Source organism: Chelon labrosus (assembly GCF_963514085.1).
Source record: "Chelon labrosus genome assembly, chromosome: 18".
Classification (NCBI taxonomy): domain Eukaryota; kingdom Metazoa; phylum Chordata; class Actinopteri; order Mugiliformes; family Mugilidae; genus Chelon; species Chelon labrosus.
The window spans coordinates 8589025-8658838 of NC_140351.1; the positions used below are offsets into that span (position 1 = coordinate 8589025).

Consider the following 69814-nt stretch of genomic DNA (forward strand, 5'->3'; position numbering starts at 1 on the left):
TGTGATAGGATTCCCCAGGTTAATGCAAGGTCTGACCAGGGCGTCAGTAGTAATCATAGGAGCTTGACAAAATCAATTCAATTCAATTTTATTTATATAGCGTCAGTAACAATACAAATTGTCTCAAGACGCTTTACAACATCCAGCCAGTGTCCTTTTTATTTATCCCCTGGTTTGGTCTTTCAGGAAAAATAAACAAACGCAGCTAAAAAAAGTGTTGAGTCGAGCCACCAAATAAGTTGATTATTCTTTTACCATTAGCCTCTACATTCTCACAATTCCTTTGATAATTACATGAGCAGAAGTATTTGTTAAGTAGAGAGCCAAAGACCATCACAGTTTAGAAATATATAGTGTTATATATATATATATATATATATATATATATAGTAATAAATAGAGGGAATCTTGTTGGTGGATGAATTCGATCAAAGACGCCTTAATTTATGCCTTTAGGGCAATTTGCAAATGAAAGGCTAACCAAGCTTGCTATGTGTAATATGACCACACATGATTGAGTCACGCCCAAATGTTGTGCACGCTCCAAAGCGACATCACAAGAGCTATCACTGAGTTTAGTTTGCTATGGGACTGTTGCTGATTCTACTTTTGTTTCCAGGCTGTTCAGAAACAGGCTGCCAGCGGAGGAGAAAAGGACCGAGGTGCTCAAAAGTCTTCAGGTGAGAGGGATAAATATTTCTTTAAAATGTATTTAAATCATGAAAAGAAAATCACACATTTAAAAACAATATTAACACATGAACATAGTTGGATTTTTTACCCTACGACTTACAACGCATCTCTGTTTTTGGCATTAAAATGTTGTTGCACATATTTTAAAACTCAATTTTTGCCTTTATTGTTTTGTTGAGTATGTTTTGACCTGGACACAGAATGAAATGCATTTTATTGAGTCCATCAATTGTCCTTGATGTGCCCTGTTGGTAAAAACATTCGCACAGCCACATTACCAAATTATGTTTAGTATGCAAATGTGTTCTTCTGTCCATCACTGTTAAAGATGCTTTTAAAGGTGTTTTTATTTCATCAGATGCTGCATCGTCACAACTGAGGCCCGCTGGAGACGTCAGTTCAGACCCCTGCCAATCTAGTGAGAGTACAGACACTACCCAGACGCTTGGTGAGAGAGAGATGGAGGAGGAGAAAATAATGGAACAGGAGGGAGGTGAAGCGGAGCCCGAGCTGGAAGAGGAGGGAAATCCACTCACAGGAGCCAAAAAGCAAAATGCAACTGAAAACACAGAAATCCCAGACGCTAGTGAAAAGTCAGTTGGTAAAAGCAACACCAGGCCGTTCAAATGCAACGCCTGCCTGGAAAGTTTTTCCAGCAGAACTGCCTTGAGTGTTCATGACACAAAAAAAAGACCCTACAAGTGTGTTCTGTGTCAAGTCTTTTACAGTAACGCCATCACCCTTGAGAGCCATATGAGATCTGTCTCGCACCAGACACGCTGCAGAAATGCTGGAATTGCTGCAAACAGTGCAGTGGCTTCTGGTAATTTGAGAGGTAGCACCACCAGCGCTTCAAACACTGCAGTGACCACATCTGGCAGCGGAACCAGTCAGTTGGTTACCTCCACCAACTGTGCTGCTCCTGGGACATTGATGGTGACTACTACAAAAGAAGGAGAGCAGATTCCAACTTCACAAGTGGCTCCCTCCCTCCTCACCTCCACTGTGGCATCAGCTCCGGCGGCCTCAGCCTTTCTCGCCCTCTTCGCTTCAACCCCCATCACCATGTCTCAGTCTTTTCTTCCCTCCTTGTTTGTGACCAGTACCGCTGCACCTCAGCTCGTGCCTCAGCCTCAAATGGTCGTGCCCGTGATCTTAAATGGGCTCCAAGCCCAAACTCAGCAGCTTCAAGAGAACCAGCAAGGCCAGCTCCTTACCCGGTGTGTACCATTTTCAGGTCTCAGCACAGCACAGCAAGCCCCTCTAGCCCAAGGACTTAACAGCTTACAAAAGCTGTGGCCCTCTGCAGGAGTTTCAACAAACATACAGCACTGTCCAGAAGACAAAAAGCCAGTTATAAAACGTGAGGGACAGCAAGAAAGTCAAGACAGTGGTGAGAATGTCTCAGATCACATGTATAAATGGAACACAAACAACATTTGGACAGGAAAGCGTGAGGAGGAGGAGGACAGTAAAGAATTTGTACAATGTCCTAATATAGAAAGCAAAATAAAGGTTGAGAATAGTGAGGACAACAGCGATCGCACAACAGATGGAGGACACCCAACTAATCTGTTGAACCAGAAAATAAAGATTGAGAATAGCGAAGACTATGGCTATGGAGACAGCTCATCTAATCAGTTGGACCTGGAAGGTGATAAAGCAGCTAGCCTGAATCTCTCCCCAGCGGGCACAGAGAAAAGCATCCACAATAACAACCTTTCGCCTTCTCCATCTGTGCCCAGCAACTCAAACCTCAGTCCTGTACACTTAAACCTTACACCTGCTCCTCAAAAATCACAATCAGACACAAGCCCTTGCGGCTCCCTTGGCACCCCAAAATCCAGCCCGAGTACAAATGCCTTAACTAACAACCAAACTCGACTCCATTGCAATACAATGGGATCCATTTATCCAGACCTTCCAGTGCTGTCAGAGTTCCAGTCGGAGGTTCTCTCTGCGTTCTTTGAGTCGCGTAGTGAGGCTGATGCTGCAAGTCCTCCCCGTGAAGACTGTGAGGCCCTGGGTAAAGAAGTTGGTCTTTCTGAAATAGAGGTTCGTAGGTGGTTGACTCAAGCACGACATGCCAAGCAGAGAAAGAGGGCGACGGAGTTGGACCACCTGGCAGGATTTACAAGACATAGCCACAGTTCTGATAACGACTTTGATGATGAGGAAAACTCACTGATTATAGCTGAAGGAGACGATGATGCTGAAGCTTCAGGTAGCCAGGCAATGGATTTGTCGTGTACAAGAGGGGAGCGCAAACAGAGAGATTTGGGAAGGGACGGTCAGGGGGATTCCTGTCTCACATCTGACTCAGAAAACGAGGTATACACCTCTGTCATTGTTTCTGATGAAGGAAGACGGAAGAGTCCCAAAAGTCCTGTTAAAGATGAAGCACAGAGGGGCGTACATGGTGACAAGGGGTCGGCTGTAGGAAAGGTTTTGTGCTCCACAGCAGATTTCCTCTCTGATGCAGAGGTTGAGTGTGAAGACAAGGAGGGTGAAGGGAGTCGGAGACCTCAGAGGACAAAACGGAAGAGGACGTTCTAGCACAATGAGGTGGAGGTGACCCAAATGTGAGTTGGGGAGGCTCAAGGGTTAACGTCAGATTAATGTCAGCTACATTGAAAGTGACTAAATGACACTTGATAACAGATGTCATGTCAGTCTTAGTGCACAATTCCTCAAATAATGTTGATTAAACTTTTCTAATGAATAATATCTATTTTTATATACAGTATATGTAAATATATATGACTATGTACAGTTAAAGTTATCCATCCTCCCTCCGCTCATCCGAGGTCTGGTCACGGTGGGAATTCCAGACGTCCCTCTCCCCAGCAACACATTCCAGCTCTTCCTCGGGGATCCCGAGGCCAGATGGAGCACTTAATACCTCCAGCGAATTCTGGGTCTACCCCGGAGTTTCCTCCTAGCTGGCGGTGCCCGGTAAACCTCGGGTGGCGTTCAGGAGGCACCTGCATCAGATGCCTGAACCACCTTAACTGGCCTCTTTTGACATAAAGACACTTGTCTGAGCTCCTCACCTCAAGATTTAGTGCAGTAATGTTATTAGAACACATTTGTTTTCTCTAGTGTACTTAATAAACTGGCAAGATGGTGTAAATATAATGCCGTATTCAGTCAAATGACCTTTTTCACGAGGGAAAACGATGAAAATAATATTTTCTTGATGTTTGTAAGTTACTATTTTTAAGATTAAATCTTTATAATTCCTCTCCAGCAGTTTGACACAGGCTGATGTGGTTCACTTGCACCAACTGATTTAGACGTGTCAAGGAAAAGTATAATTGATCAGTCGTGAAAACCAAGTTCTGCTGCTGAAACATTGTACTAAAATAAACCTTTTGCAGTACACCACTTGAACGGTTATTTCATTTATGCATTAAACTATGAAAAAGTATTTTTTTTTTAATTAAAATAACTGGCGGTTTGTACATCTATGTGATTAAAATGCAGCTTGCCCACTAATACATCAGTAATGATGATGTTACACAAAATGAATATGCAATAAAAGCATTTAGTGTGTTTTAATGCAACTTTTATTTCAATAAAAATATCTGCTTACACCACAGCACTATGCATAAACACGAGATACTGATATTTTTAGCTTGCGTTTCAGTTCCTTAATTGTATATAGAGTGCGGACGTTAAAACTGAGCTGGTATTTTTGTTCCAGACTTATTTCTACAAAATAACTCAGCCGTCGCTCCTCTAATCCATCGCACCTGTCTTAAAACCACACTGGAGTCATTCCGGTGTCCATCTACGCATGAAGTACACGTCGAAATCACTAAACTGAACCACGCAGTGTGTAAAAAACACTATTAACGTAGCGTAACTGCGCTCTCGCACACGTTTACAGGTCAAATCATTAAATCCAAGTAATTCGGCATGAAAAACAGAACCACAGATAAATCCGTGCAGCCCCTACACGTCAGCAAAGTTTATTTTTTTTGCACAGGCGCGACTCGGGGCACCTAAGAGGGTATTCAGGAACACCACTTCCTGTCCCAGTAACGCATGGGCCATACAGATGGTGCAGTTTTTTTTTTTTAATCCCTCTCCGCTTCATAAATATTTATTCCGCATACTCGACTGTTGATGTGCGCCCACCACACCTAACATTTTGATTGAAAACATGTCATTTATTCGCAGCGGATTGCGCCGAGCAGAGCCGGTCACGTTTATCTCCATTATTCAGCTTTAATTAACTCGTCACACTCTTTTGTGACGATCCAAGTTGGCAGAATGGGGACTCATTTATTATTCACCTTTTAATGTGAAAATGAGGGGGGAAAGGCTTTCACATTAAGGGCGGTTCCGTGTGTAATCTAAGCACTGACACACTTTGTTTTTTTTCCAGGAAATTCATCCATGAGGGGAGTTTTTTTCCCTTTTTTATTTGTTTTAAAAATAATGATCGGTGTTTCAACATGTATTAATCATGTCTAATATCTGCGGGGTTACATAAGGGATTTGATAGCCGTGTCTGTCCCCTCCTGAATGTCAGCAATCAGCCTTGGGGGGAGCTGTGGTCTGTTTACTAGAGGGAAGAGGGGAAGGAGAGAAGGATAGGGCGAATGAAGGGAGGGGGAGAACAGGAGAGAGAGAGAGAGGAGAGAGAGAGAGAGAGAGAGAGAGAGAGGGAGGGAGGGCAGGCAAGAAAACTTTTCACTTCTTAGGAGCCACAGAGGAAGCGTGTGTGTGTGTGCGTGCTGGAGCGGCGACCATGCAGGTAAAAAAAAAAACGCATTAGCTAATTGCTCCGAACTTAATTAAACGCCGTCCGCGATCGGTTAATTGTGCCGATTCGAGCGCGGAGAGTGGCCTGCGACTGACAGGGGATCGAGCAAACGACGGATCGTGCCCCGTACTAATCCGATGCCTTATAGAAATCCAACATTAAATCCCAAACTTTTTTTTTTTTCCCCCCTCTCCTCTCTCTCTTCTCCTCCTCCCCTGCCTCTCGCCTCTCTCTTTTCGCCTGCTCTCCCTACACCACCCCCCATCGTCGAGGCAGACCGCGGCGCACGTACTCCTGCTTCCAAGTAGCTAGTTTTAGCGTCTAATTCTTTCGCCAATTACGGCTCGGAGCTGTTTAAAACGATAGTTTAAATGGCCATGTGTTGCACCGCGAGTGTTTAAGGTATGGATCCGAGCGCTAGGACGCGTCAAAACGGGGGGTCTTGCTTGCTGGGCGGCGAGGGAAGGAGAGGAGGAGGAGGGGGGGTTTGCGAGTGGTTTTCTAACACATCTGTAAGCGGAGCCCACGTTCATTAATTAAATGGCTTTAGTCCGGCTAGGCCTCAATTTGAGCTGTTGAGCAGCAGGCGGCGGGCGGTGCAACACTAGATGCCCGGCTGGCAGCCCACAATCAGAGGGGTAAGGAAGCAACTCGAGGCCGAGGTCTCTTGATCTTCAGCCGAGTGAGTGCGTTTCGAACACGGGCTCAACTCCGTCGGTGTGTCGGAGCCGCTGCCGTCCCCCCCCTCCCGTACCTACCTACCTACCTACCTACCTGGCCCGGGTAGAGTTTTGTAAAAGGGAGCTCGGGTTAGGGGTTAGGAGGAGGAGGAGGAGGGGGGGAGGACTAGCCAGTTGGGAGACAGTTTGAGCAGCCGTTAATTATCTCTGCCTGCTAACAGGCTAGCTAGCAAAGTGACACGACTGTTAATAGCTCAACCCCCCCTTTTGTTTATTAATTTAATGTGATCGCCCAGCCCTAGCTGAGAGCCAGAAGAGAGATTATGCGGACGCCTGTCTTGTCTGTTTTTTTTGTATTTGTATGTGTATGTGTGTGTGCAGTTTTCGTAAAAGTGTGGCTATCACTGCGGGGATATTATTATTATTAGTATTATTTATTTAGCAAACTAACAGCTAACCAGCATTTCCAGAAACACCACAGTAATGCGACGTTGCATTGGGGGGGGGCTTCACGACCTAGCCTGCTAGCTAATTGATTCGTCTCTGCTCGGCATGGCTAATTAGACCGCTCATTAATTAGCCAACTACGGACAAGAATACGCCAGTGTAGTTATATATATATATATATATATATTGGCTTTTAATTATATTTAAAGGAAGATGGGGGAAAAAAACCGTGACGAGGAGCTTTTAAACATGACACAACACTGCAGATGTAGACTCGTCGAAATATTATCTGCTCGTGTAACCCTGCTAGCTTGCTAATTGGCATGACGAGGAAGTGAGGATGGGTTGCTGTGTTGGTATTTCTCCTCATGGGCATGGATTGTTGTCTCGCCCGCATGTTGGATTGTGAAAGCTGGAAGAAAGAAAAATGCCTCAAAGCCGTGTGGTTGAATCCAGAGTGGTCTATTTGAGCTCCTAAGGCAGTTGCTGTTATTATTATTATATTTCTGATCGTGCTTGTTGAGCTGATGCAGTGTTGGCTCTGGATATGTGTAAATACATTAGCCACATGTCCCCCCCACTCTCCTCTCCTCTCTCCCCTGTTATCTGTCAGTGTCTGTGTTATGATCTGCCTTCAGTACAGTTTGTGTCCACATGTGATGTGCAGAGATCAGCTTGATCGAAGGCATGTTTTTATCTCGTGGCTGCTCCAAGTTTACAACAGTGCAACCTGCCCTCCTGCAAGCGTTGCTCTTTTACAATACAAAGGTGGCATTATTGTGCAATTTGACACAGCCATTGCAGACAAAACAAAAGGAAAGCCTAACCTAAATTGCGTGGCTAATGCTAAAAACAAGCCAAATATAGCACTCGTGTAAGAGTGAGATGCTGATCAAGGGTTGGTTTTATTGCTTAAAATGATGTACGGAGTTGCTTCTGATTGGTCCCCTGAATACCAGCACATATCTCCTCATCTTTATCACATGAAATCTACTTCCTTGCATCTTTTTTTTATTTTATTCCCCCCCCCCCTTTGTAATACTGTATGCAGTAGGTATATTTTCTAACGTTAATTTGTCTTTCGTTAGGAGGAGTCTGGAGAGACAGGGTGCAGTGAAAGGAATGGGGTGGCAGAGTGGCTGTGCCCCCTGTGTCAAAAAGGGCAACCGGACAGATCTTCCCTGTCTCTGCATCTCGCTGAGCAACACAGCGTACTTCCATCGTGTGTCGACCGGCTGCTGGACATTGTAAGTGTGGCGCTGCAGCGTGGCTCGCGTGCGTCAAGTCAAGCTCACGCGGGGGTTCTGTCTCCACTTTTTATACGCACGCCGACTGCGTTTAAATGTCAAGTATTTGCATATTGCTCAATGAGCACACTTGTTGCTGTTGAATACACAAAATAGATTAGTTTCAGTGGTTGTTGAAATGGGTTTGTTTTTCTTGAGACGTTCAGTTTAAGGGAACGCTGCTTTATTAACGTGCCGTGGTATTAAACGTCTGGGTGAGGGGAAACTACAATCACAAAGTAGTAGTGAACACGCACGCTTGACCAAAATCAGTGTTCTCTGCAGAGGTTACTGTACTGTAATTTGATGCTGGTACTTTGTCTACCCTCTGTAGTAGATACTATGGTGTACAACAAAGGATCTAAAAGGTAGATACCTTTTATTAATCCCCTGGTTTGGTTATCCATCCACTAGTCTCTACATTCTCTCCACATGTTGTCATTCTGATGAATATTTCAAGCTGTTTATTTGTCTGGTTGAAAAGGTCTGTTTATTTCTTGGTAAATTTGCATCTTCAGAACTGTAACAAGGTATAAACTGTTTGATAAGACAGTTTTTACGAAGTCAAGATGAAAAAAAATACATGTTTTTCTGCCTAAACTGCTAATATGATAAGAAGTTTGGGCTGTGAATGTTTTTAATAGTTTGAATATCTAATTGTTTGGAGAAGCCGGTTACTAAGAATTTGTTAAGTAGAGAACCAAAAAGCATCACGGTTCAGAAATGTATATTGTTAAGAAACAGAGGGAATTTTACTGGTGGATGATTCGATCAAAGACGCCTTAATTTATGCCTTTAGGGTAATTTGCAAATGAAAGGCTAACCAAGCTTGCTATGTGTAATATAACCGCACATGATTGAGTCACGCCCAAATGTTGTACACGCTCCAAAGCGACATTAGAGCGTTCAGCTCATCTGAAAGGAGCCATCACTGAGTTTAGTTTGCTTGCGGGACTGTTGCTGATTAAACTTTTCTTTCCTTTTAACAGGCTGTTCTGAAACAGGCTGCCAGCGGAGGAGAAAAGGACAAAGGTGCTCAAACGTCTTCAGGTGAGAGGGAGAAGTGTTTCTTTAAAAATGTGTTTAAATCGTGAAAAGAAAAGCGCAAATTTGAAAACGATAACGCATGAACATCGTCTGTGACATTGTTTTGATGGATTTACCCTACGAATGATCTGTTTGTGGCCTGAAAATGTTGTTGCACATATTTTAAATCTCAGTTTTTGCCTTTATTATTTTACTTTTTGACATGGACTCGATGAAATGCATTTTATTGAGTCCATCAATTGTCCTTGATGTGCCCTGCTGGTTGGTAAAAACGTTGACATAGTCACATTATCAAATCATATTCTGTCCACGAACGTGTGCTTCTGTTATCGGTTAGTACATGAATGTTAAAGGTGTTTTTATTTTATCAGATGCTGCATCGTCACAACTGAGGCCCGCTGAAGACGTCAGTTCAGACCCCTGCCAATCTATCGAGAGTACAGACACTACCCAGACGCTTGGTGAGAGAGAGATGGAGGAGGAGAAAATAATGGAACAGGAGGGAGGTGAAGCGGAGCCCGAGCCAGAAGAGGAGGGAAATCCACTCACAGGAGCCAAACAGCAAAATGCAACTGAAAACACAGAAATCCCAGACGCTAGTGAAAAGTCAGTTGGTAAAAATGGTGCGCCAGCTGAAAGCAACACCCGGTCGTTCAAATGCAACGCCTGCCTGGAAAGTTTTTCCAGCAGAACTGCCTTGAGTGTTCATTACAATTCTGCATCCCACATTCAGAGAATGACAACAGGTACTGCAAAACAAGGTGTGGAAAGTATTTCCTCAGTTCCAGTCTTGACTCGGCCATATATATCCAACAAACCCTACCAGTGTGCTGTGTGTCGAGTCTCTTACAATCACGCCATCACCCTTGAGAGCCATATGAAATCTGTCTTGCACCAGACACGAAGCAGAAATGCTGGAATTGCTGCAAACAGTGCAGTGGCTTCTGGTAATTTGAGAGGTAGCACCACCAGCGCTTCAAACACTGTAGTGACCACATCTGGCAGCGGAACCAGTCAGTTGGTTACCTCCACCAACTGTGCTGCTCCTGGGACATTGATGGTGACTACTACAAAAGAAGGAGAGCAGATTCCAACTTCACAAGTGGCTCCCTCCCTCCTCACCTCCCCTGTGGCATCAGCTCAGGCGGTCTCAGCCTTTCTCACCCTTCTCACTTCAAGTCCCAATACCCTGTCGCACTCCCTTCTTCCCTCCCTGTTTGCGACCGGTGCCGCTTCTGGTGCCGCTGCACCTCAGCTCGTGCCTCAGCCTCAAATGGTCATGCCCTTGATCTTAAATGGGCTCCAAGCCCAAACTCAGCAGCATCAAGAGAACCAGCAAGGCCAGCTCCTTACCCAGTGTGTACCATTCGTGGGTCTCAGCCCAGCCCAGCAAGCCCTCCTAACCCAAAGACTTAACAGCTTACAAAACCAGTGGCCCTCTGCAGGAGTTCCAACAAACATACAGCACTGTCCGGAAGAGCAAAAGCAGCCTATAAAGTGTGAAGGACAGCAAGAAAGGCAAGACGGTGGGGAGACATCAGAGAACATCATAGATCAGATCAAGGACGAGCATAACTGGAGTACAGAGAACATTGGGGCAGGAAAACCTGAGGATGGGAACAGTAAAGAACGTGCACAATGTCCCGATATAGAAAGCAAAGGGAAGGTTGAGAATAGTGAAGAGAAGGCACGTGGCGACAGCACAACAGATGGAGACAGCTCAACTAATCAGTTGGACCTGGAAGGTGATAAAGCAGCTAGCCTGAATCTCTCCCCAGCGGGCACAGAGAAGAGCCTCCGCAATAACAACCTTTCGCCTTCTGCATCTGTGCCCAGCAACTCAAGCCTCAGTCCTGTACATTTAAACCTTACACTTAGCCCTGATTCTACTCCTCAAAAATCACAGTCAGGCACAAGCCCTTGCGGCTCCCTTGGCACCCCAAAATCCAGCCCGAGTACAAATGCCTTAACTAACAACCAAACTCGACTCCATTGCAATACAATGGGATCCATTTATCCAGACCTTCCAGTGCTGTCAGAGTTCCAGTCGGAGGTTCTCTCTGCGTTCTTTGAGTCGCGTAGTGAGGCTGATGCTGCAAGTCCTCCCCGTGAAGATTGTGAGGCCCTGGGTAAAGAAGTCGGTCTTTCTGAAGTAGAGGTTCGTAGGTGGTTGACTCAAGCACGACATGCCAAGCAAAGAAAGAGGGCAACAGAGTTGGACCACCTGGCAGGATTTACAAGACATAGCCACAGTTCTGATAACGACTTTGATGATGAGGAAAACTCACTGATTATAGCTGAAGGAGACGATGATGCTGAAGCTTCAGGTAGCCAGGCAATGGATTTGTCGAGTACAAGAGGGAAACGCAAACAGAGAGATTTGGGCAGGGACGGGCAGGGGGATTCCTGTCTCACATCTGACTCAGAAAACGAGGTATACACCTCTGTCATTGTTTCTGATGAAGAAAGTCAGAATGGGTCTTTCAGGGAGGGTCCTGAAAGCCCTGTTAAAGATGAATCGCAGCGGGAGGCCCATGGTGACAAGGGGTCAGTTGGAGGAAAGGTTTTACGCTCCACAACAGTTTTCCTCTCTGATGCAGAGGACGAGTATGAAGACGAGGAAGGTGGAGGGAGTCAGAGAGCCAAGAGGAAAAGACAAAAGAGGGAGTTTGAGCGCGATGAGGTGGAGGTGAAGCAGGAGAGACAGGACCCAGATGTGGATCTGCAGTTGGAGGCCCAAGGGGATCCTCCAAGTTCACAGGCTCACTTCATGGACCACCCCGAGATTCTAACCAGTGCTCTCCACTCACTTCCCTTGTCCCTCGCTTCCTTTTCTACTCAGTTTCTTAGCCCTTATGTTCTCTCACTTACTCCTTCAGTTGTTGGAGATGGAAGCAAATTACCCATCTTTTCCAACCCACCAACCATCACACGCTTCCCCAGCTCTCTTCTTTCGCATACTCTCTCCTCCCACAACCAAACCTCACACTACCTGTCCAACGGCGATGACTGCGAGTCCGCTCTGGATCTCAGTATGGGGAAAAACAGCTCAAAATCATCTTCTTCCTCCTCATCTCTGGCTGACAGAATTGCAGCACAGAAGGGACAGTTGCTGGACGGGCTTGGCCTACGCCCCACATCCAAAGGTCTGGTTGTTGTCCAGGTTAAGCCTGAATCTGTTTCTGCTGTGACCTCTTCCAACAGTAGTATGAGTCTGGTCAACTGCAGTAATATGACAAAGACTAACCTTTACATGAGGGCGACCGATAAAATGAACGCCACACTTTTGGAAAGGGAGCGAGAAAAGCAGGGGGAGAAAGAAAAGGAGAGGGAGCAAGAGCTGCAGCAGAGGAAATCCAAAGGAAAAAGGTACAGGGACATGAGACGTTCAAGAACTATTATTCAAGCTGAACAACTTGACATTCTGTATGGCTGCTATTTCAAAGACCCGAATCCTGGGAAACACGAGTTCGAACAGATTTCCGAATGGGTCCACCTTCCAAAGAAGGTTGTTCAGATTTGGTTCCAGAACATGAGGGCAAGGGAACGGAAAGGTGAGGTCCGATTCATCAGCGATGGGACCTTGGCAGCAGTTGGCAAACCCCTTATCAAATTTACTTGGCCTCTTTCCAAACCCATATTCTCCAACAAGCCTGCTCCAAACAATACTGGGTGCATTACAACTACTCCGATCGTGCGCACCCTTATAAAGACGGAGAGAGAGCCTGTAAAAGAACTGGGCAAACCTGCCGTGGTGAAAAAAATAACCCCGGTTCCCATCAAGCCCAAGGAGGTAGTTTCCTCTATCGCAATATCTCCTGTGAGCAGCAGTGCTTCTGCAGTGCCAAAGACCAAGCTTGAAACCACCAGCAACGTCACTATGGTTAAAGTTGCACCCAAAGTCAATACCCCTGTCCTCTTGGCACCACCCAAGGATCTAATTCCAATTGCCCCGCGACCGGCCCAGAAACGAAAGCTGGAGGAGGAGAGCGAGGAAGAAAAGACTGACGAGGAGAAAGACGACGAAAACGAGATGGGCCCTGGACCGGGGACCACTAACCGCATGGTGCCGAAGCTGCCTACAACTCCCATCATCAACAACAGGCCTTCAGCCACAACGGTGGTGCCACAAAAACAGAACGGACTGAACTACTGGACCCCGAAAGTCCCCATTAAGATCAACACCCTATCAAGAGAACAACTGGCTCTTCCAACACACACATCCTCCCGAACCATTCCCCCTCCTCCCACCCCCAGCATTGCACCAGTCAGCCCGAATACCCCCACCTCTGCCAAAGTGGCCAGCCCCTCAACCCCGGTTGTAGTTAAATCAAGCCCAACAGAAAGCAGCTTTCTGACCCACTCATCCAGCCGTAGGCCACGCACTCACTTGTCCTGCCTCCAGCTGTCTATTCTGCAGTCATGTTACGAGACCTGCGCCCACCCTAATGCCATGGAGTGTGAGGCGATCGGCACAGAGCTCAACTTGCCGCTTAAGGTGGTTCAGATCTGGTTCCAAAACACAAGGGCAAAGGAGAAGCGCTGGAGGCTGCAGCAAGAGAAACTGGTAAGCTGGCAACCGCGCAAGTCTTTCCTGTAAAAAAATTACTTCATAATAGCACATTTAAAAAGACATGGTGAAATAAACAGCAAGTGGGGACGCTGAGAATAGCCAACAAATCATTCCAAGTTTCAAATTATGTTTTGTACAGTCTACAAAATTTGTTGAGCAACAGCGAAGTGGACAAAGCAGAATGTCTTTTTTTTTTTTTTGTAATCCACTGATGAGGATACTTGACAAGTACAAAAGTAGATTAGTATGATGTACATCTAATGGATGTACCATCAAAACTACAAACTTTCCAAAATGTTCCTATTAGAATTCTAGATGACTTAAATGTTGTCCAGTCAAAAACTGTTTTTTTTTGTTTTTTTTTTAATCAGATATGAATTTAAACTCACTCCTAATCTGCTTCTCTGGTTCTCTCTCCCAACTCCAACTCCAATTCTCAGTCTCCTCTGTCAGGTGGGAAGGTGGACGTGAGCTCAGGAAGCTACCTGCAGTACAACGCTCTCAAAGCCAACCGACCCATCCTGCCCAAGCCAGTCCAGCTGACAGTTACTGAACCTCCAGCTTCCCCGGTGGCCGGCCAGCCAGCGCAAAAGGAGACCCTGACAGGCCGCTGCGATGCCTGCAATGTCTCCTTTGAGTCCTGGGCTGCGGCGAGGGCCCACGTTTTCTCCCCGCGTCACCTGGCAACCCTGAGAACCACTAACTTTGGCCAGCCGACGGCGCTCGTGAACAAGAACGGAACCGGTAACAGCGGACCTGGCGGCGTTGTGCCGGGCTCGCAGGTGTCTCTTTCCACTACTGTAACCAGCTCCGCTGACGGTTCTGGGGAGGAGATTGTAATCGAGTTGCCTCCAACGACGGCCACCAGCAACAGTTAAAGACTCAGATCAGGATTGGTCTGCACACTGACTATTGTTGGACCCATTTGGGCTCCTCAGATTTTAATAAACAAATTTGAGCACTAATCCTCAAAAGCTAATATTCTTTAGTTTTTGACGTTGGCTTCCCCTGCACCCGCTGTCCTTCACTCAACCTTCACTGACTCGATATCCGTTAATCTATAGAGTTCCCCTGGAATCGGATACAATAGCAGACTCTTTCCATGCTGCTTGTCACTTCATCAGTTGCTGTCTGATAAGTGATGAACCTTCTAAAGTTTCCCCTCAGTCCTCATACACTTTATCCATACATTTTTGGTCCTAACCCTGTGGTTATGTATTACTATACTTCTATGACCTTCCTATAATTTGTAAAGGCACACAACATGCCATGCTTTGAGCTGTTCTGCCCTAAAGACTGATGCAAGAGTTTCCTTTTTGGCAGTGGCCGCGAAGGGCCCGGAAACGCTTTTTGGGATAATAACATGAAATACATTTATAACTCCCAGTTTGCTCCTGTGGATTTTCTTTTTTTTTTTTTTTTTTTTTTGGGTCCTCATGCCTACTTTCACTTCTAAGGGCAAAGATTGCTTGGAAATGACTGGACTGAACCATTGGGAGAGGAAGAACTTGCTTTGACTGACACCTTTTTAATTGCTACAGGAGTGTGATCTGAAGAGTGTTGTGTCTTCTCATTTGGGATATAAAAAGAGGTACTTTAGAGTGCATAGGGCTGTTGAATTGCCCCCACCCCCCATTTACATGTTCATAGTTTCACGACAATCCAAAAAGACGGCGCAAAAAGAGAGAGGCTGGGGAAAGCAGAATCTTTGGCATACCGCACTTTGACACATTTTACATTGTTTGAAATGTTTTTAAGCATTCTGGTGCAGGTGTCTTTTTATGGAAAGATACGTTAATGCATGTTGGATGCCTTAATATAAATCACATTAAATAAATTTGATTATTTTTTTTTTTTTGCCAATCAAATGAAACATGCTTTAGGAGTGAGCATAATGTTGTGCAAAAATCCTACCTGGGTATATAAATGAAGAAGAGCTTCGTTCCAAAATGCTTTTACACTCATTTTTGGGGGGGAGATGCTTCTGTTTGCCCTATTCTATTCTATATCTAGAACATCGCAAATCCTGCCTGTTAAATTGTCGGCATTCTCTTGGCCAAGGACTATAACTACCAACTATTGTGCTTTTTACATCAAGTTTTATTGATTCTGTAAATTTCAGTTTCCACCCAAATGTGTCTCATTTTGGAAGGTAGCTCTTCGGACCTGTTGGGGAAGATAAATGTTTTACACCTACTGTAGATGTGTTGGAAATACGACCGCCTTAAGAGGAAACGCCACCAGGTATATAAATTTAAATCCAGGTGAACCTCGAATAATGTTGGTGAGTTAATTTCACCCCCATCTGGCACAGAGGGTCAGACTGATTTACTAAATTTCCTTATGTTTTTTTTTTTTTTTTTTTTGCCATGAATACTATGTACAAGTCGGGAAACTTAAATACTCGTTATATTTGCTTCAGTATTTATACAAACAACAATAGAAACTATTCAAACTGGCATTTTTTGTTTAGGTCAAAATTCAAACCTGTAGAAATGAATGAACAGGGCTTGAAATGTGTTTCCCATCCTTGTTTCCCCCTCGTTTTTGTTCTCTTTTGGATCAGAATTTGTGATTCTGGTAATGTATGTGCTGTGAAAAGAGATCCAATATGTGGAAACCACAACAAGGGAGACAGTTGGGTGTTACTAGTACTTTTAAGGGACTAGTGGCAAATTAGGAAACAAAAATGTATTGAATGAGAGCTAATAAGATGGTGCTGTGTTGAAGGACACATAACATACTAAAGATGTTTTCCTTCAATTTAAGTTGTATATTAATGTTGCTATTGATAGTTTTAACAAAATGCAAAACTAAAACATAAACTTTTGTAAAGAAATATATTAAAAAAAATAACTGATATTCCAAAGTAATCCTCCCTATGCTTTCTGTCATTCAAAAACCAAAAAGCAATCTTTAGGTCGACAGAGAGCAGGAGAGGTGTTCGTAAATGCAAACTGTAAAGGACGTCCCACGGCTTGACACTTGCACTAGTCCACAATTTTTTGCACAAGCTACAGACATTTCGGACGAACACAGCCATTACAACAACGTTGAGAGTCACTTGGTGTGGTTTTTTTTGAAACAAGGAGGGTAACGATGTCCTTTGACGAGTAATAATTTGTACTCCTGTTGGAAACTGTATCTTGTGTGTAAAGCAAGGACTGGAGTGCTCGAAGCTCAAGACTGGGATTACACACACACACACACACACATATGCGCGCGCACACACAGACACGGTGTTGCACTGTCCAAACTAGATACATTTTTATGGAGATCTGCTTTTTATTCTCTTATGTTCCATTGTCACTTTGATTATCACTATTGTTATAACTGTACTACTACTTATACGATTTATTATTACTACTCATCACTGTTTTTAATTATTATTGCTCCATAATGGTTTTAAATGCCACCTCTGCTAAAAAAAAACAAAAACAAAAACAAAAAAACAACGAGAGTATGGTATTCCTATGAATATTGAACAATAATAGTGGCAGTGTGGTTATGAATTGTTAGATTTTTGATTAAGCTTATTTTTCCTCCTCACTTGTACCTGCCTTTTTTTTGTGTTTGGTCTCCATTATGCTTTCTTTGATATACAGAAAAGAAATAAAATCAGTTGAACAACTAAGCGAGTGTCTGATTGCAGCTCAAATTTGGTGTGTCACTAATCTTTAAAATGTCTCATTAGCACCGTTGGCTAATCTGGGATTTAACATCAGTGGCGTATTTAAACAAATAACACACTGGGGAAGACAATTTTTAAAGACACACTCAAATGTGCACGGAATTAATTTGCTGAACAATTGGCTTTTCCAGTTTACTTAAGACTGATAAAGATGTGATTGACAGCGACGTTAGCCAATCAAAGGTACGCGTCTGATTTAGGAACCGGAAAGTCCTGTTAGATTAACCAATAGGAACGCGGCAGACACCAAAGAGGGCGGGCCAGAGTGGTCCACTGACCAATAGGAATAGGAGTTTTACGCCTGCAGTGATCCATGACTCCGCCCCCTGGCTTCCATTTCTGAACTGAAGGGACGCCGCTGCTCTCGCGTAGAGTCCTCGCCTCTTCTTATATACACATTCAAGTAAATAAACTAGGCTCTCTGTCGTAAATTAGGACCATTGTTTAAAGGTAGCGAGTGAAACAGCCGTCCCTGTCCTTCGTGGTATGCCGTTTGAGTAGTGGCTAGATCCGAAGCTAGCGTTTTATTCCCCATTTTAACTTTACTAAGCGGCGTTTTCCGCCGTTTTTTTCTTTTCGCCGCCCCGCTCACTCTACCCCCTTGTGTGTGAGTAGGGGCCTGCAACGTTGGTTTGGCCACGAGGCGCGTCGGTACAGTTGGATCAGAGCGATGGCGGAGTTCGGTAATGGACTGACGGAGGAATCCTTACTAGATTCAGACCCCGGACATCCCGAGCTGGAAGACCCGGGAGTCGCTGACGAAGAACCGGGGTTAGAAGAAGGAGAGGCCGCAATTGAAGACCCGGTAAGTGAAGGGCATTGTTTCAACAGTTAGACCCACATTCATTCTGGAGCACGTTATCGCCAAACCGGAGTAGTTAGTAATACCAGATAATCCATTTCTAAAAAAAAAATTTAACCCATAGATCATGGGTCACATGCCGTGTGCGTTACTGCTATCGCCAGGTCGATATTAACCGCCATTGTGGTTCACGCAGTGCAGTAGAAATGGGTGGTGACATGCGTGGTGTCGGCGGCCATCTTGGCGCAACAGCGACGCCAGTTTCTCTGCGCCAGGGAACGGTCGAGCCGTTGGGGTGGGGGGGGGGAATCCTTGTCGCAAAAAAATGCGAGACGGAGATGCAGGAGACCGTTAGGGGCGAGGGTAGGACAGGCCGCCGCCATTAGCCGCCGCCGCCGCCGCCGCTGCTGCTGCTGTGCGAGTCTACCTCCTTACGAAGGCGACCTGCTAACGGTAACAACATATTTTTTATTTTCCTTCAGCTTAATAATTACACCGACGGCAGCTGCCTTTTTTTTTGATTGCCGGCGCGTGCACATGCAAATGACCGTTAGCGGCGGTAGGCTAACGTTAGCTTGCTGCAGCCACCAAGCATCAGCCGCTGCAGCTAAAACCGACCAACGGATCTGTCAACCCGTAATCACGAGCAAATAGATAAAAAAATGCGGCATTTTGCAACTTAAGACGCTGTAAATGGTTACTATTAGCACATTGCTGATATTTATCGTGTTATAACAGGTCTTTAAAAAGGGGCTAACTAGCTATCGGATTGTAACAAAGCTATGGTGGATGTGGCAGACGTGCTCATGTCCATCTTTGCGGCGATTTTTTTTTTTTTTGGACGACGGTGGGCAGCAAACGTTTGCATGGCTGGGATGCAAACGTTTGCATTTTTCTGCATCACGGATGAAGATGCACAGTGCGCGGTTTTTTTTTTTTGTCGGTCCAAATTTTCTTTTCCCATCGCTTGCATAATCTAGTGCATGTTCCCTGGTGATGGTCTACACACACATATACACACACAGCATGTCCAGGTGGGCTTTGAGGTTTTGTCGGGCCAGTGGGAGCGCGGCATGCGGCGCAGAAGAAAAAGGGGGCTGCGGTATTTGAGGGGCTGGGTTTTGCATCCCTCACTGTTTAGCCGAGCAATGAGGATGAGAGAAGGGAGGGGATTGAAAAGAGGTTGCACTGAATATGCGACAAAAAAAAATAAAATAAAATAAGAGCCACAACGTGTCAGTGCTGGGTCGCTTTGAATCTGAATTTGCTTTCCTCTAATCTATTTATCTCCATGGAGCAAAAGCTTGATGATATATTTTTTACACATTTGATTGTTAACCACATGGATGCGAGGATTGCTGAAAATCGCCATCCGTGTTGGCTTACTCCGTCCGCTGTGGCAAGGAGACTGGATTTAACGTGGCCCGCCTGCGCCGCTGCACCCAGACATTACAAAGAGCTTTTATGCCACAAATCCTGTCAGAATAGGCGATAGCCCTGGATGGAGCTGGAGCGACTCCCACTGTGCTGCAGTGCACCACTGTCAGACAGGAGGGTCTGTTCTCACGTGAGGGCACAGCAGCCACCCCGGTGTGTGTGTGTGTGTGTGTGTTTTAATTTGAAGGCAGTGGATGTTTAGTCGGCTTCGGTTTGCCCCTCGGACGTCAGATCTCATCCTAATCTCTGCTTCAATCGTCCCCAAGTTGCATCAAATCAGTTTTCTTAACGGTTAATATCTCATCTGTATATTAACACGTCTGCTATCAAGCTTTAAAGCGAGTTAAATCTTAAAATACCGTGTTTACGGGGTGTTCAGGTACTGCCTCTGAACAGTAGCTTTGTATTCAATGAGACGAGACACAAATGGGGTTATTTGTCTGCTAAAAACATATAATACCATGAGGATGCTCTTTTAATATAGGCAGTAGGCAAGAGGGGGGGTGACGGTGTAACTACAGTATATTTTGAGACCCCGTGTTTGCATTTATGTTAAAATTTGTGGCAGAAACGAGATATTTCTAGTGTGAGGATGGCTAAATCACTACCTACACAGGTTCAGCTGATCCGTGCCAGCGTACCACACATCAGTAGGGGGTTAACCGTTACGTTTTTTTCGTATACACGGCCTTGCACGGACCCGGCGGTCGATCCGTGCTCACATTTGTGCGGTTTTTTACGTCACCGAACGGCTTCTGATGAAAAGCGTCGCGTCTGCTGTGTTGCAGGAGCTGGAGGCAATCAAAGCCCGAGTGAGAGAGATGGAGGAAGAGGCAGAGAAGCTGAAGGAGCTACAGAACGAGGTGGAGAAACAGATGAATCTCAGCCCCCCACCAGGTGCGTTTGTCTTTTTTGATTATTTTTTTTGCCCCCCCCTCTTTTGGTACACCAGTCCTTTCTCCCCCATCTGTTCACACCCCCCTCTCTGTCAAATTATCTTGTGAAGGCCACGATAATATTAAAACAGGACTGAAATCACAAACAATCTAATTATTAGAAAAACGTGAACGTCATGCTGTTTTTTTGATACTCATTATTAGTCCCATGTAATAGATAACTATTGTTTGCTAACGAGAATGGAGTTGTGCGTAAATTGTCGTCTCTTGGGCAATTTGAAACCACTACAACCACTAGGTCCAAGACATTTCCTTAACAAACACATGATTGCTTCCTCTCCAGCATGATATAAAGAGGTGTTTGGCCTCTTTTGTGCTCTGCGTGTTGAAGGGCAAAGCCTGCTCAAATATGATTAATCAATATTACACAGGCTGCAAATGGAAATCGGAAAAGCTTTCAGTAGAATAATCTCGCACTAGCCTACAGGTTGTGGAAATTAAACGGATATATTTAGTTTTTCTTTTGTGTAGGAAAGAAATTAAAAGGAAAGTGCAAGAGACTGTAGTTTTAGGTTGCTTGTTTCAGACTGACCAAGAAATTTAAAGGGTCTATACTTATTCTCAACCCGTAACACGAGGAAAATTATTATCTAAACCAAGTATAATTTAAGAAAATACATAATGAAATGTAATTTAGCTTTTAAACCCTTGTAGAAATTACAAGTATGGATGCAGGGTGTATTAAACTACATGTTGTGGACGCCCTGTTTCACGATAAACCAGTCTAATATTTCATTGCTCATGTGTATTTCTCTCTCTCCTCTCCTCTGTGCAGTTGGTCCCGTCATCATGTCCATCGAGGAAAAGATGGAAGCAGATGGAAGATCTATTTATGTTGGAAATGTGAGCGACTCCAAGTCTCTTTTGTCTGATGCTGTTTCAGCCGCGTTGTGTCCTGATTATTGTTAGTGTTTGAGGTGACAAAAGGGAAAATTATCAAAACACTGTGAGAATCATAATATATCGTGTCTATTAAAAAAGGCTGGAGCAGTAGGCCTTGATTACTCTGGGACTTTTAATATATTTATGTTTTGGGATATGCAATCTTTGCATGATTAATTTAATTAATTTGTACCCTTATTATGTTTACCCCTTGGTCCAGGTCTTTTCTTTTTTCTGCTCCATAAACCTGCAAACTAGTCGAGCATCCAGACAGTACTTGTCTTATGCTCAGTGTCTCTCGTCTCAGCAGTCGACTCTCTATTGTAGGCTGTCCTGTTATAGCAGGAATAAATGCTGTCCCTTGTTCTAGTTTTAGTAAAAGCTGACCACCAGTTTGACCTTCCTGATCCGGTTTCTACCCAGTTTCTGATAACACTGCTCACGCCAGACATGATAAATGGGTTCATAAAGCACTGATTGGGGCTTATATGTGGAATTTGAACCAGTTTCTAGAAGGATTTTGTTTTTTATTCAGCATTTTGACCTTGTTCTGTGTCTGATAAATACATAAATACATGTGCTGTGATTTCATGTCGTAGGAACTCTAAGGACGTACATCTTCTTCATTTAACCCTTGTACTTTGCATCTTCAGGTGGACTACGGCGCCACGGCGGAAGAGCTTGAGGCTCACTTTCATGGCTGCGGTTCAGTAAACAGAGTCACCATCCTATGTGACAAATACACAGGGCATCCCAAGGGGTAATAACCAACATTATGCTGTAATATCTCACTAAGCAGAGCAGGAATAGGTGTGCGGGGTGGGTGACGTGTAATTATCTTTTTGTCAGATATATAATAAGATTTATATTGAGCTGTAATGGTTTTACTAGAGCCGCCTGGACTGAGATTACAGTTGTTGAAAGCGTGCGCTGTAGTAGTTGGTGCCAGGTACAGACCACAGTTAATTTTGTGAGTCTTGGCAAACGCACACCAGCTGAGAATCTTCCGTTATGAAACTAAAGCCTTCACCTGTAAACTAACTGTAATGATCTATGGGGGTAAATATTTTCAGATGGCTATTTATAGCTGTGTGTGGTTTTCCTTTTGCATTTGAGTATTTGTGAAAGCGCATGACACCTTTTCTTTTTTTTTGGGTCTCTGCAGGTTTGCCTATATTGAGTTTGCAGACAAAGAGTCTGTTAGGACAGCCATGGCTTTGGACGAGTCCCTCTTCAGAGGAAGGCAGATAAAGGTGAGAGGTTTTTCAGATGTAACTTATATGAAATGAACTGATTGCAGCTGAAGTTGCAGGTCAGTGTGGCGTGGACAGTGACAAAACGTGACCGTCTTTTGTTTTGTCTTAATGTAAAGCAGATAGAAACTGAACCATTAGTGTGAATTGTCTAACTCTGGACACATAATTAACCAGAAAGAACCAAAAGAATCAGAATCGGTTCCTGCTACAATAAAGAGGAAGCACGTTTTATTAAATTTAGCTGATGCCGCTGCTTGGAGACCAAAACGTTAAACTTGATTCCTTGTTGTCCTGGTTGTCTGGGTGGGTACATGCACATTTTAGAGCAATCAGCGGTTAAAGTGCCTGACATACTTACAGTTATTGCTCGGCTTAAGATTTGGTTGCATTCCCACCAAGCTCTGTTATATCTTGGTTTTAGTAAGCTTTCTCAATAATGACAAGTATTAGGAAGCAGTGATGAATGAATCAACCGTAGGAACCAGAACTGATACAAACTAAAACATAAGATTTATTTAAGCTAAAGGTTACAAGAACAGAACTGTTAACAAATCTGAAAACACAAAAGTACGCACAGTTTGAGTCTTGTCGTTCATGAGCCGCGTCCCTTGTCGTTAGGTGGGCGCTAAGAGAACAAACAGACCGGGCATCAGCACCACAGACCGCGGCTTCCCACGGGCTCGGTTCCGATCACGGGGAGGAAACTTTTCGTCGCGTGCACGCTACTACAGTGGCTACACACCACCCAGAGGCAGAGGACGGGCCTTCAGGTGAGCTGACGACGGGGACATTTCACTTGTGACACCAAAGGGACGGCGGCGGGGGGGGGGGCACACCACCTGCATGCAGTACATCCCTGTCACTGTCGGCACTGAGCGGAGAGGGAGCACAGGACAATCACAATATATATAAGTAAACTCAAGAGTTTGAGTCGTTAATTAGCGAGTGTAAGGTTTTAGTTTACTGATGGGAACGCAGTGGGTCACATCGGTCAGGTTGTTGAAAGTTAGTGCAGAATAGTTTGCCTCAGCTTTTATGATGGCATGGAGTAGACTTCTAAATAGTCGCTGAGAAAACTGGATGAGTAGTATAGAGAAGGTAAGTACAGAAAGACGTGGAGGGTTCTTCTAAAGGGCTACACACCCATTTGTGTGTAGTTTACAGCCAACACAATCAATATATGTCATTATAATTAAACTATTTATCAATAGTGGCAACCTCAGAGTGGAATTTGGTATACTTCCCCCCCCAGTGGCAGGTTATAATAGAAGTCCAGGTACACAGACATGACATGTAGCCCGGTTAGAAGTCATACCACATCTGTTTTGGGACCGAGGGCCTCATTGCATGCCACATCTCACATGACATTTCAGTGGCGGGCGGGCGGGCGGGCGGGCAAACAAGACTCGGTGCACATCGGCCTGTTCCTCCCAGGCTGAGCATGCGTTCTGTATAAGCTGGAGCTGTGTTTTTGATCGGTGCCGGTGCAGCTCAGGAAAGTAACCGGTGCAAAGCTGCAGCACCTGCACTGGGATGGGTTGCATCGCTGCTTTACTTTACTGCAGACTGTGTGAAACTGTCTTTACTTGAAGCCCTGACGGCTGAGGTGTTTTTCGACAGAGCAGTTAAATCCTCCGTCGGCTGCCATCACGTGGATCCGTACAGAACAGCAGGACGAGCCTGGTTGTCGATCAGGGTGTTGTGCACCGGGACTCTGGTGGCTCTCTACGTACACTGTTTGTGTAATCAGACCTGGTCTCATAATATTGACAGGCTTCGCTGCAGAGCTCTGCACTGGGGCATTGTGGGTTTTTGTTGTGCCGTGTGGTACTGCAAGGTCACAAAGACACCACTTAGAGCATGTGACTGAGAGACGCTAAACTGGAAATGCAACTAGCTTGTCGCTGTAACTAACACGCCAGCTCCAGGTGTAAAGTAAGAAGCTAGATACTACTAGTTGTTTTAGTAGCTTTCTCACTTCCTATAAAGATCCTGAAAGAAAAAAAAAAAAAGCAGCATGGTGGAGCTTTGTCTCAGGAGCCATCTTGTTTTGTTTTTTTTGTGTCCGTTGAGACTAAGAAAGGAGGTGTGCTGCGTGCCAAACACGTTGATCAGCATGCCAGCTTCCTCACACATGCGCTGAGATTTAAGACCGAGAGATTCTGATTTGATTGCCCCTGCAAAGCAGCTGGAGCCTGCAAGCCTTGGCTCCAGCTTTAATGTTGAATATTTAACCGAGAACATATTCCAGAGAAGAGAAAGAGAGAAGATGCTGCAACAGTGAATCAGTTCGCCAAGCCCATACTTAATCCATTTTATCATGTGTCTGTTTCATATTTGGCCTCGCTGCCGACTCGCTGATTTTGTACAATGAATCCTCCTCTGGACAAAGCTTCCTTTAAATAACCCACGAGACGGTGGTGGGGGGGGGTTACATCTCTGTCCGTTGCTTTGTGTGAGAAAGTGTCTGAAGCTCAAGGTCAGAATCTCTCTAATCAGTCTTGTGTACTCACTCGAGCCACTCCCACACATACCAGGAAACCCTAACCCTGCCAGTTTACTCACTGGGATTTTGGCCCCTGCGGCGGGACAAGGCATACAAAGACTGAGGAGGAAGCCGAGGGTTTTTTTTGAGGTCTACAGAAAATGAAAGTGCTGAAATGTGGGAAAAAATGAATCGGCGTTATTTGCATTTGACTTTACAAGCTTTAGTTGAGCCAAGTAGTTTGTGTGGATGCATTTAAAGCAGAGCAATGTGATGTTGGGAAGATGTACTATTAAAAAAAAAACAAAACGACTGGCAGTCAGCCTTGTGATTTTTGTTACTAATTTGAGTGCAGTGGGTGTATTCTTAGAAAACACCCTCTTGAGTATCAGTGATAACCGCGTAAAGTATCCTCACATCATCTGCCGTGATTGGTTAATATGTAATAATCTGCAGAGAGGCGTTCCACTTGAACTGGCCTTGAACGCGTCTTGCAGAGGAGCGCCGTCTGGTTGCTAAATCGAGTAGGGGGGAGCGGTGTTCATCAGTAGTCTGTGCTGTGCTGCAGTAGAACAGGATCAGGGCCGAGGTCTGAACCGATTAACACGTCTCTCCGGTGCCTTGTCTTGCCCGTTGGGTAAATATCCATGAGTTCAAAATCTTGGCCCTGTTGTGAGCTTGGGAAGATTTCAGAGAGTGCTTGGCTTTGAGCGTTGAATCACGGTCCAAGTGATACGCCTGTTTTTTTTTTTCTTATTACTGGCTCTGTTTTATACGAAGTTGAGATTTAACAACGTCCGTATCTCCCAGAGCGGTGTTAAAAGGACAGCAGCCAGACGATGGCTCTCGTCTCGCCTCTCAAACCGTCACAGAACAATAAAGTGATTCACGTCAATGTGCGTCCAGTGAACTGGCTCTTTATCTCTCTGGTATCTTCTCAAGTTGACACGGTGGGAAAGGAGCCAAGATTTTGACCTGAAGACGCTCATACTGTATCTATGATGTGTTCTTTGTGCTAATGTCCTTGCATGTACATAACTCCCCCCCTTCCCCCTTCCTCCTCCTCTTCCTCCTCCTCCTCCACTCACACACACACACACGCACACACCTTCAGTTTCAGCTTTTTACAGCGTTCACTCCCAGAAACGAGGGTTCATTACTGCAGCCTGACCTCAGCATCTAGCCACTGGACGTCCTAGTCCCAGTGTGACCTTTTATTTTTATTTTTATTTTTTGTTGTGTTTGTTTGCCACTGAGTTGTGTTTGCGTGCGTGAGGAGAAGCGGCGATGGTAGATGGCGAGCGGGAGGCTGAACGCTACCTGGCTTTTTGTGGATGTGTCCGGTCTTGAGTGTGCTGCTGTTGTGAGTCTCTCCCCCCCCTAAACCCCACCCCTACAAATGTGTGTGTGTGTGTGTACTGTGTCTCACTTGGGGGTATATGTGTGGTGCTGTTTGTCCTCAAGGTCTTTCCCCAACAGTGACCCCCTCCCCCTTACCCCAGAGGCGGCTCTCAAACTGAGAGAGAGAGACAGAGAGAGAGAGAAAGAGGGAGAGAGAGTGCCTTTGCCGTCCCCTCACACCCACACACACTAATCATTTTATCCTGATATCTGCAAATTAAACACTTTTTTTTCCCCCCCACCTCTTCCTTGACGAAGCTGCTCTCAGCTTCTTCTTTCACCACTGTAGACTACTCCTCTTCCACATGTAAACTCAAAGGCACAATACCTTTAACATGGTATGTCTATTAAATGACTCATGAACCTACTGTTTTGTTTTCATTTTCGTTCACTTCCAGGACTGAAATTCAGACCCTTTCTCTGCCCGCAATCACACACACACACACACACACACATATATATATTTTTACATCACACCAGGAAATTGGTGTCCGTCTTCTTAAGCCAAACAGAAAAAAACTCACCCTCTTTTTCTCTCTCTTTTCCAGGGGCCGAGGGCGAACAACATCGTGGTATTCCCCTTACTAAACACCCTCCACCCCCCCACCCCTACCCCTACCCAATATACTCCCCTTACTATCAACCCTCTCCCCCCCTTCTCTGTTCCCATATATATATACATATATATAAAAAGAAAAGAAAAACACACACACACACACACACAAACACAGTGAAAGAAAGTCCTCCCCTTCCCCAACAATAAAGAAGGAGAAACCCAGAAGAGAGAGAGAGAGAAAAAAGACAAAAAATGAAAAAAAAAAACACTCTCTCCTGGACAGAGAGACTGACTGGCCTGCGGTGTGAGGTTGTGTGTGAGCGTGCGTGTGCAGAGGTTGATGCGGTCACACCTGGTAAGGTATACGTTGACCATTGTGGGGGCGGGGTGTGCGGGTGGGAGAGGAGGACGAGGAGGAGGAGGAGGATATACGGTGGCAGTTTTGTTTTGTTTCCTTTTTTTTTTATACTTTTTTTTTTTATTTTTTTTTTATTTTTGACGGGGAGGGAGGTAAAAAAACAAAAAAACTCAAAAAAAAAAACGAGAAGATGATGGTATCTCAGGCTGCAGATGTGTCTCCTTTGGGTCTGGCTGTGACCTCCTGCTTTCACACCATCACCAACACAGCCCACCCACTCACCCTCCACCACCTCCACCAAAAAAAGAAAAAGAAAGAAAAAGAAAGAAAGGAAGGAAGGAAAAACAAAACAGAAAAAAAAAAGAAAAGAAAAACGGGGGAAACGAGAAAATACTGTTCGTCGGTTTTTGTTTACTGTAACATACGTGTGTGAAACTTCCACTAGCTATTGAAGTATTTGTTGTGTCAAGTTTGTGCTTTGGAGTATATCATTACCTCCCCCCACCCCTACCCCACCCCCCGCCCTCTCAACTCCCCCCTTTGTGTCCGCCGCTCTTCCCTCCCCCACCTCTTCTTACTCCACCCTGCATTTATTATTTTTTATTTTTACAACTCGTGCTTTTGTCTTCCTCCCCTCCCCTTTCGCTCATCACACACTTTGGATTGTGTGTCTTCGCTGTCCTTTGACCTCGGGACAGTGGTGGACCGTCAGTATTGTACATGCATAATGTTTAGTTTTTTTGGTTTTTTTTGTGGGCGGGGTTATTTGTTATGCCCCTCCCCCTCACTGTAACAGCTCGTCACCTTTAAGGCATGGCCGCAGCTCCCCTCCCTTTTTTTTTTTTTATTTCAGCAGGCATCAAATGTTTTTATTTTTCTGGCAACCCCTCCATCTCCCTTCCTCCGCCTGTTTTCCCTCCCCCCTCCCCCCTCTGTCTGTGCACCTTGTCTCCTGTCTCTCCCTCCCTTTCCCCCCTCCCCCTTCCCCTCCCACCCCTCCTCTCTCTGTATATTAGACCACTTCTTGTCGTTTCAGGTTTCAGGACCAGTGGAGGCTGACAACCCCTCCCCAGGTGGCGCCGGCCCCCCCCACTGTCTCCGCAGCATCTCTCTCTCTCTCTGCTCCCGCTATGCACACTCACCCCATCCTGTCGGTGTGGGGGGGCGGGGGAGGGGGGCAGGGCGACCACAGGCCCGCCGCGGGGGGCATTTACTACAACAGCAAACGCTGATGACGCTTTTATTCCTTTTCACACTTCAAATCACACACACACACACACATCGTCAACAAACACACACACACACACGTGTTCGACATGCGCGCACACACACAGCACACCGCAGTACAGATGGCACTTCACAGGCAGCCAACCCAACACACACACATGATTTATATACAGAGAGCTGAAGCCAACATAGCGGAGTGGCAGGCAGGCAAGTTTGTGTGAGAGCGAGGAAGGCAGGGCCAGAGACGAGGGTGATTTTTTTTGTGTGTGTGGGGGGGGTGGGGGGGTGTACAGTGCGGACCTTAAGAGGCGCCTCCCCCCCCCCCTCTCTCCCTTTCTCTGACGACGCGCAGTGCAGTCACGGCTGGTCTGAGGAAGGCTGACGAGCTAACCACCGCATCGATCATTAATTAGAGGAGTGGGCCGGAGCTGTCATTTTAGGCCAGGGAAAAGTCAGGGGTGGGTTTTGTGTGGAGACTTCTTTTTTTTTTTTTCTTTTTTCTTTTTTTTTTTTGGGTTCGTTTTGAAAAGGGGGAGTGGGTTTGAACAAATGTTTTGCTTTTTTTTTTTTAATTTTATTTTTAACCCATGAGTCTGTAATTAGGAAAAAAAAAATAAAGACATTGTGTAAAAATGAGACGGAGTCTGTGATTTTTGTCCTGAATAATTCTGTGATTAAACTCATTTACATGTAGTTAAATGTCATTTGAGATGAGAGACGAGACTTTATTTAAATATGTGGAGAAATGTAGGTATTTGCAGACCGTATCAAGCTCTAACTAAATAACTACTACTACTACCACTTAGATAAAAGGCTGAAGAGGTGGAAGCTCCATGAATAATTATAGCATTAGTAGGACTGCTCTTGAAAAATAAGCACAAAAAAAAAAATGATAGGATGTGGAGACAACTGTAGCAGTGCTGAGTAATACTGTGGTTGAAGAGTCTTCACTGCTACAAGGACAAGCCTCCTCCCTCTCTGTCTGCACCAGTCTCTGCCTAAAGGAGCTACCTAATGTCCCAACTGTCTCACAAGACACGGGGGTGACAGGGGTCACTCAGGATGTCTGACAGTTTGGCCAACATCCTCCTCTCCCCCCGCCTGCCCCACTGAGGACGGCCCAGGATGGAGCCGGCCTCCTTTTATCAGCGTGTCCAGTTCCTCTCTCTGATCCCACCAGACGCCGCACAAAGGCCGCTGACGCAACCACGGTGTCGTGAACCGTCCCGAGCAGCGTGCCTCAGCGAGGAGGAGGCCACGCTGGCGTTATCCGAATGAATAATTCAGCCTCACTAAATTTAGAACATCTACGATAATTCGACACATGTCAACGTTTTCATGAGGGCGTCACGTGATCAACATCTGGCTGCTTGTCGAGCAGATGTGTGTAGAGCCGTCCATCCAGACTAAAGTCCACGTTATCGCAGCTCTCCTGGGCAGGGTGTTAATTAGATGTATAAAATAAAACCAAATGAGTCTAAATTCACTAAATGTTCCAGTGTTTTTGTCCTGACTGACGCTCTGAGGAGACGTGGCTGCCCTCTGATGGTGAAGAGCAAACATGACACACGACTGAAGGTCAACAATAAAATGTTTTATTCCACGAAACTCAATGAAAAAAGTCTACGTTAAAGGTCGTGAGGAGTTAAACAATTAAGTACAAAGGTAATAAATTCTACAAACAGTTATAGCCGTTGGTAAGAAAATCCTCTCCGTGTTATCCGGTGTTTCAGGTCTATCTGTGCTTCTTGAAAGCTGCAGAGAAGAGAAAGATGTGCGTTAATAACATATTTCGTCTGAATTATGACTTAAAATATAAAAACTGGATGAAATTAGGTTTAAAAAAACCAACAAATGTGAGCTAGCTCAGGTGCAGGGAGCTCTACTGAAAAGCTAGAGCAGCTTTTCTGATATATATTTCACACAGGTATGAAAGTGACTCTTATTTTTATCTGACTGGAACGTCCTCACCTTTCCTTTTGGTTTTCTTCTTCATCGGTTTCTTCTTCTTCTTGGCTCGAGGGTTGTCCCCGTCCTGCACCAACAAAGAAAGCCGTCTCAATCGCGGTGCACAATGCTGCCATTCATACCGCACTGACACGGTTAGCCTGTTAGCGACTATCTATTTATGGCGTCTCTTTGTGTCCAGGACCAAATCTAAACATAGCACATTGGATTTTCCAAGTCCTCTTAAATACACTTTACTGAAGGGTTTTTCCACATCTGCAAGCAGCTGAGCAGTCACTACTCCCAACTCATTAGTACTTTTTTATGACAGCTCACAGTGAATTGAAACAGGAGGGGGGGTGTGCTGGTGCTGCTGCCAACACTTCCCCCACACAATTGAGTCACTTAAATAGCTAAATATCTCTAGTGAAACATGCCAGGCCTTTGTGACGTGCTCTATCTGATTTTAATTAAGCGCTAGTTGCAGCCAAAGCTGAATTAAAGTCAAGATAAATTGTGTGATTCTCTGATTGAAGGCTTGATTTCCGCCTCAACCCAACCCACCTGTCCGCCGCCATCGCCGCCGGTCAGAGCCGTGATGTCGCCGAAGTGCGTGATGCCGCTGAGCTGGCTGGACATGCCTCTCTTCTTGGCGTTCTTCTGATGCTTCGGCATGTTCAGTCGCACCATCATCGACTCCTCGTAATTCTTCCTGCGTAGAAGAAAAGAAAAGAAAACGCTAAAGAGGCTACCGACAGACGACAAGACGCACATCTGACTTAAACATCTCCTCGCCGCTAACCACTTTGGATAAAACATAGAAACCTGTGCAGCTCCTCGCGGCTCTCCCGATCGCTCTGGAAGTCTCGCCGGTCCCGGATCTCGTCGGGGGCGTCGCTGTACTGCTGCCTCAGCTCCTGGATCACGGAGCTCCTGAGAGCCGCTCGCCGCTGACGCTCCACCTGCGCCTTCTTCCTGTCTGCCTCGGTCATGTCACCGTCTGCAGGACAAACGTTTGTTATCATTACTTCGATGCACAAACTGTGTTTTCTGCAGCAGCAGCAGCAGCAGAAAGGAAGCAAATACTAAGAAGTATTTATTGTGATGAGCAAACAGAGCGTTACCATAGTGCATTGGGGCAATCTTTGGCGGTACATATTTCCTGCCACTAGGGTGAGCTGCTTTCTTATCCGAGGCTGCCTTGCTCTCTGCTTCGTCTTCAGACTCCTCCGATTCATTCAGCTGGTAACGGAAGCACAAAGAAAAGTAGTATTTATACCTTTCCTGACAATCACATACAAGTATTAGAGCCTGATACAGTGTTTTCCCCTTTAATAAATACAAGAGAAAAGAGGAATTAAGGCGACTATGTTATTCTGGCCTTACTTTGCTGACGAGATTCTCTGGATTAGGACGAAGCTGCAGCGGATCATTTTCAGCTGAAACCAAGAAAAGAACAAAACGCTGTTAAGAACCAGAACCGTGACTCTGATCACTGTCTCGGTTGAAGAAAACAACAACGCTGGTCTCACCTAAACTGCCAGTAACGGCTGTTCGCACCAGTTTATCAATCTGGTACTTCAGTTTGTGGTCCAGGGGGCGCATTTTCTCCAGGACCTTAAGAAAAAATAAATAAATAAAAATAAATGACACACCGGGTCGACGCCGCACATAATGACGACTTTATCTAAGCCACAACTCACCGTCCTGATAGTGACCACCCTGTTCAAGGCATCACTGTCTTTGATTTTGCCTCCTTCTGTCTTGATGCTGATCAGGTGAGTGAGGTCCTGGAGGTAGAAGAGCAGCAGGTGGTACCGGAGGTCCAGGAAAGACAAACCCTGCAGCGAGAGACGAGAGCAGACCTGGGTCAAACTCTGATATGGCCTCTTCCATTTTCTGTTCACACCTTCACATGAAGTCCACTGCACTCAGCGGAGAGACCACGGCAGCTACATCACTGCCGGTCATTTCACACCAAGCGCACCGCGTAAGAACGACATTAAAATCTTCAGGTAAAGCAAAACTGTGGCGGGGCCTTCTCCAAGACGAGTTCATGAAGGGTTAGGGTTAAAATTCTCTACCCAACTACCAAAAGGGCGAATCTGGTGAACACATTACCTTGGATGTCTTAAAGGCCCCATCTTTGACTTTGGTCAGCAGCTCACGAACGTGACTAGTGACTGAAGCCACCTAAAAAAAAAAAAGAGAGAGAAGATCAACAATACAACAACAGAATCAATGATGATGTATAATATTACTAGTAGTTATAACCTTTTTTCATGCTACATCTCAGAGGGAAAAGTTGTCCGTTCTAGTCCACTACATTCATTTGACAAGTTTAGGCACAAGTCATAAAAAAAACTAGAAGATGAAACATTTTTTTAGCTTTTCTGAAGAAAACTAGATTCGTATGGTCAAGGTTACATTTCAGTTGTCTATGAGTTGCTCCACCTAATACAGAGTTTTTACAATTAAAGTTCTCACATTAATTTAGAGGAAAAGTCCAAAAACTATATATTTTTTAGATCAGAATTTCTTTCCTCTTTCATGAATCGCCACATAACCACTCAGATTTATCCGAGCTCCAGACTACATCAGTAACACGCTGCTTACAAACTAATTACATGTCAGTAATATGATGATTTCACACACAGTCTGACAAACCCAGTGCTTTTAATGTCATTCTTTAACTGCATGTTAGTGCTAGCATGTTTCCTTAACTTTCTTGTAGTAGAATACCTTTGCTATATCTTTAACAAATGAGATTATTAGACAAATATAATTAACTTTTAATACCTGCTCTGTGAGATCATTCAGCAGCTGTACAGCTTTGGGCAAATCACTTTCAATTAAATCCTGCAAGACAATTTAATTACACGTTAGTAATAAAACTTAATAATAAACATAGTCCATATTGAAACGTTGTATATTGAAGCTGTAAAGAAGTAAATAACAAGTTTGTTAGCTGACTGCTAACTGGTTAGCGAAGCGTTTAAAAATAACAAGATTATCGGTCAGTTTTATCAACATCGCGTAAAAACGAAGGGAAATAAACACGAATTCGTCAGGTCGTTCCGTGTGTTAGTACAGGCTGTGGAAGGATAAAATAAATCTCTTATTAATTAGCAGCTAGCTACTCACGTTGTCTACAGGGGCGGCCATTTTAATTTCCGAGTGGTCTACGGAAGCCGCAGGAGGACACTGAATTTAGCGCTCTAAAAAATGTCCAACCGACGAAGTGGCAACAAATAACGGCAACATAGCAACGATAATTCACTAGTTCACTATTTATTATTGTTATTTTATTAAATGTAGGCTACTGAAGGATACAAAAAACATCTGTATCCTAAAAGTAAAATATGTAAATTAAAAAAAAAAGCTTTTATTGGTATCACGTTATTCCAGTTGTCAAATTATATATAATTGTTAAATTATGAAGTACAAATTGTGTTTTTCTCTTTATGCGTTAACTTACTTAACTTTATTTTACTTTACTTTACTTTTAAGCTGTAGGGGCCCATTTTCTATGGAATATTTGAATAATATATATATATTTCTATATAGTTACATTTTAGTTGGGGCCAACAATTTTGGACCTATTAAGACTGGATTTTAGGGTAAAGGTTACAATACGGTTAGGGTTAGGGACTTGGGAATGCATTGTGTCAATGGAAGGTCCTCACAAAGACAGAAATGCAGATTTGTGTGTCATAAGAGAGAGAGAGAGAGAAAGAGAGAGAGAGAGAAAGAGAGGAAGTGATGGTGTGACAATCAGAGGGGTACCTGTCTGTCTCCTGTCTTTCAGTCAGACAGCCTGGGGAGAACCTGAAGTTTATTCTCTGTGGAGACTAAAGAAGTCATGGTAAGTCACATCTTAGCTTCATGAGTGTGTGTGGAGACAATCCTACAGATGTTAAACATCTGTAACGACTCTATTTCTCACCCTTTAGAATAAAGAAACCATCACGAAGGATTAAAAGCAAACGTATTTTGACATTTGCTTTAAATAACGGAAGCAATCACAAGAGTTCAGGGAAGAGGCGACGTGACATTTATACTTTCTTTAATGTTATTTCTCATCTATTTATTTTATAAATAGATTAGATATCTAAATAGAACGTATATATTTTTGTCTTTAAAGAAAAAAAGGTGTTAATTGTTATTTCGCTTCTGCTTATGCTGCACATTGTGTATTTTTTGGTGTTAAAGTTGGTTTTTGTCTTATAATTCCTTTTAATTGTGTATTAATCCGTGTTATGTTATGATATCTGATGTGTCTTTACATTTTATTGATCTCAATTTACAGATTTTAAATTACTCATTGCATCTGACGCTCCAAAAAGCTAATAAAAGCAGGAAATCATACGTTTGAAATCAAAACAGTTGACTAATCGACTAATCCTGCTTTACACTGAAAGTATATCAACACAAAATCTACCTCTAGCGGCATTTATTGACCTTGTTTAATTAAATTAAAGCACATTCTGGAAAACCTGCTCTCATGTGAAACTGGTGCCTTGATATCTTTAGCCACGATTGCGGAAATCTCTATTGCACAGTGGAGGAACAAGATTTTATTTCTCGCTTAAAAACTTTTCCATGAGTTCTTGCTAAATTTACATTAAGAGTTAAAGTAGAAAAGTTGAGAATGAGCCTCTTCAGGGTGCTGACTAACACTATAATGTATTGAAGTAGAAGAAGAGTTAATTAACAAGCAGCATTTTTAGGTTTTATATAAATAGTTTTGTGTGTAACAATACAGCATCCTTTTTTTAAATAGTTAAATGTGAAAATGTCACTCTGTAAATCAACTAATAACTTCTCGTCCTCTTCTCGTCCCCCTAAGATGTCTGATTCCAGGGTGTCCTCCGTCATCCAGGAGTGGGTGACCTCGTACCCGCCTCAGGCCCTGAACCCCGTCCCGTCCAACCAGGCGGCGCCGACCAATCACATGTCTCAGATGGACATGATCACGTACAGCCAGTCTCAGGGGATGATCAGGGGGGGCGGTGACGACAGAGTGGCCGAGCAGATGATGGGACTGTCGTACCTGCCGTACACGACGTCCTGCCACAGCAACACCTCCAACGTGGCGAGCACCAACCACCACCAGAGCCATGGCAACACTCAGCAGGTGAGAGAGAGAGGGAGAGGTCTTAAATGAAACTGTATTCAATCTAAACCACGTACCTTCCCCTGTGAATTAAACTCATTTGTGCCTTCAGGACTTCTCTTCCTTCCTGCTGCCCACTCTGAGGGCCCCGGTGACCAAGAGAAGCATCAGCAAGGACAGTGTGGAGTACCGCCTGAGGCGCGAGAGGAACAACATCGCGGTGAGGAAGAGCAGGGACAAGGCCCGCAGGAGGATCCTGCTGACCCAGCAGAGGGCCATGCAGCTGCAGGAGGAGAACCAGAAGCTGCAGCTGAGGATAGGACAGCTGACACAGGAGCTGGACACTCTGAAACACATCCTGTCACAGCGACACCTGCAGGGAAGTGAAGAGGGAGCAGGGAGGGAGTCCGGCATCTGAGAACCAACAGCTGCGCTTGGCGTTAGCATCTCATTAGATTTGATTGGAGGAAGATGCAATGCCAAACATACATACATACGTGTGTGGTTAATTGTGTGTGTTTTTGTATTTAGAATTGATGAGGAGACAAAATCACACGCTGGCACTGTCATAGCCACTATGGAGGACACTGAGGTCATGTCTTCCACATCTATTCTGAGGAGTTTGAATCTGAGCTAACACTGGGGAGTTGCAACCGATTATACTTTATATGACCCTTTATTTTACATTTACAATGACTGTCAAGCTTTAATTTAGGCTTTAATTGATAATGATATAATTTGCTTTTTTTTAACTCAGTTTCATAGAAAAGTTCATAAAACCAGTCTTCTCCTTCAGAGCCATTAGCTAGCTAGCTAAGTCTAAGCTAATGCCACAGCTAGCCTAGTTAAACATGGTCTCTAAGTGACTTTTTAATGTTTCCAGCTTTTATTATAAGTGGTATTTCACTTATTAAGCTGGTTATTCATAGTCCAGTATAATTTTTAGATTAAACTTTCAATCCGTGCACTTTTTCTCTTAAGTTCACGGTTTTGTGACGGCTACAAACTAGCACCACTGTACACAGAGTTACTCAAATTTACAGCATGAAGATTTCAGTTTTGTTCTCTTCGGTGGCGGCCGTGTGAACAAGAGGTCACTGAAGGTGTGTTTTTTGAACTTTACTGACTGAGGTGCCGACAACGTCACATTTGTAGTTTCTTATTTTTAGTAGTACTGTCTCCACAGACGCTCAGATCTGAATCCTGTAGATTCGAGGACTTTAATATACTGTAGTTTCACCAGAGGGTCAAAGGCTCAGTCACTATTTTGTTACCTCTTGGAGAGTTATCTTTGCTTGCCACTTCAAACACGTAGAGTAATCCCAGTTACCGATGCCAAGCTGTGTTTTTTTAAGTCAGCAAATTAACATTAAACAAATTAGCAGATGTTTTTACAGTTAGCTCATATAGGAAAGTGCAGATGACCTCAGGTTTTTTTCTGACATAGTGGCTAAGACGCTGCATAGTGGAGCTTTAAAGGAGTTGATTAATGGAGCTTAACGTAGAAAAGTGACTGGCTGGTCTGAATGTATTTGTTCTTACTATAAATCTATGTTGTAAACTTTAAACGTGTGAACAAACTATCGTGAGAGGGACAATCTAAAAAAATCTTCAAACAGCGGTCCGGCGTGTGGCCTCGACTGATTTGCTAGGATTTGGTTTAATAAACATTGCCTAATCACCTACCTGACACTTGTTGTGCTCGTCAGTGCTGATTGTAAGTGTTGTTGCCCAACAGAGTTACACAACAACCTGTGGTTTGTTGGGGATTCAATGAAATCTAAGTGTTGCTTCTCTCATCAAATACTTGATACCAGTCATTTGTCACTAGACAAAGTGTGGAGGTCATTTTTAAATATGTAAACATGTCACATTTTGTGTTGTAAGTGTCAGAATTTTAAGGTTTGTCAAATATTTTCTTAAATAAAAATTGCTTGTTGCTGTGAAAATCCACTGTGTTTTATCTATCTATCAATATATTTACAGCATATAAAAATGTTTTAATATCAGTACATTCACGATATTTAGGATCCCTCCACGACTGTAGAGACACCTGGCTTTGATAACAGTGCTTTCTCAGTGATTCTCCACTGCGTCCTCCGTCGGGGAACACGGCGTACGCCTGCCACCTTATTTACCATAAGTCGTCTACCCACAGAAACGGACGTCATGTCATGGACCGTTGTGCACCAGCGGTTTCCCTTTGTGGGATGGGCAAGATTTCGACACAGCGGAGGACGGAGATGAGGAGCTCAGAGATAGTATCAGTGTTTTTGAGCTGCCAGGGCCTTCCTGTGGCTGTGATGGTAGTGAAGGGACATAGAGATAGGAGACAGAGTGGAGGGGGTGGGGGCAACAAGCCAGGAGCTTTTTTAATTTTAATTCAAAACTCAGACACATTCAGTTCCCTTTCCATGTGTGATGTCTGTTTTTTTGTTTTTTTTATTGTCTGACTGGAAACTAAAATATCTCGTGCACAGTAAAACACGCACCACTAACACTGTTATAATATTTATTGGCAGCTCTTGATGAGTTTCTTGGAAACATAAAAGCAGTTGGAAATGATTTTTGAGCCATGAAATTCTGTTAATATGCAATTTTACAACTCACTTAACTTATTATAGCTGAATCTCTTCTCTAATGAGCAATGCTAGGCTGAAAAGTGCACTATTAATAAGATATTTACATTTCAAGATACTTATTAAACTTCACATTTAGGAGAGAGAAAGCCGGTCGAGTCTTGAGAAGCGAATAAAGATTTTCTTGTGAGACTGTGTCTGTTGAAATGTCCCGCAGCATCGTGTGGGGCAATCTGTGGTCCCAGGACTGCAACATCTCCACAGAGTGAAGAAAGAACGTATTTCACCCAATCCCTTGCGAGTTACCCAACAGACCATATGAGCTCCACCACAGACGCACCGAAGCACCTCCAGTCTTATATTAATCTATTGATCTAAAGCTGTTTTTATGGAAGGAACTGAGCCCCCGCTTGGATAGTTATAGTCCAGACATGTGAGGCATGAACGTCTCAGCCTCGTTTCAGAACTTTGGCTTTGTACTTCTAAACAAATTCACATCTAGAGGACCGCCCAGAACAGCTCTGCGGTCAGAGGTCGGCTCTCTCAGCTTCACGTTCCCACCGAGCCTTTGAAACATTTTCAAGCGATGGCGCCAAGATAAAGAGAAAGAAAGAGCAAAATGCTTTTCATGGTGTAGAGGAGGTTAATTCATTTGCTCTTTTCTTATTTCTTCCGCTAAGATAATTTCCACTATCTTTAATTCTTTAAGTCTTCTTAGTATTTAGAGGGGAAGTGGAAGTCATTGTCGTCTCGGTCCGTGACACAAAAAGAAAATGAAGTCGAGCAGTAAGGTCACGTAATTTCTGTTAAAATGAATGACGAGTGACCCCTAGTCACGCAGGGTCACTCACTCGTGCAGGTTGCAGTCGTTACAACATACCAAGATGAAACCTGTGGTCTTGTCTTTGTTTGTGAACGTTTTAAACTCTCTATCAGGTGAAATGCAATGAATTAGTCGTGACAGAGAGGAAGCTGCCCGCAGAATAAAAGGGAGAATATGAGAGATGCACCGTGCAGCCCAGTTTTTAAGGGGGTAATCAAGTAAGGGATAATGCCCGACGAGGTGTCCATTAACAGAAATTAATGGACGACGCGGAGGCGTGAACCGTCCGACGCGAAGCGGAGGACGGTTGCTTCCGCGAAGTCCATTAATTTCTGTTATACCATGGTCTGGGTGAATACTCGATTCTGATTGGCTGGAGGGTGTGGGTTAAAAAGTGATAATGTACACCTAGGAAAGACGTTCCGTCAAATTGCCTGATGACAGTTCTAAATTATTGCGCTGGCTCAAACGCTAGATGGTAACCATGGCAACGGAGACTCAACGTTATTTCACAGTTTATTCATCGCAAAACAGACAAAACATGAGTGATTTTATCATTTCTTTTTACTTATTTGGTGAGTTTGACAACTTTGAAGACTGGAATGCAGCAGAAGGAAAAGACAGAAGAGAATATGAAAAGAAAAAGGGGAAGCGACACAAGGAGGTGACACCGGAGGAATTGAACGAATTAGAGGATGACAAGGACGAGATAAACACAAAGAAAACGATTTAGGAAACTATCTGTGAACTTTGATTCTTTGAAACAAAATTTCGCATCATTCTCTGGACACACACAAGTAGCACTGGCCTTCTGAAATGATACTTCGTATCACATAACGTAAGGTTAAGCCATCATCTCACTTCCCATCACTGATCAACTGCTGCGGTCGGGTCGCTATGGCCAACGCCTGCATACGGGAGATATTAAATAGTGCGCTCGACTTGTAAAAATAAAAAAACGCTCACGATTTTAACTCTAAAACACGTTAAAGTATTATCAATTGATTAAATATTTATTTCTTTCGTAAGTGACCATGGTATAAGCGGGATAATGCCCTTCGAGGTGTCCATTAACAGAAATTAATGGACTTCGCGGAAGCAACCGTCCTCCGCTTCGCGTCGGACGGTTCACGCCTCCGCGTCGTCCATTAATTTCTGTTAATGGACACCTCGTCGGGCATTATCCCTTACTTAATGGACACCTCGAAGGGCATTATCCCGCTTATACCATGGTCACTTATGAAAGAAATAAATATTTAATCAATTAATAATACTTTAACGTGTTTTAGAGTTAAAATCGTGAGCGTTTTTTTATTTTTACAAGTCGAGCGCACTATTTAATATCTCCCGTATGCAGGCGTTGGCCACAGCGACCCGACCGCAGCAGTTGATCAGTGATGGGAAGTGAGATGATGGCTTAACCTACACGTTATGTGATACGAAGTATCATTTCAGAAGGCCAGTGCTACTTGTGTGTGTCCAGAGAATGATGCGAAATTTTGTTTCAAAGAATCAAAGTTCACAGATAGTTTCCTAAATCGTTTTCTTTGTGTTTATCTCGTCCTTGTCATCCTCTAATTCGTTCAATTCCTCCGGTGTCACCTCCTTGTGTCGCTTCCCCTTTTTCTTTTCATATTCTCTTCTGTCTTTTCCTTCTGCTGCATTCCAGTCTTCAAAGTTGTCAAACTCACCAAATAAGTAAAAAGAAATGATAGAATCACTCATGTTTTGTCTGTTTTGCGATGAATAAACTGTGAAATAACGTTGAGTCTCCGTTGCCATGGTTACCATCTAGCGTTTGAGCCAGCGCAATAATTTAGAACTGTCATCAGGCAATTTGACGGAACGTCTTTCCTAGGTGTACATTATCACTTTTTAACCCACACCCTCCAGCCAATCAGAATCGAGTATTCACCCAGACCATGGTATAAGTTTGTATAACGCCTCCCATGTGTCGCTCTGATTTATGGCGCCACCATGCGGCAGACATCTGCATGTGGGCCTGCTGCAGCAGAGAGCACACAATGAGCAGATGTCTCACTCAAACACAGATTATATGTACCACGTTTACCAACGTATAACTATAACAATTTATATTTATTTATATTATTTTCCTTCTTCATATTATTATTATTATTATTATTATTATTATTATTATTTTAAATCATTAACCACTCAGCCATTTACTTCCTGGATTAGGCAGTTATTTGATTGTCTTATAAAATGTAAAAAATAATATCTTCTAAAGTAAAATGCAATGCCTTTAGTTTTATTTTATTCACATAATTTAATTTTATTCATATGAATATATATATTTTTTTTTTTAAATAAAGATTCTTCATTTATCAAAAAACGTATACACTAATAATTAATAATAATAATTGTATTCTTTGACCTAATGTGTAGGCTGAAAACAATAGTAGTAACCGACTGTAATAAAATTTAATAATATAATAGCAGATCTAAAATCTCCTTTAGTAAATTCGCAACCCTTTTTTTAAAAATATGTGGTTGAATTTGTAGTGGAGTGGACTGTCCGACAAACTTAACATACACGATCTTTGGTAGCGAACGAGCCGAGAGGGGACGTCGCTTCGACGATGTTTGCCGAAGTTTGTCGAAGTGCGCCGCCGCCGGTGCCGAGCGGCTCTCCCTTTAAACTGCAGCTTTCCAACCGCCGCTCTTTGTCCGAGACTCGCTCTCTCTCCTGACGACGCGTTACCCCTTTAAGGTGATGCCGGACGCAGCTGTGCGCTATTAAATAATTCACCGGCTCGTCGGAGGGCAGAAAAACTTGGGACTAAACCATAAAGGAGGTAAGAGGAGGAGGAGGAGGAGGAGAGGGAGAGGGAGTCCAGCATCCCCGGCGGGCATCATCACATGTCAAAGTGGCGGAGGGAGGGTTAGCTGTGCTCGCGGCTAACAGAGCAGGAGTCCGGTGTCCTTGCTAGTTGTGTCGAGGGAAGCGGCGGCGTTGAACCAGAGGACACAAACGCTAAAAATAATAATAAATAAAGACACTTCTCCGGGGTGAAAAAATGTCTCTTCGTGCTCCAGACAAAGCAGCCTGGCATCGAGCCGCAGCAGAGGAGATACTGCGGTGAAACTCTCCCCGGCGATGTTTGGGATGTTTGGGAAGAGCTACTTGGACCTAGCTCACATTTAGCGACATTTTAAGAGGTGAGCGAGAGTGTTTGTTTTTATTTTGACGTGGCAACAACACAGCTGTGTGGTTAGTTTAGTCTAAACCGGGCGGGAGGGAGGGGGGGGCAGGTGTCTGGTGGGTCCGGTAAGACTCGCCGATACCCCCCCCCCCCCCCTTTCCCCTCCTCCCTCCACCTCCACCTCCATCACCGCTTCCTCCAGCCCCAGTGTGTGTGTTTTATTCCCTCCACGTCTCCTCCTTTTCTTTTCTTTCTTATTTTTGTCCTCCCCTCGTGTAAAAAAAAAAAAAAAAAAAAAAAAGGCTCTTATGTAACCCTGTGGGACTTCCTGGCCCCGTGTTGGGAAAACACTGGCTGCTGCTTGGAGGGGGCCCCCGTGTTGCACCGACAGAGGAGGCTGTTCACATGGCAGCCCTCAGCCGAGGACACACGCACAGAGCCGGCTGTGATTCACACAGACATGGGCAGGGCTCAGGGTGTTCCTACCTTCTTCTGACTGGCATTTATGCTCTCGCAGTGTAAACTAAGTGGCGATAAAGTGTGTCAGGCCTGTAACTAAGAGCTAATGTCTAAATATTATTGGATTTAAAGTAACACATCACTCTTTAGTTAATATATATATGTAAATATATAAGATTATGCCTTAAAAATGTTGTTTTGTGTCTGAACTTCAGCTCAAATTTGATCAGATCTTCAAATTTAATTGGCAAAATGGCATTTTTATGAGATTTTAACACCCTCTGCTTATTTCCATTTCCATTCCTGAGGTTTTTTACCTTCGTCTGACTGGAATTTATTCTCTCGCAGTGTAAACTAAGTGGTGATAAAGTGTGTCAGGCCTGTAACTAAGAGCTATTCACTCATTACTTAATATATATATACAACTATATAAGATTATGCCTTAAAAGTGTTGTTTTGTGTCTGAACTTCAGCTCAGATTTGATCAGATCTTCAAATTGTATTTGTAAAATGTAGAAAACGTGGTATTTCTTATGAGATTGTAACACCGTCAAGGTTTTTTACCTTCGTCTGACTTGACTTTATTCTCTCATAACGTAAACTAAGTGGGGATAAAGTGTGTCAGGCCTGTAACTAAGAGCTAATGTCTAAATATTATTGGATTTAAAGTAACACATCACTCTTTAGTTAATATATATAAGATTATGCCTTAAAAATGTTGTTTTTTGTCTGAGGAACAGCTCGAATTTCATCAGATCTTCAGATTTAATTTGCAAAATGGCATTTTTATGAGATTTTAACACCCTCTGCTTAAATCCATTTCCATTCCTGAGGTTTTTTACCTTCTTCTGACTGGAATTTATTCTCTCGCAGTGTAAACTAAGTGGCAATAAAGTGTGTCAGGCCTGTAACTAAGAGCTATTCACTCATTACTTAATATATATATATACAAATATATAAGGTTATGCCATAAAAATGTTGTTTTGTGTCTGAACATCAGCTCAGATTTGATCAGATCTTCAGATTTAATTGGCAAAATGGCATTTTTATGAGATTTTAACACCCTCTACTTATTTCCATTTCCATTCCTGAGGTTTTTTACCTTCTTCTGACTGGGATTTATCCTCTCGCAGTGTAAACTAAGTGGTGATAAAGTGTGTCAGGCCTGTAACTAAGAGCTATGGTCTCAGTATCAATGTATAAATATAAATTTATAAGATTATGCCTTAAAAATGTTGTTTCTTGTCTGAACATCAGCTCAAATTTGATCAGATCTTCAAATTTAATTGGCAAAATGGCATTTTTATGAGATTTTAACACCCTCTACTTATTTCCATTTCCATTCCTGAGGTTTTTTACCTTCTTCTGACTGGGATTGATTCTCTCACAGTGTAAACTAAGTGGTGATAAAGTGTGTCAGGCCTGTAACTAAGAGCTATTCACTCATTACTTAATATATATATACAACTATATAAGATTATGCCTTAAAAGTGTTGTTTTGTGTCTGAACTTCAGCTCAGATTTGATCAGATCTTCAAATTGTATTTGTAAAATGTAGAAAACGTGGTATTTCTTATGAGATTGTAACACCGTCAAGGTTTTTTACCTTCGTCTGACTTGACTTTATTCTCTCATAACGTAAACTAAGTGGGGATAAAGTGTGTCAGGCCTGTAACTAAGAGCTATTCACTCATTACTTAATATATATATATACAACTATATAAGATTATGCCTTAAAAGTGTTGTTTTGTGTCTGAACTTCAGCTCAGATTTGATCAGATCTTCAAATTGTATTTGTAAAATGTAGAAAACGTGGTTTTTCTTATGAGATTGTAACACCGTCAAGGTTTTTTACCTTCGTCTGACTTGACTTTATTCTCTCATAACGTAAACTAAGTGGGGATAAAGTGTGTCAGGCCTGTAACTAAGAGCTAATGTCTAAATATTATTGGATTTAAAGTAACACATCACTCTTTAGTTAATATATATAAGATTATGCCTTAAAAATGTTGTTTTTTGTCTGAGGAACAGCTCGAATTTCATCAGATCTTCAGATTTAATTTGCAAAATGGCATTTTTATGAGATTTTAACACCCTCTGCTTAAATCCATTTCCATTCCTGAGGTTTTTTACCTTCTTCTGACTGGAATTTATTCTCTCGCAGTGTAAACTAAGTGGCAATAAAGTGTGTCAGGCCTGTAACTAAGAGCTATTCACTCATTACTTAATATATATATATACAAATATATAAGGTTATGCCATAAAAATGTTGTTTTGTGTCTGAACATCAGCTCAGATTTGATCAGATCTTCAGATTTAATTGGCAAAATGGCATTTTTATGAGATTTTAACACCCTCTGCTTATTTCCATTTCCATTCCTGAGGTTTTTTACCTTCTTCTGACTGGGATTTATCCTCTCGCAGTGTAAACTAAGTGGTGATAAAGTGTGTCAGGCCTGTAACTAAGAGCTATGGTCTCAGTATTAATGTATAAATATAAATTTATAAGGTTATGCCTTAAAAATGTTGTTTCTTGTCTGAACATCAGCTCAAATTTGATCAGATCTTCAAATTCAATTTGCAAAATTGCATTTTTATGAGATTTTAACACCCTCTGCTTATTTCCATTTCCATTCCTGAGGTTTTTTACCTTCTTGTGACTGGAATTTATTCTCTCATAATGTAAACTAAGTGGTCATAAAGTGTGTCAGGCCTGAAACTAAGAGCTAATGTCTCTATATTAGTCGATTTAAAGTAATACATCACTCATTAATTAATATATATGTACAAATATATAAGATTATGCCTTAAAAATGTTGTTTTGTGTCTGAACTTCAGCTCAGATTTGATCAGATCTTCAAATTGTATTTGTAAAATGTAGAAAACGTGGTTTTTCTTATGAGATTGTAACACCGTCAAGGTTTTTTACCTTCGTCTGACTTGACTTTATTCTCTCATAACGTAAACTAAGTGGGGATAAAGTGTGTCAGGCCTGTAACTAAGAGCTAATGTCTAAATATTATTGGATTTAAAGTAACACATCACTCTTTAGTTAATATATATATAAGATTATGCCTTAAAAATGTTGTTTTTTGTCTGAGGAACAGCTCGAATTTCATCAGATCTTCAGATTTAATTTGCAAAATGGCATTTTTATGAGATTTTAACACCCTCTGCTTAAATCCATTTCCATTCCTGAGTTTTTTTACCTTCTTCTGACTGGAATTTATTCTCTCACAGTGTAAACTAAGTGGCAATAAAGTGTGTCAGGCCTGTAACTAAGAGATAAGGTCTAAATATGAATGATTTAAAGTAATACATCACTGACTAATTACTATATATGTAAATATGTAAGGTTATGCCTTAAAAATGTTGTTTTTTGTCTGAACATCACCTCAAATCTGATCAGATCTTCAAATTTAATTGGCAAAATGGCATTTTTATGAGATTTTAACACCCTCTACTTATTTCCATTTCCATTCCTGAGGTTTTTTACCTTCTTCTGACTGGGATTGATTCTCTCGCAGTAAACTAAGTGGGGATAAAGTGTGTCAGGCCTGTAACTAAGAGCTAATGTCTCAATATTAATGTATTTAAAGTAATACATCACTCATTACTTAATATATATGTACAAATATATAATATTATGCCTTAAAAATTTTGTTTTGTGTCTGAACTTCAGCTCAGATTTGATCAGATCTTCAAATTGTATTTGTAAAATGTAGAAAACGTGGTATTTTTTTATGAGATTTTAACACCCTCAAGGTTTTTTACCTTCGTCTGACTGGAATTTATTCTCTCACAGTGTAAACTAAGTGGCAATAAAGTGTGTCAGGCCTGTAACTAAGAGATAAGGTCTAAATATGAATGGATTTAAATCACTGATTCATTACTATATATGTAAATATATAAGGTTATGCCTTAAAAATTTAGTTTTTTGTCTGAACATCAGCTCAAATTTGATCAGATCTTCAAATTTAATTTGCAAAATGGCATTTTTATGAGATTTTAACACCCTCTGCTTAAATCCATTTCCATTCCTGAGGTTTTTTACCTTCTTCTGACTGGAATTTATTCTCTCGCAGTGTAAACTAAGTGGCGATAAAGTGTGTCAGGCCTGTAACTAAGAGCTAATGTCTCAATATTAATGTATTTAAAGTAATACATCACTCATTATTTAATATATATGTACAGATATATAAGATTATGCCATAAAAGTGTTGTTTTGTGTCTGAACTTCAGCTCAGATTTGATCAGATCTTCAAATTTTATTTGTAAAATGTAGAAAACGTGGTATTTCTTATGAGATTGTAGCACTGTCAAGGTTTTTTACCTTCGTCTGACTTGACTTTATTCTCTCATAATGTAAACTAAGTGGGGATAAAGTGTGTCAGGCCTGTAACTAAGAGCTAATATGTAAATATTAATGGATTTGAAGTAGTACTAATACATTACTGATTAATTAACAGCAAGATATACTCAGGATCATGCCTGAACAATAGCTCAAATCTCAAATTTTCTTTCTTAAATGTGGAAAACGTGGCGTTATTGTTCAGTAGTTTAATTAACCTCCAGCCTCCATGTTTTTTTAATCTACATTTTTGTGAGATTTTAACACGCTCTGCTCTGAAAACATTTCCATTCTTGAGGTTTCCCACCTTCTTCCGACTGGAGTCACTGTTTATTCTCTCATAATGTAAACTAGGTGTGGATAAAGTGTGTCAGGCTTAAAACTAAGAGCTAATGTTATATAAACTCTAACTAGACATCCGTGGATTTGAAGTAATACATCACCTAAGCCCCCCCACACCCTTTTTTATAAGTTACTGACAGCTTAAAACTGAGAAAACTAAAATACAGAAAATGTGGCATTATGTTTCTGTAGTTTAATTAATCTTCTACCTCGACATCGCTCAGATTTTAAGCCGCCTTATTTAAACACAACTTTCCACTTTGAGTTTGGTCTGGTCGTATAAATAATATGCTTCGTGGCATTTTTATTTTTGGGAATAGGGAATAGTGTAGTGTCCCTCTCTTCTATTATCCTGCAGCGTATGTGTGTGTGTGTGTGGAGTGGTTGGAAAAGAAAATGTTCTCTTAGTTGTGAACTTTCACTCCAGTGTTAAATTTAGCAAATAACATGCAGCGTGTGGTATGCAGAAGTACAGGGCTGCTCTGTGAACAAGACGAGCAGCAATCGGCCAACTGGATGTTTAAAGTTTAATACATTCTGCAGCTACACATGTTTCATTACATAACTGATGGTTGTTGATTGATAATTTAAACTGAATTCACACATAAAGATCAGTTTGGTGGATTTTGTCATAGTGGCCTCGTCAGATTTGGTTGTGACGTAAATAAAGTCACGAGTAAAGTAAAAATAGTCATAGAAAGGTCTGATGAAAGCTGCTGTACAGGTGCTTTATGGGAAATGTAGGATTGTAGTTATCTTTAAGCTATAGTATAGCTAGAATACTCTCATTCACATGTGACACAAACAAAGGTCAGAAACCTTTGAATACTGTATAAAATATCAGCTATATAAGATATGTAATTTGTAAAATATATAAGTTATTAAATGTATAATACTGTATAAACAGGATAGTAATGTGGTGTAATGTTCTTCTTTCACAGAGCGCTCCTAAAACTCGAAGCGTCTGCGTGGCGACCAACCACCTCAACAACCTCCATCCGCCTTCACCTCCTCAGCGATGACGTCCCCGGACTCACCTCCGCTCGTCTCCCCTTCCCCTTGCCCTGCTCCCCCTCCGTCCCTCCCTTCCTCCCCCGTGCCGTCTTCCCCAGCCCCGTCCTCGTCCTCCCTCCCCGCCCCGCCCTCGCTGCCCCCCACGGGGGAGGTGATGGTGCTGGCCCTCGGCAGGAAGAAGCAGAGGGTGCTGATCGCGCTCTCCATCCTGCCCAACCTCTTCCTCGCCTTCCTGCTCTCTTCCGACCCCCTCATCACCCTCTCGCCACACCACCACTGCCACCTGCCGGGCCCCTTGCCTTCGCCCGAGGTGCTCAACGCATCCTTACCCTGGGAGAAGGGGCTGAGGCCCGGGTACACCGGGGGCCCGTCCCAGTGTAAGCAGTACGTCAACAGCAGCCAGTCGACTGTGGTGGACTGTGAGGACGGATGGGACTACAACGTCACGGAAGGGTTGAAGAATAACATCGTTACCGAGGTAAAGCTCCGGTCTGGGATGCGCTAGAGCTCTCTAATTACGGTCCTGGCCTCGCTGATAGTTGTAGCTTCATGTGGATTAGCCGCCTTAAAATGCTGAAAACTTTATTTCTTTTTTTATCCCGTGTTCATCCGAGTCTTGCTGAGCAGGCAGCTTCGCTTTCTGCAATGCCCTGCTAAACTCTGATACAGCTGCACATATTTAAACTCTTGGGTTTGACAAATACACTCCTGTTGGCTACTGAGCTGCTCTCTGGAAACTTTACATAAACAAACCGATCAGGCATAACATTATGACCTGATCCTGAACATAGTGTTGTTAGTGGGGGCCTTTGGGTCCTTTGGGTTGAGGAGAGGGGCCTCTGTGGATCATCCCACAGATACTTGATCAGTTTCTAGTGAATTTGGAGGCCAGGTCAACACCTTGTGCTGTTTTTCATGTTTTTTGAGTTGAACCATTTTGTGTGCCAGGCTGCATCCTGCTAGCCTGGCTGACTCGACTGCACATCTCAATGAGATGCTGGTCTTGAAACTACGTGTTCATTTTCTCGTATTTGAGGCGTGGTTTTACAAATGCCTAGAGCCGTTTATTGGGCGCTACGAATGTCTATCAAATGCGCCTGGTAATTCCCATGCTGCCTTGCGCGCGATTCATAGCCAATCGTATCAGTTATACCAGATGACGTATGTAGAGCGACAGAAATTCGACGAGGAAGAAGAAGCTTTACTGTCCATGAGAAGACGATGGCGTTTAATGATTATTGCCATTTGTGCAAAGTCAATATGAGGGTAGAAGGCATATACGGTCACTCTGCAGACCTATTTGTATCAAAAAAACCACAGAGTCTATCTCGCTAAGCCCCATAGCCTTAGCCACCAACGGGGCTAGCTGGTAAACAAGGCTTTTGCCAAAGCCTGTTGGTAGCAGAGCAAACACATCCTTCTTGGCAATGAAGTCTTTCAACGCCAAACGTTGCTCTTTTTTTAAAAAATAAACTTGCGTTCTAAGCTACTTAAAACACTGTCTAAGGCTGCATCGAACGGTAACGTTAGGTCCGCTGCCATGTTGGATTAACACACTACAAGCTTCGGTGTCGCGCATAGACGTCGTCATCGTTTTGCTGCCCCCCCCCCCATTCTGTGATTGGTTCCCTATCTCAGGCGCAAATATGGGCGATGGTTTCCAGACTGCTTTTGCAGCGAGAATGAAATGAAGCGCAAAGCAGTCTGGAAACACCCAGGCTAGCATCCTGCTGGGGATGCCTGCTGCCATCAAGGAGTGTCACTGCTATGGGGTGGGGGTGCCTGGTCTGGTCTAGGTGGGTGCTACATGTCTAAGTAACATCCACAGGAATAAATGCCAGGTCCAGATGATTCCCAGCAGATCATTGAGTTGTCACAAGAATGTTATTTAATTCTCCTGTCAGTGGTTTTAGTGTTGTGGCTGTATGTTCTCCTGTTATTTAAGATCCTTTTACAAAGCATTAAATCCATCATAACATTTTACTACGCCGTATATTTAGCTGAAGTCGTGTTGGAACAGAAGTTGTTGTGGAAACTCCTGTTTTCAGGAAAGATCCGCTAGATCCTTGATACCATTTTCCTACACAAACGTCCTGTTTTGATGTGGGTAATGAATGTGCGCAGTGCTGACGTTAACAGGGGGGTCATACGAGACTGACTGACTGACTGACTGGAGGTTAATCCCAGTCTCCTGTTGTTCCATACACATTACTCCCAAAGCCCAGAACAACACGAAAAGGCAACTGTTTCGGTAAAGTGTCTCTCGCATGACTAGTCGTTCAATCCTTGGGTCTGTGGTCGTCTCTGTTTGTATCTTTAGTCAGGTATTGGTTGGTCGTCACACCTTCGTTCAGCTGTGGCTGCATGGAGGATTGTGACGGCGGGAAGGTTAGTGATTTTTAGTAATAAATGTGACGTGTCTGGAACCGTCTGTGAGAGGTCAGAGCTTCCCTAAAGTGCCGGTTTCACACATCAGAGGGAACCGTGTGTGCACGCCGTTCCTTTTAACAAGAAACACCACGGTACCTCACGTTCTTATTTATTTTAACACTTCCCATCTCAAGTCCTTTAAAAGCTCAGAAGACGTCAGCTATCTGAGACAGAAGTCGACTCTGTGGTGTCAGCTATGGAAACCGATCTGGACTCTCCTGAATCGTGAAATTGTCGTGAAAACATTTCAGATTAAGGGGTAACTGTGCAGGACACACTGCAGAAACTAGGACCACACACACACACACACACACTCACTCTCCCCTATGGTCCGGCTGTGAATTTGATGACCTGAGTTGCTCCATTCATCCCTGATAAGTAGAACAGATTTGACTTGACTTCATGGCTGCGAAGCGGGTTTTGGAAAATTTCCCCCCGTGACTTCATTAAGAAATATGTGTCCCGCCTGCGTCACCGTGTCCACGTGAAAGGACCAAGAGAAAGAGAGACACGTCTGGAATGTCAGAGATCAGAGCGTCCTCAAGCACGCCACTTAAGTGTGTGCTAAAATTAACAGTAAACGTATTTCAGCGTGTAATATTTAAGTCTAACTGGATAAAAACACACACAGTGGTTCCTTTTAAAAACTCCTTATGGGGCCCCTCACTTGTCACTATTTACAAAGCAGGGTCTGGGTAACATTAATCATTTGCTTCACCGCCGAGCATTTAAAGCTCAAGGGCACAACTTTTTTAAACTCCCGACGTACTCCTTTAATCACAGCGTGTTCAAACAGCAGCTTGAAGAGGGAACAGTTTGTGCGTACGACAGAGCACCTTGAACACCTGAACGCTGTTTGAACAGTTTTTTCTTTTCTTGTAACCACAGAAAGGATTACATAGATACTTTGACTTAAACAGAGTCTAGCTAGTTCTTTGCTCTTTGGACTTGAATGCGTGTTCCTCATTTCTGTGAAATCTTACCGGGGTGGGGAACCACACCCAGCCTTCTAGTACACGGTGTTCGGCCAGTTTGCTGTTAATCCACCCACCACCGCTGCAGCAGAGCTGGCGATACGTAAATGCTGCTGCTGCTGCTGCTGCTGCTGCATGCGTGGAATGCATTTAGCAAGGTCGCAGATGCATCTGTGCAGAGTGCAGAGACCCGGCGTAGCTCTTGAGCCCGGTTTAGAGGAGAGAGTTTAGTTATTTACTGTCAGGGTGGCGTGTTCCTTCTTCAGTGCCGCGTTGCTTTGCTTTGCTGAGCTGGCAGGAAGCAGGAAGGCCTCCGATCAGCTTCACCTCTGATCAATAAATACTTAAGTTCTCTAGAGGCAAACTCCACTTGACGTCTCTATTCCGTTTGCTCTCAAAGCGAATCCACACACTTGTTACGATACAAGATCTGTGTGGTTTATTATTTTCACCTTAAAAACATGTGGTTTTACTCGGATCAGAAACCTGTCCTGGATTAGTCTTTCGTAACTGAACACAAATTATAAACAAATCCTTCCATGGAGGAAGTTTGATTGTGCCCCGGGGCTCTTTCACAGAATCCAGTCGGGGCAGTTTAAGAACTCGTTTGTGAGCATTTTCTCAAAGCATTCCACCCGTATGAGCTCTCAGCGTCGCCGCGCTGCCCTTTACCCAGAGCCAGAGTGCTCTGCTGTGGCTCTGCGTCGCGGCCGTAGGAGAGCTGATATTATGTGACAGGCTTTTATGTTTCTGTGCACGGGTTACAATTATGCAAGGTTTTTTTTTTGTTATCACCGACCCTCTGCTCTCTCTCTCCCTCTAGATCATTAAAACCATTTTTTGCTTTCAGCAGCCGGCTGACGGCGACATTAGCAGAGCTGGGCTGTAAATGCAAATCAGTGGGTCGGCCTTTAATGTGATTAAAACTCAGATCTGAGGGGAGATATGTTTTCACGACACATACACGGATTCTCTATGTAGCTTCTCTGCCATCGAACAGGCATTAGTTGCGTTGTGCATTAAATAAATGTTTAATAAAACTCTTACTTGCGTCTGCTAACAGTGTATTGGTAACACCCGCTATCTTCCGAACTGTCCTGACCACACATAGTTATAATATGTGGTTAGGTGTTCCTGTGTTTACATTATGAGACTCATTCTCCTTCTGTGAGCCTGCTCTGTTTAACTTGGGAGTGTACACAATAATTATTTATCACAGACGGACCAATGGACTGGACACATATACAGTAAAAGTGATACTGCACAGAGAAACGGACAGAAAGTTGATTTATTAACTACTGAATTATTAATATCCTATTTATTCATTTCATTTCAACTGTGCAAATGCTATAATAAACACTGTTATATATATATTATACACCAATCAGCCAGAACATTAAACCACTGACAGGAGAAGTAAATAACATTGACCATCTTGTGACAGTTCAGTGTTCTGCTGGGAAACTTTTGGATCTGGCATTCATTCATTGGTGTGGATGTTACTCAGAAATGTAGCACCCACCTAGACCAAACGAGGCACCCCCACCCCGACCAGACGAGGCACCCCCACCACATAGCAGTGACACTCCTTGATGTCATCCCCAGCAGGATGCAGCCTGACATTGGTACACACACAAAAACGGTTAAGGAACAACTCAAAACTGTTGACCTGGCCTCCAAATTTACTAGATCCCAAACTGGGATGATCCACAGAGGCCCCTCCCCTCAACCCATAGGACCCAAAGCCCCCCCCCCCCCACTAACAACATCCTGTAGCCAGACACCACAGGACACCCTCAGAAGGCCCATGTCCATTCTCTGATGAGTCACAACTGTTTTTTAGCACCACAAGGGAGACCTACACAGTATTAGGAAGGTGGTCATAATGTTACGCCTGATTGGTGTATCAATAACAGGCCACTACGACTCTTTTAAATGACTTCATCCACATCAGGTGATTGTGCAGGGTTGTGTGTCTGCAGGGGCACTGGTGTAGGCGTAGGTGTAGGTGTTGACCTGGCCTCCAAATTCACTAGATCCCAAACTGATCAAGTATCTGTGGGATGATCCACAGAGGCCCCTCCCCTCAACCCATAGGACCCAAAGCCCCCCCTCTAACAACATCCTGTTACCAGACACCACATTACACCCTCAGAAGGACCATGTCCATTCTCTGATGGTGTCACAACTGTTTAGGAGGCACAAAGAGACCTAAACAATATTAGGAAGGTGGTCATAATGTTATGCCTGATCGGTGTATACTAGTGTAGATAAGTAACAGAGGATAACGCCTGCTCTGGAGCCTCCTTTGTTGTTAACTTTAGGCCTTTGACACCCTCAAAAAAGTTGCAGAACACACTAAGAGACAGTGAAAGTTTATCATTTACGGTTTTTCCTCATGCTAAGGTGGCGTGTCCACCTCTCGTCCGCTTGATGCTCACTAGCCTGGAACATGTAATGTTGTACTAGCTTAAACAAACAACGCCTGACCCTGTTCTGCTCTCCCTCTCCAGTGGGATCTGGTGTGCGGTCAGTACTGGCTGGTCCCGGTGGAGGAGGTGTGTTTCATCCTGGGCGTCCTGACTGGCTGTCTGGGCCTGGGCTACACCGCCGACAGGTAATACACAACCAAGCGCACCTTGCAGGTTCTTGTGTTGAGAGTGATTAAACAGTACCAACCCGAGATGTTCTGTTAATAAGTTACTCAGTGTTCAGAAGCCGTTGCTGTTAAATCATTTAGTTCCTCAATTTTTCATACTTTGGATTTTACTTAATATTCCAGCTACTTCCTCCAGCTACAAGGAATAAGAGATTATTATCAAACATCCCAAATGCAATTTCATAAAATTTTTTTTATCACTTTGCGTGCCAATTAAATAAAAAACAGGTAATAGAAACCGACGCAAGTATTTATTTATTCATTCTGCTGCGTCTCAGGACAGAGCCGGTCGTTGTTAGAGGGAAGCTGTAGTTTTTTCAGGGGGAAGGATTGTGAGAGTGATGATGATGATGCCAGTTTAATCAGCTAACAGCCTCCATTAATTTGCTGACCAATTGAACATAGTGTCTTGTTTGTTGAGACTCGTGAATTAATGCCGCCTCCTGGGGGACGACACACGAAGGAAGAGAAGAGAGAACAGTGCTAATCTGCGGGTTGGAAAACTGCTGAAAACGGGCTAATCGTCCCGTCGATTCATGACCGTCAGTGGTCAGTTATGCTCTCGGGCTCGTGGTCAAAGTTGCAGCTAAAATAGCGTACTACTTTATTGATTTGTCTTCGTATAAACTGCATGAAGCTGGAATATGTGTTATGAAATGATGCAGTCACAGTGTCCCTGTTATCTGTTCTAATCTCTCTTTCTGTTAATATTTAACCGTGCATTATCAGAGATCTGATACTCACAACTCTCGTGCACGTGTTTTTTAATTTCCGTTTAATCTGAAACTGATCATGCTTCTTTCCGTGTGCTTCTCTCTGCAGACTGGGCAGGTCAAAGACCCTCCTGACGTCTCTGACTCTGTCGGTGGTGTTCGGGGTGCTGGTGTGCGTCTCTCCGTACCCCTCTCTCTTCATCGTCATGCGTTTCTGTCTGGCGGCTGCTAGTGCAGGAGTCTATCTCACTCTGTATATCACCCGTGAGTACTTCAGCGTTTGGACGATGCACATAGACATGCTCGCACTATTTAAGCTGCTGCATGAATGAGCTGTTTCTTCCCCCAAGCGCAGAAGCCAACCTTCACACACAAATAACTAATTCTGGATTCATTCCTCCCCTTGTCGCGCTAATGAGGCCTAATGACCAAACACATGTAGAATATTAAAACTAGAGGGCAACTTAAAAAACTTCTGGCTCTCACGCTGCAGGAATTAGTTCGAGTGATCTGTATGAAACGCTTGTTCAAAGAGTCAGGCTGTTTCGTTAAAGCACTGGGTTTAGCGCATCGAGCTACTGAACAGGTGCATGTGCTGGTTTGTGCGCTGTAGAGCTCTTTCACTGGTCAGTAGAACAAATAAAACCTTTGGCTATGAGCCCTGTTCACACAGCGCAGACTGTGACGTTGCATCTAGTTCTTGGCAATGATTCAAAGAAGCACAAAAACATCCATAAACTCCCTGCAGGTGCTTTTTGAAACAGCCTGCACGAAAACAAAACTATATTTGCAGGTTTTGAACTGCTACTTTCATGAGAATCAGAGGCTTTAATACATGAAAAATACGTTGTATGGTTTGTCAGTCAGCGAGAGATAAATGGGGCAAAAAAAGCAGTTTGATGTTGTGTTTGTCGTGTCAGGCCTGGAGCTGTGTGAGCCGTCTCTGCGGCTGGTGGTGACCATGCTGGCTGGACTGATGACGGTGGCCGGAGAGCTGCTGCTGCTGGCTGTGGCCCTCGGCTGCCAGTCCTGGAGGGGCCTGCTGGGAGCTGGAGCCGCCCCTCTAACACTGTTCCTCAGCTACGGGTAGGGTAGCTTGTATTATCAAGTGTTTTTTTTTTTTTTTTACGATTTTTATTTAGGTCTTTACTTTCTTCCAAATATCATCACAGTTAATAAAAAGGACACGAGAATGACTGTCGTTCGATAAAGTGCCTTGATGCCAAACTGAGTGAAAGCTTTTTCAGATTGTATTGATTTCAATCCCCTCGTCACACTGAGCCTTTCAGCTCACGTCAGAACACATTAGAGCTACCTTCTTTTAAGGTCTCACTAAGATCTCTGTGACACGATAAGCCAAAACCTCAAATTAACAGAGATTATAGGAAGATTACAGGTTTTAATCAGAGAGGATTACACAGCTGTGCTACTTTGCGACAACACTTTATTATTATTATTATTTTCCATGTCAAAGGAGCAAATTTGACTCGGAATATTGGTTCTGGGTGAAGAGTGGTCTTGTGGTTTTCTCTCCTCCAGCGTTCCTGGGGTTTTTCCGGAGTCCCCTCGCTGGCTCCTTCTGTCGGAGCGATCTGCAGATATGAGCGCATTCAGCGAGAGAAGAAACTCCAACAGAGACGTGAGGGACGACGAGAGCTTCACAGGTGCGTCTGCAGAGACCAGTTTAGATTTGCTCCTCATACTCTGACTGACCGTTCATGAAGCCTGCAGTATTAATGGGTTACACGCCGCAGTGCGTTTCAAGGTATGAGTATCAGACACCAGCAAGAGCAGGTAATGACGCTCAGTTATGATTCATGATTTATTTAAAGCCGCAATGTTTCTGCATCAAGATGGAATCATGATGGAGGCGGCTGCTAGATGATGAACTGAGCTCTGCAGCATTTAAATGCGTTTCCCAGGATGTGAACACGTAACCATCCATCTTGTGGACATTTGGTTTATTTTTGTAGATTTTTGTTGTTTATTCTCCTTGAAATGTTGTTTACTTCGATCCAAATTAAATCCAAAGTATCTGGAAGTGATTTGTGACTTGGAAAAGTGTTGAAAGTACCGTCACCACCAACTCCAGATATGTAACACGTGGCTTCAGATGGTGTTTAAACGCATTTTTACAGCTGCAATCTCTGAGATCCAAAGAGAAAGGGAGTCTACTTCTCTGTAGTCGACGCTGCAAACACAAATTCATAATTAGTTCTGTGCAAAGGTAGAAAAACTAATGAGTTATCAAGCCACGAAACAATTTTATGTACGATTTTTGAACTGTTAAGTCTTATGTGAACCATTAAAGTCATCTTAATGGGTTGTCAATTAAAAACTGAGCACGTTTATGTACATACAGTTATCTAGTTTCCTTTTAAATAACAATATAATATAGCAGTGATAGTTTTTTTCATATATTTATAAAATGATCAACTAAATGTTTTATAAATGTGCTGAAAAATATAGAAGAGCATCGTTAATTATTAGTTTTTAGATTTTTAAGGAGGATTTTTGTTGGAAAACCTTTATAAATAAATAAAGACTTCATGGATGGATGTAATTAAAATAAATAGTAGACCGGTAAAATATTTATATGCTTACATCTGTGTTATATTACACCATCAATTATTTTTTTCATCTGACAAGAGGTGACATTATGAGTCAGTTAACGATAAAACGGTTTTATCTTTGCCTACTAATTAATTGTAGTGTGTTACAGACTCTTTATTCAAGGTTTTTTATTCTGTTTTTATATTGAATGACCTCTTTTTAGTTGCACTGTGGCTTCCTGCACATGTTCACACTAATAACAAGCTGACAGCGAGCTATTGATTAATGAGAAATCAGGTCAGAGTAACTGGATTAAAAAGAGATCGTGTGTTTTGTCCTTGTTTTATTATTTATTTTTTTATTTTCAGAGCTGGATTCAGAGCCGGCCCCCTCCTCACGTCCTCACCTGTCCTTCCCCGAGCTCATCCACAGCAGGAACATCTGGAAGAACATGTGTGTGCTGGGCTTCACCTCGTAAGTCATCCCACGCACTCCTGACACTCTTTAATTAAGCGGCGCCGCAGTTTTCCGAGTCGGCCCTTTCTCTTTTCGCTGCGCTTCATTTACGGGCCTTGTTGCTGCCGCGGTCTCATATTTCATCCTTAAAGTGTTTTGGCATTCACCTTTGCTCACAGACTGTTACATTCTCCGTTTAAGACCTGTTTGGAAGTGCATGACTGTTCACTCTTTGTCTCCCTCTGCCCTTCCTCCCTCAGATTCATCTCTCACGGCATTAGTCACTGTTACAGCTCTTTCCGAGGTGACGTCAGAGGCACCGCCCCCAGCTTCTATTGGACGTACCTGCTGTCTGTGTGTGCGGGGGGCGGAGCCTGGCTGTTGCTCTGGGCGACCGTAGACAGGTGCGGCCGCCGTGGCATCCTACTCCTCTCCATGACGATGACTGGGCTGGCCTCTTTGATCCTCCTGGGACTCATGGAGTGTAAGCAGGCTTTAGTTGGCACAACAACAAAAATAATTCTCTGAGGAGTCAGATATGGAAAGTATTATTAATAACACCCTATAAATCACCTCCTGTTGTTAGAGAGTCATTATGTGCGGATATTGTTAGAATTAAACTCCTTATTTCCCTCAAATCCTGACGGGAATGAAGGCAAGCGCTATTTAATTTGATGCCGACCTTAAGTCCGAGAGCCCATTATATCCATTCATACAAATACATCATGTTGAAGTTGCGTTTCATGCATCATGAAGTAGATTAAAAGCAAACTGGCCGGGTCTGTTGATGGAAAAATCCAACAGAGGAGCCTTTGTTTTTCCACAACAATGTGTGTAGACAAGAAACGCACATCTGTGTTTTCCTGTGAGTCTCTGTCTCCCCCTAGTGGTTGGAAAGGAGTATGACTCTCAGTTTATGTAGGACACTGCAGTGACAGCAAAGTCAAATCTCTGTGGGCTTTAATCATGCATCAGAGGTTGTTGGGGGGGAAGGGCAGTAGCGCCGGCCACTGGTAATGGTTTATATGACCTCCTCTTGATGTCTTCTTAATGTCGCCTGAAGTGAGAAGAAGCAACACGGTGATATATCATCTGAAAAGTAGAAACGCTGCGCCTCATCAATGTGATCCATCACTGCTGACGCTTGTCCTTCCTTCCTTCCTTCCTTCCTCCTCCTCCTAATCCCCGTTAGATCTCAGTGAGACGGCCATCACAGTTTTCTCCGTGCTGGGTCTCTTCTCTTCCCAAGCCACTGCCTCCCTCTGCATCCTCTTCACCGCAGAGATCATGCCCACCATCATCAGGTAACTGTATTCGAAAGTGAACACGATCTTCTCTCCGTCGAAATAAATTCAGATCCAGAAGGTATTTGTAGGAATCTGCATAGGCTCCAAGTGCTAAAGTAAATCACCGTGAAAAATGCAGGAGCGAGGACGTTTCTGTCAATATCTATTAATAATGAGGAGAGGTTTGATGACGTGGAAGAAAATCCTGACTAATGAGGATCCCTCTTAAAAGTATGCTCTGGCAGAGAGGACGAGATCAGAAGTCGAAAGAGTTTCAGGTCATTTACAGCTTTATAGGAAAGACTGTAGAGTAACTAATTAAACAATACACACCCATCAGGCATAACATTATGACCACTGACACGCTGATCATCTTGTGACAATTCAGTGTTCTGCTGGGAAACTTTTGGACCTGGCATTCATTCATGTGGATGTTACTTAGACATGTAGCACCCACCTAGACCAGACCAGACCAGGCACCCCTACCCCATAGCAATGACACTCCTTGAAGGCAGCAGCCATCCCCAGCAGGATGCAGCCTGACACAGACACACACACAAAAACGGTTTAGGAACAACTCAAAACTGTTGACCTGGCCTCCAAATTCACTAGATCCCAAACTTGGATGATCCACAGAGGCCCCTCCCCTCAACCCATAGGACCCAAAGGCCCCCCACTAACCCTAAGAAGGCCCATGTCCATTCTCTGATGAGTCACAACTGTTTTGGAGGCACAAGGGAGACCTACACTATATTAGGAAGGTGGTCATAATGTTATGCCTGATTGGTGTATCAATAACAGGCCAATACGACTCTTTTAAATGACTTTATCCACATCAGCTGATTGTGCAGGGTTGTGTGTCTACAGGGGCACTGGTGTAGGCGCCGTGCTCGCCCTGGGCTGCGTGGGCCGCCTCAGCTCCCCTCTCATGGACCTGCGGAACCACTACGGCTACTTCCTGCACCACGTGGTCTACTCGTCTCTGGCCCTGCTGGCCGTGCTGTCCATCCTGCTGCTGCCCGAGAGCAAGAGGAAGCCGCTGCCCCAGACGCTGGGCGACGGCGAGCAGTACAGACGCCCGCCGCTGGGCAGGAGGAGGAGGGACAATGTGCCGCTGCTGGCGACGCCCAACCCCGAGACCTAAAAAAAAAAACCACACACAAGTGCAAACAGTGGGACTGTGACTCTGCTCAAACCACTGCAGCCTGAACATTCACATGTATCACGTTCATGCAGAGAAGAAAGACAAAGCAATACAGGACCCTGGGAAGAGAAAGGGCTGCAACAGATAATGATGGAAAGACAATAGAGAAGAATCTTAGCTTCCTAACATATCATCCTCTAGCCATTCCACTGACTTCACCTTTTTTTTTCCGTTTCCTGCCATTTAGGTGTGTGTTAACGTGCCTCTGAACACACATTTAGAGAAGTCTTCATCTTTGAACACACGAGACACACCAGCATAAACTGCTGCACGCCGTCCTCCATCTTCAGTGTGTCTGTAGTAGAGATGCTCGCTGCTCGCTGCCGACTCCGGACGTGGCTAGCTATTCTTAGCATTTTGTCTTAACCCCGCATTTTCTGTCGTGTTTGCTGTGTACGACGACACAATACGTGTAAAAAAAACAACAAAAAAAAAAAAATCAGAACAAAGTCAGTTTTGTATAATTTTCTGTGACATTTGTCGTCAAACTCCATCAGATGGCGTTTGAGAGGACAGCTGGCGTTAAATTCCTTGTAAATACTTAAACTAGACTTAGTTTCTTTAACTTCTTGGGGCATCTTGAGTTTTGTTTAAACACCTTGTGGCTGAAACCTTAACAGTACAGTATGCTATGCAGTTGGGAAGCGGTGTAAAGCACTTTGAACCCTTTTATTTTATTTTATTTTATTTTAAGATAATGTTGATTAACTCGACGAGGGATATTTCTTTAAGCCGACTGTTATCAATATTTGGATCAAAGGCTAAAAAGGAAACGAAAAGGCCTTTAACCAGCTAAGTGTTTAACTGGCCTGGAGCCAGCGATATTTATATCATATTTATGTTTTGTCATTTATCATAATCAGTAAGTTTATGGCCGGGCATTTTTTTTATTAAGTATTAAGCTAAACTGGGCGGCTGAGATGACATAGGATAAACTTTAAATCTTCTGGTGTCACTGATCAAACAACAGGGAAGCTGTTAATTGTCACGACATTCCTATCTGCATGTTTGGAAGCACTGAAGGGCTCGTCTATCTCTATTTCCTCAGACGCTTATCATTACCTCTCCAGGAGACCAGTCTCAGCTGTAAGGGAATATAGACAGGTACGAGATGGGACTAGAATTAACAGGCACGTATTTGTTTTTTGTTTTGTTTTTTGTTTTTTTGTCGAGACTTAAACTTGGAGACTGTGTCTTACATTAGCTGAATGTTTATCGATGCTGGAGAAAAAGGGGTCCGATGATTACGCTCTGTTAGGGTTTGAGAGGAAGCTGAAGAGGACCCCGGCTCCAGCTCCAGATCAACCCCTGACTCCTGGCAGCTTTTTCTTCTTTAAATCCTGTTTGTTTTTTTGTTTTTTAACCATGAAGGAGAACTACCGCAGCATGTTTCAGTTTCAGTGCTTCAAATTCAAGTATGTATGAGCGCGCTTGAGTTTCTCCTGGGTGTGTGATATTACCAGGAGGAAGGGGTTGCTGTTTAGTTTGTTCCTTTCCTCTGTATGTTGCACTCAACTCTTATACACTGATAATTATTGTCACTACGATTAACTTGACTTGAGTAATATTATGTCTGACAACACTGACGATCTGTTCAATGATGAGTGTGATGCAGTTAACTCTATAGCCTGATTTCATGTCAAATAAAAGTGGTTAAATAAATAAAGGATATGGGGTGTTTTTTTCAGAAAAGGAAAATAAGAGCGTGAAATGTTAAAGATTAGAAGAACACGAGATCATTAAGAAAATATCATGCTCTGAGGCAGGTTTGTGATATTTTTCTACATAAATATAATTAGTTTGGCAGTAAATACAGGCAAGAATTACATACAGTACTTTTCTACAATGGTATTATAACTACAATTATATTTTCCATGAAAGAAAACTAGACCACATTGTATTATATTTTACGTAAAACGACAGGATTAGTTTGTTTAACACTGGGGAAAACCTGATCTGCCTGTAGGTTTGGAGGTGGAGCTATGTGACAGGCTGACCACATTTACTACAATTAAATAAAAAATATATAGCAAAGATATAAAAGTGAGATCATTTCTGTACTTTAATAATTAACCGAGGACGACGCCTGAATCTAAACACAAAAAGTGTCACAAAGAGTGCACACTCAACAGTCCACAGCACCATCTAGTGGTCGATCAAAGTAATATGATAAAAGAAGAGCATGATCTGCTGGCTGCCACTAGATGTCGCCATTTATTGACACTAAAGGTCTGGGCGTTCAAGAAACAGTGCACCATAGAGAGCCGAAGTCCCGCCCCTTCTACTTCCGGGCCATGGGACCTACCTATCTTTCGAAAAAATATGAACAGCAGTCTATGGCGAAAGATAAATTATTTTCTGGTCCCGATCGACTTGTGCCTTGGATTATACATATGTTGTTTTTCAGAATAAAAAATGATTTTACATGTCAAGAATGTCACAGTTTGTCACAAGATAGTTAAATAAAACGCTATGGAAAATACGTAATTAAACGAACTACAAGTCCCGCATGCTGGCGCGTACAGAACCGACCAAAACTCTCTTCGTGTAACTACAGCTCTCGACATGACCCGATTTATAATGATTTTCACCTCGTTTATATGCTTCTGCCTTCGTCCTGGAAGAAGACGGTAAAGCTCAACAAGGAGACAGCCATAGTTCTCTAGTGACGTACATTTTTCGAGATGAGAGATGTAGTTCACTAAGCGATCTCATACAAAACCTAATGTTGTTCAGCTTATTTACGTCAAATAATTTATCTCTTGACGTGAAAAATTATCTTTTAAATTCACACACATCATATGTGAAATTCATGCCACAATTCGAACGGGACCAAAAAAGAATTATGATCTCTCCATAGACTGCCGTTCATATTTTTTCGAAAGATAGGTCCCATGACCCGGAAGTAGAGGGGCGGGACTTCAGCTCTCTATTAAACCCCCTACCAGGAAGTTCACCCAGCAGCAGGGAGACATGATCCTATAACACATGGATGAAAACACACTCGGTGAGCCCTGCTGTTCTTATTTATTTATTTTTTAATAAAGAGGAATCTGTGAGGTAAGAAACCTACCTGCTGGACAGTATTTCACACTAAGGCTGCAACACTTGAGGGGCAACTGCTGGTTGGGTGTAAGGCGGGAGGTTTGATTCTCAACATGAAGGTTAGATTTCTGAGAGAAAGGCAAACATCTCTGCCTCCAACACGACAGTGTCCAGGGCATAGACTGTATATACGTATGGACAACGCGTCCCCACTTCCTCACATTGGCCAAACTGACCACCATTGACTGTATATTCTAGAAACTGACGCTAGTTTTCCGGGGATACCAGCGGCGCCATCTTGCGAGTTTGAAGCCAGAGTCTGCGCAGTACACCTCGCGCAGAGTGGCACCACGTGCAGAGCCGTTATTGATGACCCGGCCACACTTCGGCCAGACTTACTCCTTTAATTAACAGTGCTCTGCTCTACATCCACCAGTTACAATGAAATATTGCATTATACACTGTATTTATTTATTTATTTATTTATTTATTTATTTTATTTATTACAACTTTCACTCTCCGACTGATCGTGTCCTGGAGCGGTTGGCATGGCAACTGGTAGTCATCATGAGGTCACTTCCTGTTTCTATAGCGTCAAACTAACTACTACGAAACATATCAGAAAACAAATTACATTTGAGCATGCATTATATTAACTACCCAAAATGACAGAAACTATCTTTGTAAAAAAAAAAATATATTATTGATGTGTATTTTAGTGTTTTAGTTTAGCCCAAGTCCCATCCACTAACTTGTGGAGCTTATGACCTATACTGCAGCCAGTCACCAGGGGGCGCTCCACCTGCTTTGGCTTCACTTTTGTATGCTTACACACAATATATGAAATGTTGGACCAATAAATGCAACTGAGATTTTCAAATTGCACACCAACGTTTTTATTGCGGTGCAATGAATAAACATATTTGAATCCACAAACAATGATTCTTTAATTTTTGCAGACAGTTTAAATAAAATACAGCAGCGCAGTAGTGAATGGAAAGAAGCAAATGAGCTGAAAAATCACTCACAATCGGGTCTTTGTAATTTCCTCTTTACAGCTTTGTGCATTATTTATTAGCAGTGTGTGATAGGTAGATCACTTTTGACACCACAAAGAACACATGAACACATGAAGAGGAAATGTGATAATATAGGCAGTGTTGGGCATGTTACTTTTAAAAAGTAATTAATTATAGTTATTAGTTACTTCTCCCAAAAAGTAACTGAGTTAGTAACTGAATTACTCCACTATAAAAGTAACTAGTTACCAGGGAAAGTAAGTACTGCATTACTTTTTTAAAAAATATATATAAAACCTTCGCAGCTCTTGTGGCTGGCTGACGGCGCAACGTAAATAGTAATTAATTAGATTACTCGTTACTGAAAAAAAACAACGCTGCTAGTAACGCCATTTATTTTAACGCCGTTTATTTTAATGCCGTCACTGAATATAAGAGACAAAAACATGTGAGCTGCAGCCGTGGCGGTTTAGAGTTTCCTGTCTTGAACTGGAACGTATTCTCGTCCAGGCCTCTGTGTCTTTTAGCATGAACTAACATCTTGTATGAGCTCACAATGAAGGTGTGAACTCAGTGTTTCTGTACTTGAGTGTAGAGATCCTCTGGACCGTCAGCAGTCTGTGTGAAGCTGTTTTCTGTGTGAAACACTTTGACCTGTGTGTACACTGTGTCCTGCTGAAGGCTGCGGTCCTGCACTGAGACAGAGGAAGGTTCAAGTCTCTCCTGGGAGAATTGGACGTCTTCATAATGGATGCCAAGCTCTTCACCGGATTGACTCTGTGGACATATAACCAACGATTCTCCACATGTTACTCTGATGATGAACAGCTACTGCATGTACACCTGTTCTTTAAAAGTCTGTAGATAGTTATAGATTAGATTTAAAGAATGTATGTTAGATTATAAACCAGGTAAAAGTCTAAAATGTGTTTTTATTTTTATTCTTATACATCTGTAGAGTAGCCGTTAGCTGTGCTGTACACCTGACAAACCTGACAGGAAGATAATGGCTTTTTAACTTCAGCAACGTCAGACCTCAACTCAAACAAAGATCACTTATTTTGTGTGGTTTGTGTAATCTTTACCACAGTGTCGAACAAGAGTGCCAGTAAAAAAGACCCATCCCCCACACATACCCACACACCCACCCACACACAGAAAGAATAGTGTCTTCCTACCTCTGTATATTGTGTAGTTTGATGTTTTGTCTTAAACCACCTGAAAAACTTTAGAGAGCTGTTAGAATAAATACACATGTTTCAGGTTAAAGTAATAAGACAAACTTTGTTAAATGTTCAAAGTTCATCATTTTGAGGAACTAGGGTTTAATTTAAGATACTTGCATAACAGAGATGACCAGGCAGATGACAACGATGACAATGATTACTGCAGAAACTAAAGTCCACAGCTGAGAGCTGTCTGTTCATAGAAAATAAAATCAAGTCAAACTAACGTAGACAGAGAACATCAGAGAAGAAACTGAAACAAGACGAGAGCAGTTTCAGTTCACTTCTGCATTTACCTTTAACATTACGATGAATCCATGGTGACGTCTGGTTACCAAGTTCATTTGAGGCCACACAGTAATAATCTCCTCCATCAGTCACATTGAAGCTGTAGAAGTGTACTTCAGATACGATCATGGGTCCATCTTTGCTGTTCTTGAACCAGGTGAAGCGTCTGACGGGAGGCTTGGCTCTGCTGGAGCAGGTCAGGTTCACCCAGCTACCTGCTGACAACAAACCTGATGGACTGATGGATGCTGAGGTGTCTTTAGGAGCATCTGAGGAAAATGTGACAGAGATTCATTTTATTCATCACAAACAGCTGACATCCCATGAATCATCATGTGCTGACAGGATCCAACAACAAACTCTGGTTGTCTTACATGAAACACTGAGAGTCTCTTGTGTCTCTGCTGTCTTGACGTCTTTTCCTTCATTCACAGGATATCTGACAGAACAGATGATGTTGTTTCCATCATGTTTGTCTGACATAGTGATGGTCTCCTGGATTTTAGTTGTAAAGGTCCCATCTGTGTTTTCCTCTATTTTGTTGTGAGGGTCTTGTTGGAGATTCCAGGTGAGTTGAGGAGGGGAGTGTGGACAGGGAGTGAAAGCTGAGCAGGTTATAGTGACAGACTCCTTTTCCTTCAGATCACCTGAGATTTTAATTCTGGGTCTCCAAGGAGAATCTGTGGTTTCACATCAAACACAATTGTTACACTTCCTAAAAAACGTCAGAAAATAAAGATAGTTTCATGTTTACTGTTACTGTTTTTTAGCTGTAAGACATCAAAGAAGCTGAACAGGTTCTTCCCTCAGGCGGATCAATGGACTGTGCCCCCTCCCTAAACTTACTTAAATAATGAATGAAGGGATGGATGTGGATGTTTTCTGATCAGGCTAGTCTGAGAGGCTATGGGCTAACAACTGGCTAGGGTTGAGCAATGATAATCCTACAGTAGATATTTCATTTTAAACTCAAGCCTGGATTCAGCGAGTTAGCACAACTGATTCACTTTTTATTCTCAACAGTAATATTATAGATTAATAAAACAAAAACCTGTCTTACCTTTAACTGTTATTTGAAGGTCACAAACAGCTGTTGCCCTGAACTGCCAGTTCTCAATTCTGAAGTAGTATTTGTCTGAATGACTTGTGTTTAAATTAGAAAACAGAGTGGTGCAGTGTTTCTGACTCAGGTCTCCAATAATATTCATTGGATAGATGTTAACTGACCCACTACTGTTGAAGACTACATTATTTTTATTTACAAACAACTTTGAGTCATTTTTAATCCACACTCCAAAGGTTTCTCTGCTGCTGTCAATCTTGTTTTCTGGTTTCTCACTATAGTTACATGGGATTTTCAAACAAGATCCACTCAGTGCTTCCATCTTCTTTGGTGCAGTAATGAAGAGGGCTGAATTTTCACGACAATCAGCCCAAACACCTGTAAAACCAGACTAATGATGAACATCATGTGGATCAAAATCTGCCTGAAGAGAAAGTTGATGAGACACAAACTCCAGTTCATCTGCAGCATGTTACATGTAGACCCTTTGAACAATGTCAGTAGAAAATATTTCAGACTAGAAATGATTCAAGTAATGTCTCCAAATAAAAGAGACTGAACAAACAGCTGACCTGAAAGAAAGAAGACACTCAGTAACATGTTGACTGTCACCACGTTCACACACAGGGCTGCCATAACACTCATCTCCGAGACTGGAAACAAAGACGACTATTAAAATATATCATGTGCTTCCTCTCTGTCTGTTTATGGCAATACATTATATTTTACTTGATTCGGTCATTAATTACATCTGCAGAGAATCACTTTGAAAACACGTTCAAAATAAAATTTAAATAATCAAACACGACTTCATGATAGTATAGATTGAAATGTTGCTGAGACAACATTTCATTCACACCAACTAATAAAATATGTGACATGTTTGCTCTCAGATTTTAAAGTTAAAGTATAAAAACCAACAACATTGTTCTTACCGAATGCATCCGCAGCTTAAACAGAAACAATATAGTTTTGAAATCCAGTAATTTGTGAAGTTTAGTCAGCAGCAGGTCAAATAACCAACTTCTCTGTCCGGTTGCTTTTTCAAGAAGTCTACATCCTTCCTGGTTTAACTCGAAAGAGGAAGTCTCTGTTTTTGCTGTATTTTAAACTCTCAACATCACACTTCGAAGGTGTGAATGGCTTGTTGACTCAAGGACAGTTTTTAACGCACGACTTTTGTCATGTGCTGCCTTTCCAAAAGCAGATTGAATACTTAGAAATGTAAACTGTTTAATTTAATTGCAAAGAAAATAATAATAACAACTAGAAAATTCCCGCAGGAAATTTTGAGAGTGACTCGAGGGCTGCTGCCGGGGTTATTAAAAAAAGAAAAGGAAAAAGATGTTAGCATTACCATTACTAATGTTGGCATTACCATTTGCCACGCTAACGCGTGGCGCTGACGCACTAAACTAGGCTAAGGCTAGAGATTAGCACAGTCACGCACACACACAATACGTGGATATCTTGTTACGTCACTGTATAATACCGGCGCCATCTTTAGGACCTCCCAGGGACCGCCAGTGACAGGAAGTAAACAGAAAATGCCTTCTATCTGCTGTGCTGTGGGCTGTGATAACAGCAAGTCAAAAAAAAAACGGGACATACGTTTTATAACATTCCTAAAAACGCTGAAAGAAGACATAAGTGGTTAGCCAGGATAAAAACCCACCTGCTAGGATAATAATGGCATCTCGTTTTTTTAACTGACCTTAAATTTGTTAGCGAAAACATAGTAAAGTAAATTTAATTTAGAAAGCACTTTTACAAACAGCATAAGCTGACCAAAGTGCTGTACAGTGAACGACTAAACACAGCCTAAGCTAAGCAACACATACATACAGAGAATAAGCAGAAGTACAGGGTTAAAGAAAAAAAAATGCCAGGGAGGAGGCTACCAGCTCTGTAGCACTCAGTAGCACCACCACCTAGCAAGTTAGTAGCGTAGTAAACTTAAAGGGGAACTCCGGCGCAAAATGAACCTGGGGTTAATAACACATGTGTACCGAGTTCGACCGTTCTCTGGTATTTGTTTTCATGCATTTGTTTTGTTAGTCAAATGTGACCAGTTTTCTTGCAAACCGCTAATTAGCGTACAACGCTAGCCTTCGGGGCACACCGACACATAAAAAGAAATCGCTATTTCTATACCACTAACAAGGCTCACAATATCATCACACTTACACGGTAGCATAACTAGGGTCTCTACATGTAAACCGAAGCACTGACAACTTTGCAAGTATACAGGCAGTTTATTAAAAAAGGAATACAGTACCGTTCGCGTCCGGCTCGCATATCCAAGCGGGCGCCATCTTGGGGATCTGAACTGTCTGTTGCCGGAAGAAAGCACTGAGAGCACTGAACGAAGAGAGTTCAGTTTAAACAGAAGCTTCGCCACGAGACACGACTCCCCATATAGCTTAGAGCTATATGGGGAGTCGTGTCTCGTGCGTAGCCTCGAGTCACTAATAAAAATAAGAACAGAATCACCCCTAAAACCCAAAACAGAACAGTGGCTGCTCATCTCTTATTTGTGTCTCCTGTTAACA

The 69814-nt window shown here is 43.0% G+C and overlaps 6 protein-coding genes across 9 annotated transcripts in view; 4 read left to right on the top strand and 2 right to left on the bottom strand.

The window, feature by feature from the left end:
- Positions 1 to 5381: 5381 nt before the first annotated feature.
- zfhx2 (zinc finger homeobox 2) lies at positions 5382 to 17134 on the top strand. Of its 2 annotated transcripts, none has more exons than XM_084566234.1 (5): positions 5382 to 5458; positions 7683 to 7841; positions 8870 to 8930; positions 9299 to 13494; positions 13941 to 17134. In XM_084566234.1, the coding sequence occupies exons 1-5, from the start codon at positions 5453 to 5455 to the stop codon at positions 14376 to 14378; spliced, it is 4860 nt and encodes a 1619-aa protein (XP_084422360.1). In that variant the 5' UTR covers positions 5382 to 5452; the 3' UTR covers positions 14379 to 17134. The 2 variants fall into 2 exon arrangements, with proteins under 2 accessions (XP_084422360.1, XP_084422359.1); XM_084566233.1 differs by lacking the exon at positions 5382 to 5458 and adding an exon at positions 5991 to 6105.
- Positions 17135 to 17447: 313 nt separating this feature from the next.
- On the top strand, positions 17448 to 29182 carry pabpn1 (poly(A) binding protein, nuclear 1). Of its 3 annotated transcripts, none has more exons than XM_084566449.1 (7): positions 17448 to 17996; positions 20219 to 20327; positions 21162 to 21229; positions 21922 to 22028; positions 22434 to 22521; positions 23143 to 23294; positions 28361 to 29181. In XM_084566449.1, the coding sequence occupies exons 1-7, from the start codon at positions 17862 to 17864 to the stop codon at positions 28554 to 28556; spliced, it is 855 nt and encodes a 284-aa protein (XP_084422575.1). In that variant the 5' UTR covers positions 17448 to 17861; the 3' UTR covers positions 28557 to 29181. The 3 variants fall into 3 exon arrangements, with proteins under 3 accessions (XP_084422575.1, XP_084422576.1, XP_084422577.1); XM_084566450.1 differs by lacking the exon at positions 28361 to 29181 and adding an exon at positions 26959 to 27650 and having other exon boundaries at positions 17460 to 17996; XM_084566451.1 differs by lacking the exon at positions 17448 to 17996 and adding an exon at positions 18330 to 18446 and having other exon boundaries at positions 28361 to 29182.
- A 942-nt stretch (positions 29183 to 30124) lies between these two features.
- Positions 30125 to 33668, bottom strand: ngdn (neuroguidin, EIF4E binding protein). The gene is made up of 11 exons (XM_084566199.1): positions 33643 to 33668; positions 33298 to 33357; positions 32620 to 32691; positions 32202 to 32339; positions 32031 to 32115; positions 31885 to 31937; positions 31623 to 31740; positions 31324 to 31498; positions 31063 to 31210; positions 30523 to 30586; positions 30125 to 30306 (listed from the first exon to the last, which is right to left on the bottom strand). The coding sequence occupies exons 1-11, from the start codon at positions 33661 to 33663 to the stop codon at positions 30287 to 30289; spliced, it is 954 nt and encodes a 317-aa protein (XP_084422325.1). The 5' UTR covers positions 33664 to 33668; the 3' UTR covers positions 30125 to 30286.
- Positions 33669 to 34139: 471 nt separating this feature from the next.
- Positions 34140 to 36032, top strand: cebp1 (CCAAT/enhancer binding protein (C/EBP) 1; the record flags this gene model as incomplete). Its single annotated transcript, XM_084566612.1, has 3 exons — positions 34140 to 34363; positions 35348 to 35635; positions 35727 to 36032. Exons 1-3 carry the CDS (start codon positions 34361 to 34363, stop codon positions 36030 to 36032), a joined length of 597 nt encoding a protein of 198 aa, XP_084422738.1. The 5' UTR covers positions 34140 to 34360.
- Positions 36033 to 41778: 5746 nt separating this feature from the next.
- On the top strand, positions 41779 to 62283 carry slc22a17 (solute carrier family 22 member 17). The gene is made up of 10 exons (XM_084566515.1): positions 41779 to 42196; positions 48274 to 48824; positions 54264 to 54367; positions 55232 to 55386; positions 56043 to 56208; positions 56662 to 56786; positions 58044 to 58149; positions 58392 to 58615; positions 59324 to 59435; positions 60285 to 62283. Exons 2-10 carry the CDS (start codon positions 48351 to 48353, stop codon positions 60559 to 60561), a joined length of 1743 nt encoding a protein of 580 aa, XP_084422641.1. The 5' UTR covers positions 41779 to 42196; positions 48274 to 48350; the 3' UTR covers positions 60562 to 62283.
- A 2972-nt stretch (positions 62284 to 65255) lies between these two features.
- LOC311503739 (sialic acid-binding Ig-like lectin 7) overlaps positions 65256 to 69814 on the bottom strand; it is a gene marked incomplete at both ends in the record, with an annotated part of 5176 nt that continues 617 nt past the window's right edge. The window contains 5 exons of the mRNA XM_084566613.1: positions 65256 to 65462; positions 66025 to 66104; positions 66208 to 66468; positions 66574 to 66879; positions 67260 to 67610. Of these exons, the coding sequence (XP_084422739.1) occupies positions 65256 to 65462; positions 66025 to 66104; positions 66208 to 66468; positions 66574 to 66879; positions 67260 to 67610 (1205 nt within the window). The remainder of the gene's footprint in view (positions 65463 to 66024; positions 66105 to 66207; positions 66469 to 66573; positions 66880 to 67259; positions 67611 to 69814) is intronic.

Coding starts and splice junctions, on each gene's coding strand:
- zfhx2 (XM_084566233.1), top strand. CDS start 6,076: ATGCCCGGCTGGCAGCCCACAATCAGAGGG. Junction 6,106..7,682: donor GGCAGCCCACAATCAGAGGG/GTAAGGAAGCAA, acceptor GTCTTTCGTTAG/GAGGAGTCTGGAGAGACAGG. Junction 13,495..13,940: donor GGCTGCAGCAAGAGAAACTG/GTAAGCTGGCAA, acceptor TCCAATTCTCAG/TCTCCTCTGTCAGGTGGGAA.
- pabpn1 (XM_084566449.1), top strand. CDS start 17,862: ATGGCGGAGTTCGGTAATGGACTGACGGAGGAATCCTTACTAGATTCA. Junction 17,997..20,218: donor AGGCCGCAATTGAAGACCCG/GTAAGTGAAGGG, acceptor GCTGTGTTGCAG/GAGCTGGAGGCAATCAAAGC. Junction 23,295..28,360: donor GGCAGAGGACGGGCCTTCAG/GTGAGCTGACGA, acceptor TTGTCGTTTCAG/GTTTCAGGACCAGTGGAGGC.
- ngdn (XM_084566199.1), bottom strand. CDS start 33,663: ATGGCCGCCCCTGTAGACAAC. Junction 32,340..32,619: donor GGGCCTTTAAGACATCCAAG/GTAATGTGTTCA, acceptor CTCTCGCTGCAG/GGTTTGTCTTTCCTGGACCT. Junction 30,307..30,522: donor GAAGAAAACCAAAAGGAAAG/GTGAGGACGTTC, acceptor TCTTCTCTGCAG/CTTTCAAGAAGCACAGATAG.
- slc22a17 (XM_084566515.1), top strand. CDS start 48,351: ATGACGTCCCCGGACTCACCTCCGCTCGTCTCCCCTTCCCCTTGCCCT. Junction 55,387..56,042: donor TCTCACTCTGTATATCACCC/GTGAGTACTTCA, acceptor TTGTCGTGTCAG/GCCTGGAGCTGTGTGAGCCG. Junction 59,436..60,284: donor ATCATGCCCACCATCATCAG/GTAACTGTATTC, acceptor GTGTGTCTACAG/GGGCACTGGTGTAGGCGCCG.